We start from the raw sequence: 72,089 nt of genomic DNA on the forward strand, positions 1-72,089 counted from the left end.
TGATGAGATGATGATCCTGTTGGCTTTCTCTTGTCTACACTGTGAGAAACTGTACTGTTTTAGCACTTGTCACAATACATTGTGTTGTGTTTGCTCATACATGGTATGCACAAAGCTCTTCACTTGACTTCCATACCATGTTCACAAGTTTCCATTACTTACAATCTTCCTACACTTCTTCTTTAACCAGGTCCCTTCTTTACCACATTTAAAAATTTAAAAAAGATATCTCCTAAAATCTCCACTTACAATACAATATTGTTTTGCTTTTTGCAGAAATTAGCCAGCCCCTCCAGCCATTCTCTGGCTAGCAGGAGAGGAGGAGGAGAACTTTTCCAAAGGCTGTAGAGTGCAGGCAGGAGTTACTTTTTTCTTGTTTCTGTGCCAAATACTGACAGGTGCTATAGTGTATCCACAAGTATGTAATACATACAAGAATGTGCACCAATATCAATGCACACCTGTATCAAATATTGCAGCATACTATATTAGCATTAATCAGTAAGTAGATAGATAGAAACACAATTGTAAATACACACACACACAAAGACAGAAACAAAGCAACAGACTGGAGAACTGGAAACACAGCTCTCTCTCCTCTCTTATACATAAACAACATCATTAAAAATTATATCAGTACTAGAAGAATTCAGACTGATGTAAAAAAAAAAAACAAAAAAAAAAAAACACTGCTCAAAACCTGCTCCTAACTACACTAAAGTGCCAGCCACCCTAATTTAAGTCCCAATAATGAATGCTAGCCTGCTTTCTGTTATATATTCTGTATTGAGATAATTTTTGATTGAATATTTTCTTTTCAAATAATTTTTAAAACATTGCATATGACTTTTAAACACATTAACACTATTAAAAATCATGTGCCATGTCAACATGTGCTCTGTCACTAGGGCCAGGGCACAAGCAGGCCTGGGGTGGCACATGCTGGGGCACACATGCATTGCTGTGGCATGGCATTCCATTCATTTTTGGGCGAGGCAGTCCAGTGGTTTTGTTTTTTTTTTCCTTTTTGTCAAAGCAATAAAATAGCCCTGGCTGGCACTACAACTCAATGAACTACACTTAAATTACATTAAATTCCCTAAAAAACTGGAAATTTTCAAAATTCTAAAAATTTGAATAACTTTAATCAACTAAATAATAAAGCATAAAAACAAGAGAACAAGAGATAATAATCAAGTATCAGGTCTCTCTACCATCTACCATCCATCCCAGCTCCAGTTGAGTGTCCAAAGAGAGGTGCCAGGCCAATGAGGATTGAGCTCATACTCTCTCTCTCCACACATCTCTCTCTCCATCCATTCTTCAACATTCTGCTAGTCAGACCATTCTTACACATTCTGGCTTCATTTTCTTTATGGACTATTTTTTATTTATAACATTGTTTTAATTTATTGCTATTTATTTTATAATAGAGTATTATTTAATTGATTTCTCATTTTTTCTGAGCAAAGTTTTTTTTTATTAATTAGAAAGTTTTTCCCAATATCTCCCATTGTACTTATAAACTTAATAAAGTGTAATTTTACTTACTTATATTTAAAAATTTTTTAAGTTTATATTATATCAATGATAATCTCTTTTAGGTTTTAATATATTTATCACATTAGTGTCTGTTCTGAGTGCCTTCTATCTGACTCTTGCTTAATATTATTATAAAACCTTAATGACCTCTGTGAGTTTTGAGTTATCCACTGATTAATGATGCTGCATAGACAGGCTGAGTTTTGAATGACTCAACCACTTAGGTGTTTCTGAGCTCTAGACCAGACCATTTATTGCTCTCTGAATAGAATACACTGATACTCTGACTCCTCTGACTGAAAATGATAATTTTTTGAGATTTAAAAAGCCCAGCCTCACTCTAGGCTATATCATACAGCTTTCCTATTAATATGTTTAAGAAACCTTTTACATTTTAGGAACAGGTACTGTAGCTTAATTCTTACATACCTCCCATTCCATACAAAGCTAGCAAACAACTCCATGATTTGGAATGTTAAATGGTATCATAGCTAATATGTAGGTGACCAGTGGTACAAATGACATCTTAACTGATTCCCTTCTATTGCAAAGAGATGTGGGGAACTTTGTCAAAGGTTTTATTTTCATTTGAAGGAACATAAGCACCTCCACAAAGAGAAAAAAATGAATCTTTGCCAGTCTTTGTTTGCTGTCTGTCTTAAGAACCCCTAAATGCTGAGGAGAGTAAGAATCTTTACTGAGGCAGAGACTGGAGGTTTTCAGAATAAATTTGATAACAGAGTGCTCCGTGTTGCAAGTGATTCTCTGGACAAAGGCTGATATTTTTATCCCTGGAAAGAAGACATTATTGATAGATTTCAGCATATTTCTGCATCATTTAGTAGTGAAGCAATTTGCTTTAGGGTAGATGGTCCCAAACCTAACCCCCCTCATGCCAAATGCCCTTACTCTTTGGTAATGGTGTTCAGAGGGAACAGTGCCTACTGTCACCTGCTGTTCAGTGGTTTAGGCATCACAATGTTAGCTCAGCATGTACTTGCTAACTAAAGGGCATTTTGAAGTGTTTCTCAGGCTTCTACTGTCATTGTTCAATCAAGGCAATAACTCCTCCTCTAAAGCCTTTCTGCTGTTTATATTGGGATGTCTTCAACACAGTCCGCATTGCATGTGTAAGGAACAGCCAGTCTAGAACCCACATCTGCAGATCCCCCACGTGGTGACCACTGCCCCCTCAATTACCTAACAGCTCTGGAAGTGGACACACTGGGCAGGTCATGAGCCTCAGGGACCCTCACACACACCAGGACATGCCACCCACGAAGGCCCTGATTGGTAGGACTTTCCTGATTGGTCTGGACATACTATTTAAGCCTGGGGAGGATACAGGAACCCCAATTAGCTCCAGCTACAGACCCTGCTTCCTCATTCTGCTTCTGATTCTGGGTTCCTGATCTTGGCTTTTCCTCCTGGCTCTGAACCCTGGTGTCTGGCTTATCTTGTCTTCTGCCTCTGATTCCTGGTCCATGACCTTCGCTTTACCCTCCACCACCCCTGCTTTGGCCTCAGCTCCCGACTCTGACCCTGGATCAACCCAGGACTCTGATTCCTGATGGTTGATGCTGGCTCTAGCACTAGGCCATCTTCTCATAACCCAGCCCTGACAATGCTCCATTTGGAAGATGAATAGCTGTGAAGGAAGCATTAATGCATTGAACTGAATGATAAATTCACTTTAGTTAATCTTTTCTAAGTGGGGCAGTGTGTCACTTGTCCTATTGGAAGAACTACTACAATGGATGTTTTTATATGGCATTAGGAAGTGCACTGCCACTAGAGGTGTAATTTTTTGGATGCAATGTGAAACGGCAGCCGGTATCATTTTTAATTACTACAGATCTCAAGGAACTTTTCACAAGAGTAAGAATGGCAGCTGCAATGTCTTGACCAAATTTTGGCATGAGCAATTCTGCTTATCTAAAATTTGCTTCCATGGTTTCAAATGGAGGAGTTAGTCTCTGCTTACCCTATTAACAACTGTTGTAAAGTATCCCTCCAGCCCAGTGGAAGTTGAATTTAGTGGTTAGTGAGCAATCCATATACACCTCTGCCCCGATATAACGTGACCCGATATAACACGAATTTGGGTATAATGCAGTAAAGCAGCGTTCCGGGATGGGTGGGGCTGCGTGCTCCAATGGATCAAAGCAAGTTCGATATAACACGGTTTCATCTATAACATGGTAAGATTTTTTGGCTCCCGAGGACAGTATTATATCGGGGTAAAGGTGTATATAACATAAAAACATAAAAGATGTTAAGTTTGCAAAGTCAAGTACTCGGAAGTTAGGAAATGCCTGTGCAACCATGACCCTAGGTATTGCTCTTATATTTTAGTTCTCACTTTCAATGTCTTTTAGGGTCACATTGCACCAGTCCCCCTGTCATAAACAGATAGTTAAGGGTTAATGTCTCTTTTACCTGTAAAGGGTTAGGAAGCTCGGTAAACCTGGCTGACACCTGACCAGAGGACCAATAAGGGGACAAGTTACTTTCAAATCTTGGTGGAGGGAAGTCTTTTGTTTGTGCGCTTTGTTTGGGGGTTGTTCGGGCATTGTTCGCTCTTGGGACTTAATGGGACCAGACATCAATCCAGGCTCTCCAAATCTTTCTGAATCAGTCTCTCATGTTTCAAACTTGTAAGTAATAGCCAGGCAAGGCGTGTTAGTCTTATTTTTGTTTTCTCAACTTGTAAATGTTCCTTTTTGCTGAGAGGATTTTACCTCTGTTTGCTGTAACTTTGAACCTAAGGCTAGAGGGGGTTCCTCTGGGCTATATGAATCTGATTACCCTGTAAAGTATTTTCCATCCTGATTTTACAGAGATAATTTTAACCTTTCTTTCTTTAATTAAAAGCTTTCTTTTTAAGAACCTGATTGATTTTTTCCTTGTGTTAAGATCCAAGGGGACTGGATCTGGACTCACCAGGAATAGGTGGGGGAAGGGAGGGGGATGGTTAAATTCTCCTCGTGTTAAGATCCAAGGGGTTGGATCGGTGTTCACCAGGAACTTGGTGAAAAAGCCTCTCAAGGATGCCCAGGGAGGGGAAGGTTTTGGGGGGACAGGAAGTGATCCAGACACTGAAATTTCTGGATGGTGGCAGTGTTACCAGATCTAAGCTAGTAACTAAGCTTAGAAGTGTCCATGCAGGTCCCCACATCTGTACCCTAAAGTTCAGAGTGGGGGGGGGAACCTTGACACCCCCAGTACAAAGCTATCATAGATCCTGACCTCTGCAAAATATTCACTCTGCATAGAGGGCTCATCTGGTTAAATAGAACCACTGTAGTGGTTTCTATCACACCCAAACTTTCAGGTGTGACTAACCATTGTTGGGGAAAAGAAAGCAAGGGAAACCCCAGCTGCCAGAATGGCTCCTTGGGAGGGTTGATAGAGGAGATAATCACTCTAAACTATGAGGTTGTTTAAATCTAGCCAAAGGACTGAGCCAGCATAGAACCAGCCTCAACATTAAAATACTCAAATCACCACTGTCCCTCCCACCCAGTGTTCTGAGTGCAGTTTGGCTGGACTGGAGGATCCAGTGCTTGGTAGTCATTTATATCTGTACAACCGGGTCATACAAAGACAAAAAATGTTGATTTATGGCCCTAAGTCTCCTCTCACTTAAACTGGTTTCACACTTGTATAACTCCATTGACTTCCATGGAGCTACTCCAAAATTTATTTTTGTGTTGAAAATTCAAATACTGAAATATTTTGGGTTATGGGCATTCAGTTTTTCCACAAAATTGATGTTTTTCCTCAAAAAGCAGAACCCAATTTTCTGTTGATAAACAGTTTTGATAGAGAATTGCCAACAATCCCAACTGTAAAACTGGTCTGAGAGATGATCCAGGCTCTATATGTATACATACTCAGTGGACCAAATTCATTCTTTGGGTCCATACACTTACACCAGGGATAAATCTAACCCTGGAAATGTAATGTTAATTTTGTTGTTAGTGTCCTAAATTAGTCATACATCTACATCATACATCTATATTATCAATCAACATCTCAAGGTTCTTGGTAATAATACTCATGTTTGCACTTATATTCTGTAGATGGAGACTAGAGTTTGGGACTGCAGATTTAAAATTGTTTATTCATCCTTAGAATCATAAAATATCACAGTTGGAAGGGACCTCAGGAGGTCATCTAGTCCAACCCCCTGCTCAAAGCAGGACCAAACCCAACTAAATCATCCCAGCCAGGGCTTTGTCAAGCCTGACCTTAAAAACCTCTAAGGAGATTCCACCACCTCCCTCGGTAACCCATTCCAGTGCTGCACCAACCTCCTAGTGAAAAAGTTTTTCCTAATATCCAACCTAAACCTCCCCTACTGCAACTTGAGACCATTACTCCTTGTCTTTCATAGCAAATTTTCTGTTATTTTCCTGTATAATAACCCCAGCTGAAAGAGATACAATTACAGAGTTAAAAAAGAAGAAGCCAAGAAAAGAGATATTAATCACTATTCTATGTTCTGTCTGAAATCGTATGGGAATCTCCCGTACTGCTAAATTAAGATGTGCTTCCCTTCCTAAAGTATAGAGAAATGAACATGTGACTCTAAGAATGAAGAATTGAAACTAGAACTGGTCAAAAAAATTCCAGTGGAATTGTTTTCTGTTGGAAAATGTGGATTTGACAGAATGGAAACATACACAGGAACACAGTGCTGCCTTGTTTCCTCCTAAGGGCTGCAGAACTCCTTGAGCTCCCTGTCTCCTCAACCACTCCAGCAACCTATCAGAGAGCCAGCCTGGCTTCCTGGCAGGGCATTTTTTGAAAATGTCTATTCTGCATAAATTTGAACACACCTGACCTTTTATTTGGATTTGGAACTGAATTTTGGGGGAGAAATGTGAATTTTTATATGGGACAGAATTCCTGGTTCTCATACAGCTTTAATAAAAACAATAATGGGAAGGCCAGCACATTCCTCACCTCACAAACACTTTTTATCTGTCTCAAAATCCATGTAATTCTTCGCATTTGTGTAACGCTGATGCCCCATGGTAAGTCTTCAGTGGCAGGGATCTTGATTAAGACCGCTTGATCTTAATGCATGATTCCCTACTACCTGTTAGTCAAGGCTGCAGCAGGCTCATCAATCTCTACCTGTTTTAGCCACCACTAGAGCAGGACAGAGCACCACACTGAGCAGGCATGGCTTACATTTGTTTTACAAATAAAATCACAAATATTTTATTGGCGTTTTAGACAAGAAAATAAATCAGTCACAGCAGCCTCTATGCTAACCAGAAATCCTAAAATAAACTAGAACACACAGTCCCCATATGCACAAATGGCCCTTTTGGTAGGTGATCTACTGGTGATGGAAGATCTAATCTCCATGCTGATATTACTAGGCCTGTGAGCTGTCCAATGAAGACAGAAATTGAACACAACAGAGAATATGGCCCAGATATTTAATAGGAAGGCTAAACCTTGTGACAGGTTCTGTCACAGACACCTCTGGGGACTGTCACTTGATGTGCTGAGACTATCGCTGAGCCCATTTTCTCTGCTAGTTTGGGCCTCCAGAACCCTGCCAGACACACAAGCCTACTGCAACACAGACCCAGGGTTTGTACCGTGCCCCCAAAGCTACAGACTTAACTGAAAACAGCTTAAAAAGTGCTCCTATCTCCTGCACCCAGATACCCAGCTCCCAATGGGATTCAAACCCCAAATAAATCTGTTTTACTCTGTATAAAGCTTGTACAGAGTAAACTCATAAATTGTCCACCCTCTATAACACTGTTAGAGAGATGCACAGGTCTTTGCTCCCCCAGGCATTAATCACTTACTCTGGGTTCAATAATAAACAAAAGTGAGTTTATTAAGTATAAAAAGTAGGATTTAGTTGATTCCAAGTAATAACAGACAGTACAAAGTAAGTTACCAAGCAAAATAAAACAAAACACGCAACTCTAAGCCTAATACATTAAGAAACTGATTACAGGTAAAATCTCACCCTCAGAGATGTTTCAATAAGCTTCTTTCACAGACTAGACTCCTTCCTAGTCTGGGCCCAATCCTTTCCCCTGGTACAGACCCTGTCAGTTCCAGCAGACATCTTAGGTGAAAAGCAGGGGATTCCTCCTGACTGGGCCCCCTTTGTCCTGCTCTACCCCCTTTTATAGCTTTGGCACAAGGTGGGAATCCTTTGTCTTTCTGGGTCCCCACCCCTCCTTCTAGATGGAAAAGCACCAGGATTAGGATGGATTTGAGTATCATGTGAAATGGTCACATGTCACTGTAAGACCTCATTCTTCATTACCCACGTCAAGTACACAGGAAGACTTGCAGGTAAATAAACCCATTCACCAACACTTGTCCTAGTTAATGGGAGCCATCAAGCTCCTAAGCCACTATTAATGGCCCACATGTTGCATAATTACAATAGGACATCGGAGTAATACTTAATATTTCTAGTTTTAGATACACAAATGATACATTCATACAAATAGGATGAACACATTCAGTAGATTATAAGCTTTGTAATGATACCTTACAAGAGACCTTTTGCATAAAGCATATTCCACTTACATTATATTCACACTCATAAGCATATTTCCATAAACATATGGAGTGCAACATCACAAACCTAAAAAGCAGTAATGTTGAAATGTACTTCTTGTAGGAGGGAGTGGACAGTCAATTAGATATGAATTTGCCACATGATATGATAGCTAGGGTGACCAGATGTCCCAATTGTGTAGGGACAGGCTCAATATTTGGGACTTTTTCTTATATAGGCACCTATTTCCTCCCACCCCCTGTACTGATTTTTCATGTTTGCTATTTGATCACCCTAATGATACCCCAAAGGCCATTGTAGTTTAGGGCTTCATACTTTGAGGTGTCATGTCACAGACAGGGATGTGACAGTAATTTTCTATGTGGTTCAGGTGACACTGCACTTGGAACATTGCATTCAGACACCTCATTTTTAATGTATTTGTACCAGTAGAGCTTTGAGTACATAAATGGGTTTGAAATAAATTACATAAAACTTCCAAAGGACAATGTACATCCAAAAATCATACAAATGCCTCAAAAATCTCTCTTCTACTTCACCCAATTAACACATTCCCCCAGGATAAACCTAAGAACATAGAGATTCCTTGAAACAAATCCAGGGACTGTGTTGCAGAGGTAAGTTCCCCTCACTGAAAACGCCATCACAAGTAGACTTCCGTTTAAATCTGAGATCTGTTACTGTGGTATCTGGTATCAACTTTTACAGTATCACACGTGGATGTCATGAGGCGCCATTCATTCACATGTATAAAGTGCTTTGAGATCTTTTGATGAAAGGTGCCATAGAAGTACAAGGTATAATTTATTTGGAGTTATAAAAGACATCCGTCTAAAAATCAAGGTATGTGTGTATTACAAAGATACAGACAAACATTCAGCTGCCCCACCATCAGAAATTAATATTTTTCCTAACCCTCTACAGGATCACCCGACCTCCACATGCCCCTTCAGAAAAGGCTTCTCTTACTCAGGGGTAACATGCTCTATATTAGGAGCATTGTTAATTAAGAGGCCATGTGTTCTGTATCAGGGTTTTTTAGGTGTAATGCCAAGTCGAGCTCATAGCAGAAATCTAATGATTATCCTCATCTTCCCTGGCATAACTACAAAACTTATTCTGTACATAATAACCCACTCCTTTCAAAAATTTAACTGCAGTATTTGACTCTAATGTCTGTTGCCAGCGAGTGCCAGAGAGTTCCTAGGCACTGTATTAAAATGATATTACCTCAGTAAAGAGGTAATCATATGGAATTGGAATGTAGAGCACTTTTTACAGCCCCATGCTACACAAAATGATCAAGAGGCTGGAAGAACTGAACTATGAGGAAATGATGCAGAGCCAAGTAATGACTAAGAACCCAAAGGGCTACAATAATCTTGCACAAGTCTCTGAAGAGTAGAAGGTGGAAGATGAGTTGCTTTGGGTCACTGAAGAGTTATACAGTAACTAGGAGTAAGTGTGATGAAAATGAAGATGAAGTATCAGGAAATATTTAACACTGAGATCTATTAGAAGGTTGTATGTCCTCCCAAATGGAAGCAGTGATAGTCTCATCACTTGAATCATTTAAAATAGACCAGATAAAGCCTTGGAGAATATACTGTAGTGAACAGATATGTAGTGAGTTCCCAGGGATTGACAATAGGTGGTCACATAGGTCTTTTTCATGTCTAATTCCTGTAACCTTATTTTTTGTCTGAAGTTATTTGTTTCACTTCTGCAACAGTTACACATTTCAGAACTAGATTTACTGTGCATGAACCTTCTCTCTCGTGTGTGTCAGTAGCTGTTTGATACTGCTGGTACCTTATATCTGCCAGAGACTTCCTAGGCATGTTTCTGTTTCTTAATTTGCAAGTAAGCAAGCAAGGGTTCTGGTTTTGGCTCTATTTAAATATCACTGTGAACCGTCATTTTGTGAAAGCTGCAGAAGAAAATCAGAACTCATTGAAAAAAAAACAGGAGTCCTTGTGTGATGAGTTTTTTCATGAAGCTGATGGATTTCCACTTCATACGGCTAAATTCAGTGCCTTGCATGGTGACAGGTTTCAGTGGTAGCTGTGTTTTTTTGCATTTTGCTGATACAGACTAACACGACTACCACTGAAAGCAGAACTCATTGATGCTCTTCCAGTGTTTCTTCAGCTGATTGTCTCTTTAGGTCATCTGGACAGCTGCCTTCTCACAGATCCAGGGGTACTTTACATTACAGTTCTTACTGTTATAAACTTTCAAATGATGATAGTACAGATATGCACAGTTTTCACCATAGGACAAAACAATCCTAGAAAATAAAGCACCATTCTATTACATCCTGCCAATTCAAGTTCTGTAAATAATGCATAGTCACTGTCAACCCCATAATCACAAAAATTGATTGAGTCACTCTCAGTGAAATGTATCAGAGGGGTAGCCATGTTAGTCTGGATCTGTAAAAGCAACAAAGAGTCCTGTGGCACCTTATAGACTAAGAGACGTATTGGAGCATGAGCTTTCGTGGGTGAATACCCACTTCGTCGGATCACTTCGTCTGACGAAGTGGGTATTCATCCACGAAAGCTCATGCTCGAATATGTCTGTTAGTCTATAAGGTGCCACAGGACTCTTCGCTGCTTTCTCAATGAAATGTTTCTTCAAACTGTTGAAGAGTTTGGTGGTGCAAAGAACTGAACCTGAGGGCAATGGTCATGCTTCTTGAGTGCGCCTTCTGGCCCAGAAGTTGTGAGATAGTGTGTTCAGGAATGGGATTATAATCTAGGTCACCCTGAGGACAGTGCAGAGCACCAACTCTTAGATCATTGGGCCTATCATCCACAGTGCTTCAAGCCGCAGCCAGATCTGAGAACGGCTTGGATGTAGAAACTAAAATGCCATTGCCTAGTCAAACAGTACACAGGAGATTCTACACAACACTCCCAGCCCAGACACAGGAAGAATAAAGGAACTGAATTTATGTTTCCAGCATGGCAGTGCAGAGCTCTTATCTGCAGGGCACCAGACCTGCCTTCCACAACCATTGCAACCCCAAAGACAGTTCTCATATTAACTACCCACCTTTACTACCTTTGGAAGGAGTGGAATATGGATTCAGAATTTCCCCCAGCTAATAATTATGAGGGACAGATGATTAAGTTTGGGAGCCTGTCTGTGTCTGAGGGGAAGTGGGTGCAGGAGGGCTTGGTATCTGGGAGGAAGGCTGGAATGAGATTAGGGATGCTTTTCAAACTGGGTGGGTCTAACTGTGGCACTCAGTGATGTGTGGTACCAATTCATTACCTTTCTGCTCCCCTGATTGCCCGCTTTCCTTCTAGAATACTAAGCCCCTCCTTTCTCCTGCAGCACTTTTTTGGAGCCCAACCTTAAAGTGCATGTGAGGTACAGATGGCACTGGCACTGGATTCCAGCATGAAGCCTTCACACTGAAGTTTTGTGCAGATCAGTAAAACTGGAAATATAATCTCTCTCTGCTACTGAGACATAATATTATACATGCAAAGATGTAAACTACTGAAGATTAAGATGTGGAAACTTACCAGTCCCTTCTCTTTGTAGAAAGAGCTGTGTTATCTACCCAAAACCAGCCATCAGGTTTATATGATAACCCTATCCAGTAATATTGTTTTTTATCGATTTGAGGTACATACTCCTGTGAGGAAATAAGGAAATAATACTTTTTTACTTAATTTTGTAGGTTCAAAAAAAGCTAATGGAAATCAATTACTGTTAATATTATGGTAGTAAAAAAGAAGGAAAAGGGGCAACTTCAAAATTAGAATCTCCTAAAACCCATATCCAGTCATCATAATCTACACCTCCCATTAAGAACTATGTCTGCCCACCTGACTTGCAAGTGTGGACCGCTTATACTTGGTTCCTCCAATAGCCAGAAGTACAACAATTCTTGTTAGAGCACTGATCAACCACTTCTCCTTGCAGCAGGCAGAAGGTGGTCTCCAGAGCAGAAGATCCATGGATCATAACCATAGCGTGATTCAAGAAACTCATGCCTCCTATTTCCTTAATAGCATCCTGCATTATAATGTTCCTCATCAAAATGAATTTTCTGAATTTTGGAGACTTGAGAAAAGTTACATATAGATAAAAGATAAACACAGTAGGATAGGCCTATACCAGATTCTTCTTCTCTTTCAGCATGAAAAGGGTGGCATTCTGCGAGGAACAGAACTCCTGACTATGCTGCCAGGTCTCCTTCCGGTTTGAAATGTAGAAACAGATGTTGCCTCCTGCCCATTGCCAGTTTGTGGGGCAGAGTGTACATATTGGTCCTAGAACAGAAGGAAACCATCATTCTGTTTCATCCTGAACTCTTAAGTGAAGAACACAGACCCTACAGCCATTAACTTGAGAGAGCAAATTAATGGAGACCTGTAATGTATATGCCACTAATTATTCATGGGCCCAATCCTGAGGTCCTTACTCATATTTGAGTCACTCTTTATTCAGACAACCACTCATTAAGAGCAAAAGGAGTTTGATGGAGTAAAAGCTACATAAATTCTGGGTAAAGACTTCAGGATTTGGCCCCATTTGAGAATTTTCAGAATGAATCATATGTTATGTCACATTTTGACTGAGACCCCCCATGTGATACTCCTGTGTGGCATGTGTGATGTGGATTCCTTTGACTGGTGATTTATTAGACTATGAAATAGTTTCCCAAAGAAAGTGGTTGAATCCCCATTTCTTGATATATTTCTACCTTCTTTGGACCAACCCGTAGAGAATATACTGTAGTGAACAATCCTGAACTGGCTATGTGGAGAAAAGGGAGGAAAAGAACAAAATGTGGCCTGTGGTTTAAGGTCTTCCAATATTTCACTTTTATGATTCTACAGGTCATGAGGGAAAGTCAGAAACTGTTTAATTTAACACTTCACTGCACAACAGGTGAACGAGTCCAGCGAGTTTATTGCCCATCATTATCTGTTCCTGGTGCCCATGACTGAGGCCACCAGCTCTATCTAGGCAATAAAATCAATTTTTTGAGCATGGAGATAGATTACCTCACCTTCTCGGTTTCCTCTATATTACTGTAGATTACTTTTGCTTATTTTCCCCACTATTTTCCAATACATCTCACCCATCCCTCCCTCAAATCCTACACTGTAGTCACCATAGGTTCTCAACAGACATTAACCAGCATCACTATAGGGTTCAGTTACCATATGATGACAGTACCTTGGACTGAGTCTCAGTCCAGTTTCTACTGGTCAGTTGCAGACTTTGCATTCATCATAGTAACTGTCAATAGTTATCCTCATTGGTAGTTTCAACAGAGAGGAGAAAGAGTAAATGGTCCACATAGACTGAACTGCCCTCTCATCCCTAGAAGCATCCCCTTAAGGACACCCTTAAAGGAAGTGGTTTATTCAGCAATCTTGCACTGTTGCTGTTCATGATAATATCTGTTCTGGGGATTGAGGTCTTCACTCATGATGTGCAATTTAATTAATTAATTCATAAAGAAATAACTAATCCATTTCTGAAACCGTTTTTCTGTAAAATATGTGGCATTATAGAAGCATCAGTCACAACCCAAAGTTAAGGCTGAGTTGAGGTTTACTCGGAAATTTACATCATACATGATAGTTTTGTGCATTATACAAGTCTATATTTCTCACATGGTTTTGCAGTCATCCCAAATGCGTGGCAGTAAAACATTCTCTTTCTGATTATCTCTCTGTCTATTTATGGATCAACTGATTAAGAAGATCATTCTATCTAGAAAATATTTTATTACAAATGTATGTTCTAGCAACAACCCTCATTACCGTTCTCTTCTCCTTTCCGATAGAGGGTATACAGGCCATCAGCCCTGTGGATAAGAACCCCATTTACCATTATTCTTATTGTGCTCCTCCCCTTCCAAACACAAACGCTCTCGCATTTCTTGCATCCACCTTCCCTCCTTATAGGTCTTGGAAACATGGAAAACTGAAATGCACAAAAACATCATCCAGTGAGATATTTTACAAAGCAATTGTGAAGCTGCTGCACAGCATTTGCTTTTTCATATCATGTTGCAACACCAATGTTCTCTGATGCAACTCCATGAACATTAGATGCAATAGCATCACATATTGAAAGGATGCCAGGATGTAAAAACATCACAAATAAGTCACAGTAATAAGTAGTTTAATCAGAGAATGATCTTACAGGTGAATGAGCAACATGATGGTAGATACAAAGAAGTACATACTGGAGGGAGAATTTGGAACTATTCAGTCTTATTTTGGAACCCCTTAATATATAATATACACTACAAACTTTTGCCAGCATAATCATGTTGGTCAGGGAGTGATGGGATGTGATTTGTGACCGACAGAGCTTTGCTGATGAAAACCTCTAGTGTAGATGCATTTAGCTCAAAACACTTGAACAGAAAGAGAAGAGATTCAGAGAAAGGCGATGAGGATGATTAGAGGCACAGAAAAACTTCTGTATGAAAAGAAGTGGTAAAGATTGGGACTGTTTAACATGGAGAGGTGACAAATAAGAAAGGGTGTGATATAGGAGCACAGAATAATGAATGGTATAGAGAAAGTGGGTCAGGCATTTCTGTTAACTCTCTCTCAATATACAAGAACCAGGGCTCAGTCAATGAAATTGAAATGAAGCACATTTCAGATATATAGAAGGAATTACTTGTTTGCACGATGTACCATTAACCTGTGGAACTAATTATGATAAGATATCACAGAGGCCAGGAGCTTAGCAGAACTCAAGAAAAGGTTAACCATTGATATGAACAACTACAGTATCCATGATTACAATAACAAAGATTATGAAAACCAAAAAGTCTTGGAAGGGATTTAAACCTTCATGCTTCAGGGTGTAAATGAATCCCAGGTTAATGGGTGTTGGAAGAAACTTTCATTCTGGGGAGCGTTATCCTATCACTACCTGCTACAGAATTTCTTACACCTTTCTCTGAAGTATCTGTTCTTGAATGGCAATTCCTATGTTCTATGGTGGGTAATTAAGATGACAGCATGCATTGTCATAAAGCCCCAAATAAATCTGAGACTTTTCAGGGTAACAGAGTGAAACTGGACTAGATTGAAAAACAGGGAGCGCCCCAGGAATTTGAGTGATCCAGGCATAACTGGACACTGCAAGATGGAGGTTCCTAGGGTTGTGTCTGGGACCAAAGATATTGGCTAGTGTCATTTGGTTGCACAATCCAAGGAGCAGCTTACATGCCAGACGTTGTGCATGAACAGCCCAGGAGTGGGGGTTCTCACAGCAGAGCAGGGTAAGGCTGGCTCCCAGAGTCAAGGATTGGAGTGATCTAGCAGATCACCGGTCCAGATAACATCATTTATATTTATCACCTTCATTTCTAGGTCACTGATCTAGATTCAGCTCAAGTCGCTACCATATGAAAGTCACTATTATCAGTGGCATATGTGAAATGAATGGGTGTATTTTCATTGCAGATTTTTTAGTGATACTTGACAATCTTAATGGATATGCAGTGCCAGTGGTAGATGGGGAGACAGCAATTTCCATGGGCAGCAAGAGTTCAGATTGTCTTGTTGGATGGCTCCTGCCAAACAAGCACTTTTCACTAATGCTGGAATTCCCTAAGAATATTAAAATAAATAAATACTGTATCAATACTTACACGTGGCCATCAGTCCTATGACCAGCACCAGGCACAGTGTGAACAAAGTCAGGGCAACTGGACGCCATGTGAAGACAGGAGCAGAGAGCCCTGGGAGAAATCAACAATAGATTCAGTGCAGTAGAGAAGTGAACCCCTCTCCCTCAGTGCAGTGATGCTTCCCATCCCCTGTTAGTAGCCATCTGGTTTCACTACTAAATACCTTTTTAAAAACACTTTGCTTTTCTTCACTATCAAATATTTTCAGTGACTATTTGAGTGCCAGGTTCAACTCCAATGGAAGCTGAGAGGAAGAAAAGGGACCTTTACAGGGGGTTGTGCCTTCTCTTACATATTTGTTGTAGGTTATTGTTGGACATGAGATACTGAACTAAGTGGAGGATAAATCAGACAGGTTCAGGATTCCTATAATCTAAAAATGGTGAAACCTTGGTGTCACAGGTTAGACCCCCCCCTCTTCTGGGATGCCATCTGATGTATTGGGATTTCACTGAGCCTGCCTGCTCCACTAGCCTGGGCTCCCTCTCCCAGTTTTGCTGAATTAGGATCTCCAGCCTCTGGCAGCACACACACACACAGGTAGGGATGCAACAGCTATAGAATCACACAGAGTCTGTAAACAGCTCTCTATGAGAAGATTCAGCTAGGAAATCACCCAGCACTCAACTGCAGCTCCCCTCTGGAAAGTACACTCAAAAAAATATTGTCTTGTGCTGTAGAGAAATCTATTCAACATAAGCTCATAAATTCGTCCCCTCCTTCAATGTGGAGGCAGATATGCACAACTTCTTGCCAACCCCACCCACAGTTAGAAATTGCACAAACTGAGTTTAATAATAAACAAATACAAGTTTATTAACTATAAAAGCCAGATTTCAAGTGATTATAAGGGATAGCAAACAGAAGAAAAGATTACCAAGCAAATAAAACAAAACACTGTTACTAAGCTTAAGATCTTAAAGAGACCGGTTTCAAGAATTTCTCATCCTAAATGTTGTTTTTAGGCAAGTTGCAGAGTTTCTGTAGCTTAGAGTCCCAATTATTTCTCTTTACAGACTAGACTCCTCTGTCTCAGTTCCTTTGTCTCTTTAGGTACTTTTAGCAGCCTTTCTTCTTACGCAGGACGACAATGAAGGGAGAGTCCAGATTAACTTACTCCCCAGCATTAAATAAGATTTACATAAGGTAGGAATCTTTTGTTTCCGAGTCTTGACCTCCCCCTCCTTTTATTGGAAAATTATTAGAAGTCCAAGATGGTGTTTAGTAGCAGGTGACAGGACCCTCTGACCAAGGCTAGGTCTACACTGGGGGAGGGGTCGACCTAAGATACGCAACTTCAGCTACATGAACAGCATAACTGAAGTCGGTGTATCTTAGGTCAATTAACCTTGCCATGAGGACAGCGGCGAGTAGACCGCTGCTGCTCCCCCATCGACTCCGCTTTTGTCTCTCACCACGGTGGAGTTACAGAGTCAACGGCAGAGCGATCGGGGATCGATTTTATCACGTCTACACTAGATGCAATAAATCGATCCCCAATAGATGATTAGTGTCACAGCTACATCCCAGGACGCCTCTCAGGAAGGAGAGCAATTACTAGCTTCAGAGTCTTATTGTTTCTTCCTAATGGCCCTTCAAGTCTAATGGCCTGTTGTCTTTTGGGTGTCTCCCAAATACATACACAGTTGTAATTGTTACATAGTCAATATTCCTCACTTTAGATACAGAAATGATACATGCATTCACATTGGATAATCACATTCAGTAAATTATAACTTTTCCAATGATACCTTACAAGACCCATCTTGCATAAAATATATTTTAGTTATATTCATATTGTAAACATATTTCCATAAATAATATGGGATGTAATGTCACTCATGGAATGTTCTGGTAATTCTCTGAATTAGAAGGACAAAAATGACACATATCTCTTTTGTGGCAGCACCACATGTTTCTGCTATGTCACCATTAACAGAAAAGAGAAGTGTTTGACTAAAAACCTACAAATTGGATTTAATCCTTTCTGAAGAGGATGCAGAGAGTTCCCAGAATCTATGTAATCTACAGATTCAGGCACTAATTCAGCAAAGCACTTAACTTTAAGCAATCATATAAATCTGATTGAATTCAACAGGTCCTTGAAATTATACACCTTCAACTTACCATGAGTAGTGTGGATTCACACATGAATTACTTCAGGAAAGTCCTATGGCCTGTGTTATACAGGAGGTCAGATTTGATGATCACAGTGGTGCCTTTTGACCTTAAAATATATTAAAGTGGGACCCAAGAGAGCGGAGCTTGAGGTTTAAACATACTATTTTGCATTAAAATCATATTGTTCTGCCTCTGCCACAAATGCTCTGTGTGAAATTACAAGCAAGCCATACCAAAATAATGAAATCTAGATCAGGGCTGGCTCCTAACTGCCAGAGCTCAATTTGGAAATCCTATGTCATGTTAGAGACAAAAAATATCAGAACCTATAATGCCTCAGCAATTGTCATGAATAATGCCTTCCATACTATGCATATAGATAATGGCATAGAAAATACACTTTTAAAGTTTGCAGACGATACCAAGCTGGGAGGGGCTGCAAGTGCTTTGGAGGATAGAATTAATTTGGATAAACTGGAGAAATGGTTTGAAATAAATAGGATAAAATTCAGTAAGGACAAATGGAAAGTACTCCATTTAGGAAGGAATAATCAGTTTCACACATACAACATGAGAAACAACTGCCTAGGAAGGAGTACTGCAGAAAGGTATCTAGTGGTCACAGTGGACCACAAACTAAATATGAGTCAACAGTGTAACACTGTTCCAAAAAAACCCAAACATCATTCTGGTTGTACCAGCAGGAGTGTTGTAAACAAGACACAAGAAGTAATTCTTCCACTCTACTCCATGCTGATAAGGCCTCCACTGAATTATTGTGTCCAGTTCTGGGTGCCACATTTCAGGAAAGATGTGGGACAAACTGAAGAAAGTCCAGAGGAGAGCAACAAAAATGATTAAAGTCTAGAAAGCATGATCTATCAAGAAAGATTGGAAAAATGGGGTTTGTTTAGTCTAGATAAAAGACTGAGTGGGGACATGATAGCAGTTTTCAAGTATATAAAAGATTGTTACAATGAGGAAGGTGAACAATTGTTCTTCTTAACCTCTGAGGTTAGGACAAGAAGCAATGGTCTTCAACTGCAGCAAGGATAGTTTAGGTTGGACATTAGGAAAATCTTTCTGTCAGGGAGGCTAAGCACTGGAATATATTGCCTAGGGAGGTTGTGGAATCTCCATCACCGGAGGTTTTTAAGAACAGGTTAGACAAACACTTGTCAGGGATAGTCTAGTTATTATCTAGTCCTGCGTTGAGTGCAGGGGACTGGACTAGATGACCAATTGTTGTTCCTTCCAGTCCTACATTTCTATGATTCTATGTACACAGTCCTCATGCATTTTCACTGCAATTACTAAACTAATTTTATCAGAGGAAATACAATATAAGTATTGTATAGACATAGATACACATTCTGTAAAGACAACTATTGCTCATTTACTGAATTAGATAGGATAAATTGTATATAGAGTAATTACCTACTCTAACAATGAAAATGCAAAATATATGGAGCAATGATACCTTGGTTGTTGCATGGACGTATGTCAATGTTCATTGGATTTTGGTATGGATGGTTTAAAATGGTGTATCCGTCCTCTTCCTGCACATCTGTCATTCTATTGTTCTTTTCTGGTGTATTAAATAATCCCAGTAGGAGAGAGAAACTGAGAGTCTGACTGTCCTGCAGAGGACAAGCTGAAAAAGGAAGAATTACTCACTCACCAGTGTTACAACTGAACTCTTACAGGAAATACACACACAGCTAAACTGAGATTTGCTGCTTCTATGTTTAGAGGAAAATCCTGAACCCGCAGTGAGGCAGTTCTGCAGCACTAGGGTTTGGGGCTAGTGCTTGCTGCACATCAGCTCCCCTGCTGCCTGCCTCCCCAGACTCCCCAACTCTTTGGTAGCCCACCTGGTGGGCAGCATATTTCATTCTGGAAACACCAAAATGTTCCTGCAGACCATTCTCATTCTCATTCCAATTCAGAATGAACAAAATTTATTTCACAGAACTGAAATTCTGTTTCCTGGCCAGCTCTAGTGGGGCCTAACTATGTGACTACACAATACAGTTTTTCACCAACCCCAGCTTCATGTGTGCTCTGCATGATAGCATACAGGAGGCACCTATGTTGAGCTATTCTTGGGCCAGTGGAGAGACAGGGTGGCTCTAAATGTGTGGCTCGACCTCTCTTTTCCCACCACCATGCAGGGGGACAGTCCTCTGGTATTACTCTACCATTTCTGTTTTAGAGACAAGCCCACCTCTTGGTGTGAGATTTGAACCCAGAAATTTAGTCATACAGCTTCAGGGCAGAAGGAACCCCAGATCATCCAGTCTGATCTGTATAACACAGGGCACAAACACCTCCCAGCACCCCAGACACTAACCCCGACAACCAGAATTAGACCTCAGTATTACAGACTTTAGGAGATTAAACTCAATTTGTGGTCTAGTGTTGAGAATCTCATCATGGACTGAGCCTGGCATGCCCCTTGTGCTGTTCTTCATCTGATCTTTCAGCACCTTTAATGTCTGCTAAACATTTCAAATCCCAATAACAGAACAAGCACATCTCATTCATCTTAGAGCCAGATTAATTTTCGTTCTCTACCTCTTCTTTAGCCATTCAGAGCTACAGAGGTAGTGCTGAGAATGCCGGCTTTGGTATCTACCATCTTCAGATGAAAGACTGTAGATGAGAATGGCTGCTGAAACTATTTTATATCTTTGTGTGTTGGCTAGGTCTAATCTCATCTTTCCAGGTGCACCTTCTTATTGTTTAAAGACATATTTATATTTAATAGTGTACATATGGAAACGTAATTGGATTTAAATGAAGAAAATAAAAGATTACACTAACTCTTGATTGTAAGACAAAGATATATATTATTGCTGGTTGAATGTTTTGTTCAATTTTCTTTTCAGAAAAAAATGATCCTTTTTTTGAAAATGAATTTTTTGGTAAAAACATTGTGGATTTTCTCAATTGTTTTTGTTTTGCAAAAAAATTTCACCAGCAACTATGTTTTGGCTTGTCTTTATTGTTTTGGTTTGGTTTGGTAGATGTTTTTGGTTGTTTGTATTGCTAATTTTGATGATTCACTTTTGAGTTTTTCAAAAATTAAACAAAAATCAATTAAAGACTTTGAACATTGAGCTTTTGAAAATTATGATAAAAAATTGGGAGAAAAAAACCTCTGAGATCATTTAGACAACTCACACAATGAAACTGTCTATGACATTTTCACATATATTCTTTAATCAGCTATGGTAAAAATGAACCAATCCACACCGGGCCAGTCTCTGAGATGGCACCTTTGTGCCTCTCCACTTATGTGAAGTCACCATAAAAACTTCTTAAACTGAGCAGCTGAGGATTCCTCTGGCTTTAGGGAATCTCTGGTAGACACAGCTAATGCCACAGTCCAATGAGTCCACTGACCAATCACAGGGCTGTATGGAACCTGCACGGGCTGCACAGAACCTGAAGAGGTCATCTTGTCCATCCTTCCACACAGAAGCAGCATCAAGTAAATCTAGACCATCCCTGACAGTTTTTGTTTAATGTGCTCCTAAGAACCTCCAGGATAGGGGATTCCACAACCTCTGGGTGAATTGCACCCTCAGCAAGTTTGCAGATGACACTAAGCTGGGGGGAGAAGTAGATACAGTGGAGGGTAGGAATAGGGTCCAGAGTGACCTAGACAAATTGGAGGATTGGGCCAAAAGCAATCTGATGAGGTTCAACAAAGACAAGTGCAGAGTCCTGCACTTAGGATGGAGGAATCACATGCACCACTACAGGCTGGGGACCAACTGGATAAGCAGCAGTTCTGCAGAAAAGGACCTGGGGATTACAGTGGACGAGTAGATGGATATGAGTCAGTAGTGTGCCCTCGTTGCCAAGAATGGCATATTGGGCTGTATTAGTAGGAGCATTGCCAGCAGATTGAGGGAAGTGATTATTCCCCTCTATTCGGCACCGTGTCCAGTTTTAGTCCACCTGCTACAGAAGGGATATGGACAAATTGGAGAGAGTCCAGCAGAGGGCAACAAAAATGATTAGGGGGCTGGGACACATGACTTTTGAGTAGAGGCTGAGGGAACTGGGCTTATTTAGTCTGCAGAAGAGAAGAGTGAGGGGGGATTTGATAGCAGCCTTCAGCTATCTGTAGGGGGACTCTAAAGAGGATGGAGCTCGGCTCTTCTCAGTGGTGGCAGATGACAGAAAAAGAAGCAGTGGTCTCAAGTTGCAGTGGGGGGGGGGTCTAGGTGGGATATTAGGAAACTATTTCACTGAGAGGATGGTGAAGTACTGGAATGGGTTACCTAGGGAGGTGGTGGAATCTCCATCCTTAGAGGTTTTTAAGGCCCATCTTGACAAAGCCCTGGCTGGATGATTTAGTTGGGAATTGGTCCTACTTTGAGCAGGGGGTTGAACTAGATGACCTCCTGAGGTCTCTTCCAACCCTCTTATTCTATATTGTGCCCATTCTGGGATAGAGGATTTACAGCCTTATTTACCATTATTCTTATTCATCCTCATTCTTCTGAAACACAAACTCTAATTTTTTTCAAACTCTTTGAGCAATTGCTTTTAGTGGCTTACATATCTTTGTGGTCCAAGGTGGGACTTTCAGTTCCCTCCCCAAAGGCTCAGAAACCTGCAATGAACTAAAAACCTTCCAGAGCAAGATTATGGTTTTGATCTTTTAGCTATTGTTATGTTATTCATTCTCTTTTGTGTGCATCCAGGGTAGGTGTGTGACTACATGTGTGCATTTTGCATTGCAAAAAGTAAAGGCTAGGAGAAGATGAAGAAAAATACCAGTGTATGTGATTACCAAACTGGTGTTGCTATATTTTTGTATTTCACCTGTGGCATAAAAAAACAGTTGTCATGCATCTGCACATCATGATGTAACATAATTCTTTTGTTCAGTAACATACCACACTGAAGAAACCTTAAGTTGCAACAAGAAAAATTGAAGTCACAAATAAGAAGGAAATTCACACAAGGATAGGAAATTAATATCAGTGACATCAGACATTGCCATAATTCCCCAGATTAATAAAGGATTTCTAATCTTTGTACAGCACACACAAAACACAGTCTGGAAAATGAAAACTGGGATAGATTACAAATCAGAACTGCTTCATAAATATGTGTGATATGTGGTTTCCTATTTTAAGATAATTGTACTGAGGGAGGTCATGATATGAAAGGACATTTGTATTTACCACATGATCATTTTCTGACAAATGCCTCTGTAAAGATGGCATTGGAATTTTGTAAACGGAAGTTAGTAAACAATGCTGTTAGTAATGAATGAGCCAGAATAGAACCTAGCACCCTTTCCCAGAAGTGTCTGGACACTGCAGGGCAAAGAGGAGGAAAAAAATTACTTTACTAGTAAAGTAAGCAGATGTGACCCAGAATTCACACAAGGAGCAGGTGTATTGAGTAAGAAATGAGACCATTTGAATAGTTATTTTTCTGACCTTAACCACTCTCTGGGCTCACAACCGCAATACTTGATGGAAGTCTGGCCATCATCATTTTACAGCTTTATTCAGGATCAAGCATGATTGCAATATACTGACAAGTTCAACTTTAGTAGCGTGTTCCTGTGAAATAAGCAATTAAGACACACTTTTAAAGGGCTGGTTTTAACAGAATGTTACCATTATCAAATGCATGTATGTAAAGGGATCTTTCGTAACAGAACAATAAATGTGAGTGATATTTAAATGGGATACAGAGCTTTTAACTTCTAGGTCACTGATCTGGAGCCAGCTCAGGTCACTACTTACTGAAAGTAATTACCATCACGCTTTTTCATGGCCTGTTGGAAATAGGTTGGTGAGTTTTAAGTGCAGAATCTAGAGATCTTAAATGATCTGTGATGGGACACTTGGGGTTTTGAGGGTGGGGGTGTCTGCCTGTTGGAAGACTGAACTGTCCTTAGTGTATTGGTTCTGTGGATATTTAGAGGGTATCACTTTCCATGGGGCTACCAGACCAGCACATTTCGCCAGCATTTGAATTCCCTAAAAATCTAGAAGTAAATACAACAAGTGTCAGTACTTACACAGGACCAGCAAGGCTACCAGCTCTATGAACAGCACCGTGTGTGCACAGTGTGAGCAAACCAGACATCATATAGGCAGGGAGCCCTGGGATAAACCAAGAATGGATTTGGTGATAAAAAGAAGTGCACACGTATATCTCCATGCAGTGGCACCTCCTATCTGCTATTGGCAGCCTTTTGGTCACTTTTTAATTATTATTTAAACAATGTTTTGTTTTGTTTTTTCAATGACAAACATTTATAGTGACAAAATGTTTTGAGATTCTGGGTTAAAACACAAAGAGGGAAGAAAGACATCTTGAAAAGCAAAGGTAGATAAACATTAATCATTTTGTGAATAGCTCTCTATCTATGCATGTTTTTATACTGCACTCATCTTCATAGGCTCTGTAACTATAAATAAATACCACACTACCTGGGAATAATATTATCAAGACGTATAAGGATAACTTCTACAGTGGCATTAACTATGGCTGTGGATCCTCATGATTGTAAAGAGACTGCCATCTGCAGGACAGAAAAAAATCCCTCAGCAGAACTCCAGGATAGTGCATAATAAGATTAATGAAGCCAATGAAGGGATACAAAGAGAGGGACGATGTGGTCAGAGTAATGAATAAGAAAGATTATCCCAAGAGAAGCATAATGAATAGGCTTGAGCAGTCAATTCTTCCTGCATAGCATCTCTGAATATGGCCTTTCCTCTCCACCCAGACTGCTAGACTCCAGGCTGTTATCTTATGTCTCAACTACTAAGACATCTTCCTGTCTAGCCCTGACAAATGCAATCTTGCTCTGCTGCAGTGATCATTCTCCTAGCTCATCACTTTAACCATGTTACCCTTTTGTTTGTATCTTTTCACGGGGCTCCCTTTTTTCATCACTTCAAATAGCAATTACCTGTCTTCACTTTAAAGGCCCTTCCTGACCTATCCTCAGGTCACCTATCATCTCTCAAACTACTAAAATATATACATGCCTACAAAATCTTGACAAAATCTCAGCAGTGGATGTGCTGAAACCACTGCCTGTCATGCTGATAAATAGCATCCCATTGTTTCCCTGTGTTTCTCCATTTGTCTGTCTTCACCTGTTATCTCTTTGCTTATGCTTAGATTGTAAACCCTTTAGGGCAGGGACCATGTTTTTGCTATGTATTTGTAGGATGCCTACCATAATGAGCGGCTGGGTCCATGGTTGTGATTTTTAGGTGCTACCTCAATAAAAGCACATAATAAATAATTATTAAAACTAAAGCATACGTTTTTAACAGTGAGGGTGATTAAAAACTGGAACAAACTACCAAGGAAAGTGGTGGATTCTCAATCCCTTGATGTCTTCAATCAAGACTCAATACCTTTCTAGAAGATATGCTTTGGCCAAAACCGAGTTAATGGTCTCAGTACAGAGGTAATAGGGTGAAATTTTATGGCCTGAGATAGACAGAATGTCAGATTAGATGGCCTAATGGTCCCTGCTGGCCTTAAAATCTATGATTCGGTGAATGAATCTATGAAGTCTTTCCTGGTGCTAAGACTGGCAGTGGAAGGGATAGAGACTCCTTAATTCATCCGCAGCACTGAGAGACAAAATTAAATGTATTTTGGGTGGTAGTGAACATAGCTTATAAGGCGTATGCCATCTAATCAGGGAACAAAAAGAATACCATGTGAGTTATCCAGTCACCAACCAAACCAATCATATTGCACTAACAGCAAATACTTGAAAATTCACATCAAACACTTTGTGAGGAACCCATAGGCTTAAGTTTATTTGCACAAACAATTAATCTAACAGTTATGTGTAGCAGAGTCCTAAAAATCAAATAGAACTGTTCTGGGATAATTTGTGAAGAGATAAAGGGGCTAAATTCACCAAACAAAGGTGGGAGGTTTTATTGATCTCATGTCACCCCTGAAGACACACTGAAATGAGCAACGCAGCGGTGCTGTTCCCTGTGCAATAATTAAGAGTTCATAAGATCCCTATCAGATAAACATGCCCATAAGTTAGGCATGAAAAGTACTGATGCCCAGATCCTCCAAGACATTTAGGCTCCTAACTGCCACTGAAATTTACAACTTGGAAGATCTGAGCCTGACTGCCTCCTGAGTGCTGATGTACATCTTCAACTTCCATTTAACTTTCAGCAGATGCTCAACACATTTTGATAGCAAACTGCTCCAGACTTTGAGATCATTTCAACACAGACTGAAGATGCCACAGAAGTATTGTTTTTCATTTAGATTAATAAAAGGCACTTGTTCAGACATCAAGGCACCTATAGAATACAAAACAAACACATCTATTTACATGAAATACTACAAACCACCAGTGTACAAAATCTCTATACAGAAATTCTGTGGAACTAATGTGGTCTTTTTAGCTCATTACCAACCTCTTGAACTTCACCTGAAGATGTCACTGGATCACAAGCTGTGCTTTCAGACAATGTATGTATTAGGATATAGACATTCAGGCCTGTCTGCAAAGGCCTATACTTTAAGAATTTAGGTGTATTCTTATCACTTAGCTAGTTATAAAGGTATAAAAGAAAAATCAAGATCACTGTCTGTGTAATGGTCTTCTCTTACTGTGACAGGCTAAGGCCGTCAGCTAAGATGTAGTTAGGCAGCCATAAGCTGGGAAGTGTATGGTCACATCCTCACATTCCAAACTAGTCACATTGAAATAAGGTGCTATTGGGCTATTAGAAATGCAATCCTGTCCTGATATTCCTCTCACCTCCAGAGAAAGGGTAGAGCCTAGAAGATGTAAATGGAAACTTAGTTTAATAGCATCCTGTCTGGCAAGAACTCACTTATCAATAGACACAGCTAAAAAACCCTTATGTCTGTATAAATATAGTTGTAAAATCCTCACTTCTGTATTGTTTTGTATGTTTATTTGCATGGTCTCTGTCTGGTTCTGTAATTGTTTCTGTCTACTGTATAATTAATTTTGTTGGGTGTAAACCAATGAAGGTGGTGGGGTATAATTGGTTAAATAACCATGTTACAATATGTTAGGATTGTTTAGTTAAATTTCAGTAAAATAATTGGTTACGGTATAGCTAAACAAAATTCAAGTTTTACAATATAGTCTGCAGTCAATCAGGAAGGAGTGGGGGAGGAAATGGGAACAGGGACTGGGACTGGGAATGGGGGAATTAAAATCATGTCTTGCTAAAGGGGAAAATGGGAACAGGGGATGGGAACAGGAATAGGGACACAGGCAAGGCTCTGTGGTGTCAGAGCTGGGAAGGGGGACACTAAGGAAGGAAACTGGAATCATGCTTGCTGAAAGTTCACCCCAATAAACATCGAATTGTTTGTGCCTTTGGACTTCGGGTATTATTGCTCTCTGTTCATGCAAAAAGGACCAGGGAAGTGAGAGGGTGAAGAAATATGTATGTATAATAGGAGCAACACAATTAAGAAATTAGCCAGCTGTATTTTGCACTATCTTATGTTCCTGGTGGCTTTCAACTTAGTTCCTGGTGGCTTTAGTCTCATATAGCGCACATTGCAGAAAATCCATTTATTATCCTTATCTTCACGTATATAGCTACAAAAGGTGATTATAACCATAGAATAATCCAGCCTATTTGAAAATCCAGCCACATAATTTGACTCTGACTCCCGGCAGCAGTCACTTCAAACAGTTTTCTCTACCCTATATAAAGAATTTGCGTTTGTTTCTACAGACTTACTGAACATATTATAAAGAGCTAGTCATCTGGACCTGAAGTCTAGAATTCTTTTCATATCCCCATACCACACAAAGTGGTTAAGCAGATGGAGGGACTGATTTATGAGGAAAGAGTTAAACGTGTCTAACTTGGAGTGAGGATCACAGGCATTATGTAGTACGCTTGCACCAGATAAATAAAATCAACAAGCAGAATGAAGGATTTGTTCATGGCTGTCTCAGGAGTATAATTGAAGTGTGATGAAATTGAAAAAAAAATTTAAGGTTGGCAGTGAGCAACTTGTTTTTCCCCCTGCAAAAGTAAGATCTATGTGATCCTTCACAGACATGGTTAAAGTCTCATCTCTTGAGTTACAATTTTTAAAACTGAACTAGAGACTCTACTATTTAGAAGAATCATATCCTGGAATTCTGGTCACCCAATATGACCGAACAGGTCTTTTAATTTATATAGTTCTGTGATATTCCTGAAGCTTCCAGTTTCACTTGGTCATCTGTTACACATTTCACTATTGGATTGATGGAGCTAATGAGTTCTTCCTGGTGTATGTCAGTAGTACTTTGATGTTGTCACTAACTTATTTTTGCATGTTACTTCCTGAGACTCTTTCCAGTTATTGCAGCAAAGAATCTTGTGGCACCTTATAGACTAACAGACGTTTTAGAGCATGAGCTTTCGTGGGTGAATACATGCATGCATCCGACATGTATTCACCCACGAAAGCTCATGCTCTAAAACGTCTGTTAGTCTATAAGGTGCCACAGGATTCTTTGCTGCTTTTACAAATCCAGACTAACACGGCTACCCCTCTGATACTTTCCAGTTATTGTGTGTTCATTTTCCTAATGGAACCCTAAACAAAAGCAAAACAAAAAAAAGTAAACAAAATACACTGAGCCTATGTTATCTCATACTGACAGAAATAATGTTCATTCTGGTGATGTCCCTTCATTTTAGCCAGACAACCACTTTCTTGTGGATCCAGAATTTTTCCCATGAACAGGCTTAATGAGTATAAATTTTCAATCCATACAGGATGCACAGTTGTCATAGTTTTCATAAAACTCAACCCTAGAAAATAAAGCATCATTTCATTATGTCTTGACATTTGTGTTCCATAGGTGTATTCAGGGCCCATTCACCAGCTTCCCTGGGGAAAGTAATCTGTATCTTCCCTACAACTGGTTCAGATTACTTTCACCTCCATACCAGTTCAGCTGTGACAACCAGGGCATTGTGGGACCAGGTCCAATCCTCTACCTCTGCTTGCCCACTCCCTCCCTGTCCTGGGTATGATGGGGATCAGCAACCCCACAAAGGTTACTACTGCCCCTGTGCTTCTATTTACAACACAGGCAGCCAGTGCAAAAGAATAAGGGAGTGACATAGGATTCTGCCCTACAGGGGCCCTCAGGATGGGTCATAATCTGTTCCCAAATTATCAAAATTTACCAGTCCACTCCCTGTGTTAAGGAGAGCTGAGCCATCCTCCCAATACCAGTCAACCCTCTCAGATTGATATGATAATCAAGTCCAGTAATATTGTATATTGTCTCTTGGTATATGTTTCTATGAGGGAATAATTATTTAATAATTAAAACAACCTCAAGTTCTTATTTTATCTTTCACAGATGTGTGGTTTAAAAAAAAATCCCTAATGGAACTCAATGACCAGAGACAATCCACAGGAAATGGCTTTGCATTCGCAGGATGAATTTAAGAGTGACTGCTGTAGGACTAAGAGATTTTGCCCATCTAGAAATATAAGAATATTTCACCTAAATACAAGGATGGAAATTCCTATTAACTCAAGTCTTAATCCTTTAGAAATATGAGAGATTCTGATATATCTGACATCAAATATAATTCCGTTTAATTGGGAAAATTGACAAGAAATACTAATTAATATATTGATGGCTTATTTTTACTGTAATAAAACCATTGAAATTAGAGCTGGAAAAGCTCCTGCATATGCTCAGAGTCTAACCAACTGCCACATATGAGTTCAGGAAGGAATTTTTCCCCAGGTGAGATTGGCAGTGACCTTGGGGATTTTTCACCTTCCTCTGCAGTGTGGGGTGCTGGTCCCTCGGCAGGATCTATTCCCTGCCATTTCAAGGGCCTCAGGCACTGCTGCACCTCATTCCCTCGTATTCTCTGTCTGAGGCACATAGTAGGCTAGTCTCTCAAGGGCTGTAATACTTTGGTCTAATTTCAGTTGTTGGGTTAATGTGTGGGTGCTGGGTAGTATTGCTGGCCTGAAATATGCAGGAGGATGGTGTAGATGGTCTGGTGGTCCATTCTTGCCTTAAACTCTATGAGTCTAAAAAGCCAAAGCATGACAGATTTATTTATTGTGTAATTTAGAAGTACTCTCCAGACAAAGTCTCCAAATGCATGTGCTCCAGTTAATAGAAGCTATGCCTTTTAAGCAAAAGGAAAAATATATAAATTACACTTCAAACTACTGAATTCCCTTTTGAGCAGCAGCCTGAAGAAAGAGATGGGCCCAGCCCTATAAACTAAATATCAAGAAATTCTGGTTTTGTTGAACCAGCATGAGAAGTGAATTAGAGAGTCCAGGAACTTCCACTAGGAACATCCTGCCTCCATCCAGACATTTTAACCTCTAGCTACTCAACTGGCCTCAACTGCTTGTGATGGTCCATAGCAGACGAAGGTGGCTATAAAGAGCTAGGAACATCCCCACTTCATTTTTGCTCTCTCTTTTCGACCTGCTTTTCCAGAATGGTAATAGAGCCAGTGCAGAGCAGAACTGGCTAAAAAATTACTGGCTGAGAAGGGTGAGATGAGGAACTGTTTGTGTTTGTTTTACCTGTCTTTGAACAATAAGCCTACTTAAAGGAAACTGGAGGGGGGCAGTGTATACTTGGAAACTGGGGAGAATCCCTCCCTTGTGACATAGGGTGTAGAATGTGGGCACTTTGATTGTGCCCTGATATAAGAGAAGCGTGAGGTGGATCTTTGGTGCCCACTGAAGAGAGGGAATGGTGAGCCGGCAGGATCCCACGGTCTATCCTTCTGTGCAAGAGGGAACCTGCAGATGTGGGATCCAGTGAAGAGAAAGATGAACCTCATAATATTGACTGACCCTACCTTGTTTGATGGAGAGGATAAGGAAAATGGAGGTGGTGGTGCACGTGTTAGTAACGGGAGCAACAGCAGATGGCCATGATACAGCAGCAAGAAGAACAACAACAGCAGACTCAGGTTCTGCTCATGCAATTGATGGAGAATCAGCAGAAGTCACAATTTGCCACATGACAGAGTTGGTTAGAAATCCACTTTCAATAACAAGAGATGTTGCAGAAATGACTGGGCCAAAGGATGCCAGACAACATAGTCAGTGATAGAATCATGGGCTAGTTGGACCTGAGCCTAGTAAAACTGTGATGGAAAGATGACCCAGAGGCCTTTCTCCTAACATATGAGAGAGTGGTGAGGGCACTGAGCTGGGAGGAGTCAACATGGATGGCCCACCCAGGGGCAGCTCCAGGCACCAGCACGCCAAGCACGTGCCTGGGGTAGCAAGCCACGGGGGGCACTCTGCCGGTCACCGCGAGGGACGGCAGGCAGGTTGCCTTCGGAGGCATGCCTGTGGAGGGTCCGCTGGTCCCGCGATTTTGGCAGACCTCCCGCAGGCACGCCGCCGAATCCATGGGACTGGGGACCTCCCACAGGCAAGCCACCAAAGGCAGCCTGCCTGCTGGGCTTGGGGTGGCAAAATACCTAGAGCCGCCCCTGGGCCCGCCTAGCACAGATACTGACAGGCCAGGCAAAGGTAGTTTACTGAACAGTAAGTGATGAACAGGCAAGTCCCTATTTGGCAGTGACAGCAGTCATTCTGGACCAACTAGGGTTGACTCCAGAGGCATTCAGACACCAATTTTGAGTGGGGCACAACCAAGGGTAGTGTCTCAGAAATTATGGGACTTTGTGGTTCAGTCCAAAGACCATCTCAATAGAGAGAATCGTGAGACAAATTGTCTTGGAGTTCTTAAAACTTCTACCCCTGGGAGCCCAGAGCCTGGTAAGGCGCTTTCAGCCACCCTCAGTGGAGGAAGCTTTTGAATGAGCAGAGACCTTCTTTGAGGCCAAAAAGAGGTAGATGAACAGCTGGGGCAGTATGGCAAAGTGAAGGGATCCCACCAGAGGGTGACCCAGGGAAGTTCCCACAGGGAAAAGACCTCATGTGGCCAAAACTTGGGGGATACACAAGAGTTACAGGGGGCCCAGGTAATCCCACATCTTACTGGAAACACTTGTGGGGATGGTGAGGGGGCCACGTGGTGTGTTTTAATTGTGGCCAGCCTGGGCACATTAGATGAGAATGTCCAGTCATGAAGTGTGTTCTCTTAAACTGTTACCTGAGCAGGACCAGGAGCCAGGGTCTACTTAGAAAGTTATGGCAGGGCTCAGTTCTACATGGTACCAATTATGTTGGGAGAAGCAGTGGTCATGGGACTTGCAGACTTGGGTTATTGGTGTACTCCTGTCTGAGAAGGTGAGGCAAGGGTAAACAAGCTAGCCCAACATCTTCTGGTACATGTCTCATGTATCCATGGTCAGTCTCATGTCTACCCCACAGCAGAAATTGACCTGGAGGTGCACTGACGGAGAGCTTGGTTGTGTGTTGGGGTGGTCAAGGATCTACCCAGGCCTATAATTCTGGGGACAGATGGGGTGGGTTTCTGGGCCCTCATGTAGTGGGAATTAGAATGGCAGGACAGGGCAGGTCTGGGATCAACTGAAAAAGGAAGGTGGCTGGAAGCTCAAGTAAGGACAGCAAAGGGAGTCTGAGGGGGATGATTGTGATCTCCCAAGGCTGGTGGGAGCAACTTAAAAATATGTCTAAAAGGTTGAGGGAGTTAAGCACCTCATTGGAAAAGATTATTAGTCAGTTAATAGGTTTAGAACAAGAATTAGACTGGGAGGAGACTTAGAAAGAGCAACACCGATGCTTAATCCTGAAGCAAGAATTGGCTTGGCTTCAGAAAGAGAGAAGAACCAGGGAATGGTGGCTTGTGGAAACCAAAGTCTCAATCCTAACAGGGTACCACAGAGCCCCAGACTGGCTTCCAATTAAGCAAGGTAGTGTGGGTACCCAGACAGCGCCACACCAACAAGAAGAGGCCCAGATAAGGGGCCATGGGTGGAAGCAGGGCTTCAGAGCGGGTAGGGATTCAGGGAATACCTGTTTTATGGGTCTGTCCTGGGCACCGGGGAGCTTGCAGAATGATTACAAGTGGTGGTGTGATAAATAAAGTGTGGGGACGGGGGAGGGGAGCTTCCTTTTTTGTACACCCAGCCAGCCAGTTAGCTATAAAGTCCCTCTTGGTGGCTGCTTGCTTTACCTGTAAAGGGTTAAAAGGCTCCAGGTAAAGAAAAGGGAGTGGGCACCTGACAAAAAGAACCAATGGGAAGACTAGAACTTTTTAAAATGGGGAAAAAGCATTCCCTTTGTCTCTCTGTTGTTCTCTCTGGGCTGGAGGGAGAGAGCAGCAATCCTGTAAGCAGCTTTAAGCCAGGTATGATCATAAATCATCAGATCATACCTAGAACTACTTATCTGAAATGCCAACTGTGTAAGATCAGAATGTTTAGCTAGACACGATTAGGTTTATTTCTGTTTATTTTTTAAGGCTTGTGGATCTCCTCTGTGCTAACCACAGAGGCTTTTGTTTGCTTGTAACCTTTAAGCTGAACCCCCAAGAAAGCAATTCTAAAAATTAAGCACTCAAAATAGCTCTTTTAAAATCTAGCAAAAGCCTAAGTTCCAGATGTATTTTCTTCCTTTTTGTTTTAATAAAATTTAACTTTTTTTAAGAACAGGACTGGATTTTTGGTGTTCTATGAGGTTTGTGCATATGCTGTTTGATTAGCTGGTGGCAACAGCTAATTTCCTTTGTTTTCTTTCTCAGCTCTTACTCATGGTGGTAATGGTGGAAAGGGCTTGAGGGTACCCCACAGGGATGAATTCCCAAGTGCTCCTTCCTGGGTCCAAGGGTGGTGTTTTTTGTTTGTTTGTTTTGTTTTTTGCATTTGGGTGGTGGCAGTGTTTACTAATCCAAGATCAGAGAGAAGCTGTATCCTTGGAAGTTTAATATAAGCCTGGAGTGGCCAGTATTAATTATTAGAATCCTTGCAGGTCCCCACCTTCTGCACTCAGAGTGCCTCAAACATGAGAAAGGGCAACCGGTGATATCTTTGCCTCACTCAGGAGGAAAGAGGTCCTCCAGGTCCAGGTGGAGAAAATGAGACTATTTATTGACTGTGCCCGGTGAGGCTAACTGTGTGACCCTGACCTCATTGAACAGGGTTCAGAAGGACAAGGATTAGAGGTTTGTTCTGTGTATTTGTGTCTATGGCACTTCAGAAACCCTCTGTGATATGTCTGAGTTTGTGTGTAATGTTCAATGTTTTATGGAATGCTTGTGTTATGTTAAATGAGTGCCGGGAATGTTTTGATTGATTTGGGATCCACTTTGGATGGAAGGCCCTGGAGTATTATTAGGAATGTTTTCTGAAATTTGTCTGTGATAACTGTATTTTGCCTTGGGAGGGGGTTGTAGGCCTCGCTGGAGCCCTAGGCATAACTAAGAGTGTGAACCACAGGGTGTGAACCAGAGTAGGCCTGGTCTTGGCAAAACACCACCACCACACTAGGTATTGGCTAACCAAATAAGCACATTCCTGATCAGAAAGGATGACATAAGAACACCCAGAGTTCTCAAGTTCTTAAGAGATGGTACAGGAACACGCTGACCCCTCGTAAGAAAGGGAGGAGATGACAGGATAATGGATAAGGATGTTTTGTTTGAACTAGCAGGTACAAGGAGAAGGGTGGTAACTAGCAATGTCTGGAGTGTAATATAGAACTTGTTTGTATCAGTGTATAAAAAGGAGAAGACATAGGTGGGACACCTATTTCCAGCGTAGGGGGCAGTGTACTGGTGCACTGACTGAGCTGGTACCATTCTCACGGGCACACGTGTTAGGGTACCTGTAGCTCCTATGGGGTGCTAGTACCATGCTTTGTCGACAATAAACCTGGCAAGCACTTTCACCACCAAACAAAGCCTGTGGTCTTGCTTATGAATAATATCAAGGTCTGCTGAATCAACACACTCCACTCTCTGCTAGAGCAGCTGACATTGGAGCTCCAAAAACAGCAACACAGGCAGCAGTAACATCATCCCACACCACTAGCAACAACAGGGCTCAGAACGGCCCCAGGAGGCATTTCACAGCTCAAAAGAGGAAAAAAGTCAAGGTTATTTCCTAAAGAGGGGAGAGGTGTTCCTAAAGGATCCCCCCCTCAGCCTAAGGGGAGGATCTACAGGACCTCAAAACCCAACTGAGTTTGGGGGACAACTAATAAAAGAACAGGGACAGGAGTGCGGTCAGAGGGTCAAAAGAAGGGAGCCTGACGGGGACACCGAGCAGAGAACCCCGGACAGCGTCTACTGCTCCTTGAAGGCATCAAGGGAGCTGGTGGACACCGCCCGGAGGAACTCTACCCGGATACGTGAACGGACAGAGAATCGGAAACAAGCCCCACAGTCACAGGAGTCTCCATTGGCCAACCTCCTCTCTCTGGTTTTGTAGATGGCAGTTTTAGCCAGGACTAGGAGGAGGTTGACCAGGGGGTCCTGTGACTTTGTGGGGCCATGGATAGGTGTTAAAAGGTAAGTAGACCAGACTCAGCTCGCTGTGTCAGAGCAGGTAGGCCCAAGTGAGCCAATTAAAGGGGGCAGGGCTGCATTTAAGGCTATAAAAACCTGCCAGAGGGCAGGGAGAGGAGATGGGTGTGGAAAGGGGAAGCCTGTGGTGCTTTAAATTCTCAATTGACAAAACTGAGGACTGAAATTTCCTTTAGTTTTGTCAATGGAGATTTTTTTTTAAAAAGATTGTAAATATGGACAGAAAATAAGTACAATTAAAAGCTTCAAAATTTTAGGTGTGATACTTGATAGCAAGCTCACTTGGAAGGACCAAATTCAGAATATTAGAGATAAGTGTAAAGCACAAACCACTTAAAAGTATTTCTGGAACTTCCTAATGTCCAGATAAGAAAGCAGTGGTAATGCCATTCAAAACACTAATAAGACCAATGATTGAATATAGGGCCCAGGCTTTCAGTTTGGCTTAAAAAATGAATTTAAGAAAGCTTGACTCACTCCAAACTCAGGTGTTGAGAAATGCATGTGGTGCCTTCACCACAATGCCACTGTGTGTACTGAAGATGGCTGCAGGTAAAATGCTCATTGTTTTAAGAATGAAGCTTTTATAGACAAGCTTTTGGGCTAAAGTCATTGGAAACAGTGAAGATGGAAACAATAAGCTAATGTATCATGAGTGCTGGGAATTAAGTGGTCAGTGTACAGGTCAAAACCTCAAAATACCTTGTATAAGTAGAGTTAAACTATGGACAAAGGATCTCAGTGAAAAGAAAAACCTGCAAGAGGTTAAAAATATATAGCAGGGGTCGGCCTTTCAGAAGTGCTGTGCTGAGTCTTCATTTATTCATTCTAATTTAAGGTTTCATGTGCCAGTAATACATTTTAATGTTTTTACAAGGTCTCTTTCTATAAGTCTATAATATATAACTAAACTACTGTTGTATGTAAAGTAAATAAGATTTTTAAAACATTTAAGAAGCTTCATTTAAAATTAAATTAAAATGCAGAGCCCCCCCGGACTGGTTGCCAGGACCCAGGCAGTGTGAGTGCCACTGAAAATCGGCTCACGTGCTGCCTTCAGCTCATGTGCCACCTTCGGCACATGTGCCATAGGTTACCTACCCCTGAGATATAGCTTTGGGAAAATGCATCATATTTGGAAAAGTATACCTCCTGAGATAGAAATAGAATCGCATAATGAAATTAAAAAGAGGTAAGGGAGTGTTAAATGTACAAGATATAGCAAATCAACATGCTTGTGATAAGTAGGGATGCTACTGCCAAATGTATACCAATAGTTCCAAAAATGTAAGAACAGGAAGAGTGGAAACAGCATTCTGCATTCCTTCGCTTGGGATCAAGACAACTGTAAGGCTATCAAATTTTGTACATATTTTGTTAGCTGAATGAGCAGGGATAATACTGGCATTGAACTGGGGCATAGATGTGCGCCCAGCTTATCTGATTGCTTATCAGGATTACTGGCAGTCAAAAATGGCACTTCAGATAGCAAAAATAAAATACGTAATGAAATGTGACTGTTAACAACAGAACTGATGCAGGTGGGTGTAATCATAGTAATAGCAAGGGTCCCAGCACATGTAGGGATAGTGGGCAATGAGCTGGCAGACAAAGTAGCAAAAACTGCTGTCAAGTAGAAGGCAACTGATTTAGAGATTTCTTTAACTAAACTGGAATTCAAAAAATCTCAAATAGAGAGGAATGGCAAGAAGTAAGAACAAAAAAAACAAAGTGGAAAATACTGATATATTCCAAGACACTGAGACAAAAAGTGAAGGGAGGCTACTTAGAACTTAAGTGACTATTTAAGCTACAATGGCCAGTTAGTTTCTAAAAAAACCATAAAGATGGATTATGTGGGAGGTGCAAGGTCCCGGAAACAGTTGATTATCTTCTTTGGGAGTTCAAAGAGTGTACCATTGAAAAGGGGTATTTATATGAAAAATATAGAGACCTTAAAATACCTAAATTTTCACTGCAACACCCAGTAAGAGCATCAGAAAAAGGGGCCCTATAAAAAAGCAATATTGCAATTCCTTAAGAATACTGGGGACGGTGAGAAACTTATTGAATTATTTGTGGTGTCCAGTGCCTGGAGGTTATAGACTCTGCTTCACAATAAAATACAAGAAGAAGAAGAGGAAGAGGAGGAGAAATGATTGGGGCAGGCTAAATCTGAGGAGAGGAATCACAGAGGAGTGGAGCTAACTCCTATAGTGGGCCTCTGGAGCAAGGGGTCAGTGCCCAGGAAGGTTGCCCTGAACCTGCTGTTCAGGAAGGGTAACAGAGCCAGAGAGAACAGAGCTGGCTGAATAAGGACTAGCTGAGAAGGGTGAGCTGGGGACCTGTTTGTTTTGTGTATGTCTGAACAATAAACCTATTTAAAGGAGCCTGGGCAGGACAGTGTATGCTTGGAAGCTGTGGAAAAGCCCTGCCCTGTGACAGTCATCTGAGAATATCTCACCAAATCAATGTCATGCCATTGCAGGGGCCTTGGTGCACTTCGGTCCCACCTATTTTCTCCCCATGGCACACAATAGTCCAGTCTTCTGTGGTCTGTAATACCATGGTCTAATTTCGGTTGCTGGGTTTAGTGTTTGGGTGCTGGTTACCCGTAATAAGCAGGTGGTCAGATTAGAAAAATCTTATGATCTCTTATGATCCCTTCAGTAGATGTGATTATTAGACTCAGGTTTTGATATTTTTTACACTTGACCTTTGGCATAAATTGATAGTTGTAATTAGGACTGGCACTGTTGAAAATTTTCCATCAAGACTGTTTGACAGAATATTTTGTTTTCTACTAAACATAATTTTTCATGAAAGCATCTGCTTTCTTCTGAAAATTTCAATTTATTTTGTTGATAAACTGAACTCCCAAAAAGCTAAAGTCTTCTGGTTTTGGCTGAACCCCCCCCCCCCCCCCCCGACCCACATATTTTGATATGGATATGCTGCCACATTGCCTCAGGAGAATTATAGGTTATCTTATCTGATGCATCACCTCTCTTCCCCAAGACAGAAAACCCTGGCGTGTAACAGTAGATGTAGTCTGAACAGACAGCACATAAAGGAGAATGGGAACATGATGCACCCAAACTGCAACTCCCATGAGAGACAGTGTGGCATTTCCAAATACAAATATTTTTGTTTTCAGTCTGTAGCTAACAATTTGGTCCATGAAGGGAAAAAAAATCTAACCAGTTGTAGTTGTAATGCTTCTAACTATAATTCTGCAACATTATGTTCTGATGCAGTGATATGCCTGTTTGAATAAACGTTAAAATGCAGGAAAACATGATCCTGAAGGGCAGGTTTTAACAGACAAATGTACAATTATCAAAGTCAGAGAGTGGTAGTATTAGCACAACAACATAGTTAATGGGATTTTTTTTAAGTATATCTAACTATAAATATGAAGGAGATGAGAAATGGGACACAGAGCCTTTCACCTCTAAGTCACCAGTCTGAATACAGCAGAGGTTGCTAATAATTGAAGAAATGTTACCATTGATGGCTACTGTGGAATGGGCTGGTGGGTTTTAAGTAGAGATGTTAGTGATCCTATATGATCTCTGCTGAAGCACCTTGGTGGGGAGCAATACTTATTGTATTGTTTCTGTTGGTATACAGAGGGCATCAGTCTCCAGGGCCTGCCAAACTAGCATCTTTCACCAGTGCTGGAATGCACTAACAAAACTAATACAGTTAGGCCTGGTCTATACTACGTGTTTATACCAATGGGTGGGGTTGTTGCAGGGACACCCTCTAGAATGGCATGCAGCTCACCATTTCTGAAGGATGTCTGGGGCTCTGTCCTGGAGCGGCTGTCCTCTCTGGTTCTTTAGTAGGCTTGCCCCATATTCTAGGCAGGACTGATTCTACTTTTAGACAAAACGTAAAGAAGGGAATGACCTGGGGAGTTATTCCCATTTTTGTCCATGCGCCCCCGGCCGATCTCAGTGAGGCCAGCCAGGAGCACCCATGACAGCAGCAGACAGTACAATAGGACTGGTAACCATCATCACCAATTTCCAAAGCAGCAGACGGTGCAATAGGGCTGGTAACTGTCATCGCCAATTTCCAAAGCAGAGGATGGTGCAATAGGGCTGGTAACCATCTCTGCTACCTTGCAAAGGTGAATGAATGCTGCTGTGTAGCACTGCAGTACCGCATCTGTCAGCAGCATCCAGTACACATACAGTGACAGTGACAAAAGGCTAAACAGGCTCCATGGTTGCCATGCTATGGCGTCTGCCAGGGCAATCTAGGGGAAAAGGGCGCGAAATGATTGTCTGCCTTTGCTTTCACGGAGGAAGGATTGAGTGACGACATTTACCCAGAATCACCCGTGACACTGTTTTTGCCCCATCATGCATTGTGATCTCAACCCAGAATTCCAATGGGTGGGGGAGACTGCGGGAACTATGGGATAGCTATAGGATAGCTACCCACAGTGCAACACTCCAGAAATCAACGCTAGCCTTGGTACATGGATGCACACCGCCGAATTAATGTGCTTAGTGTGGCCGCGTGCACTCGACTTTATATAATCTGTTTCCAAATACCGGTTTCTGTAAAATCGGAATAATCCCGTAGTGTAGTCATACCCTAAGCCTCAGTACTTACACAAGACCACCGGGGCTACCAGCCCCATGCGTAATACCAGGCACAGTGTGGGCAAAATCAGGACTAATGGATAACACGTGAAGCTGGAGCAGGGAGTCCTGGGGGAAACTAGTGGATCCAGTATTGAAGAGAAGTGCACCCCACTTCTCTCCTAGTGCAGAGGGCTCTACCCTCTCTCACTTGCAGTCATAAATTCATCTTTAAGCTGCTTTTTCCTTTACTGACTAGAGTTTTTAATGACTAAATATTTTGAGCATTTGAGCTATTTGGGAGAAATTTCTCCACTTAGGTTTTTATACTTCACCCATCACTATAGTATCTGGGAATAATATTAATAGATATTATCAATATTTACAATAAAAGCATCTGCAATGACACGAGCTACAATACAAATTTATAAGGCTTTAGGTCCTCATGTTCCAGGTTTTAAGCAGATTGGGTGAGGACAAAATCAGTCTCCATACTTCCAAGATAGAATTATTGCATAATCAGGTCCATTATCTATGCAACCATCTACAGTGAACCAATTATTGTGGTGCACAGAGGACTTTATAGTGGGTTATACCTTATTCTAACAAATACTCTCTGACAGAATACAGTAACTCCCCACTTAACATCCTCTCACTTAACATTGTTTCGATCTTATGTCCCTGCTCAATTACAGAACATGCTCCATTTAAAGTTGTGCAACGCTTCGCTATAATGTCATTTGGCTGCCTGCTTTGTCCACAGCTGGCAGGCCCCCCATCAGCTCCCCTAAACCCCGCCCCAGAGTGCCTCCCGCCCACTGGCAGACCCTGCAGATAAGAGCCTTGCCCTTCCTCCCCCGACCTCCTGCCCGCGGCAATCAGCTGGCTTGCAGCATTCAGGAGGGAGGGGGGAGGAGCGAGGACTCGGCACACAGGCTCCCTCTCCCTCCCTGCCTCCCAAACTCTGCAAACCAACTGATTGCCATGGGCAGGAAGCAGGGGAGGGAGGGGGGAACCTGCATGCCAAGTCCTCGCTCCTCCCCCCTCCCTCCTGCCCCTTGAACATCACAAGCCAGCTGATTGCCACGGGAAGGAAGGAGGAGGGAGGAGCGAGGATGTGGTGCACCTCCCCCCTCCCTTCTCTGCCTCCTGTCTGTGGCAATCAGCTGGCGTGCGGTGTTCAGGAGGCAGGGGAGGGACGAGGAGCCTGTGCGCCGTGTCCTCGCTCCTCCTCCCTCCCTCATGAATGCTGCAAGCCAGCTGATTGCCATAGGCAGGAGGCAGGGGAGGGAGGGGAAGGAGCGAGGATGCGGCGTGAAGAGTAAAGACGTCGGGGGAGAAGGGGCAGGTTAAGGGTGGGGGCTTGGGGTAAGGGGTGGTATGGGCAGGCTAAGGGTAGATCCCCCTGCCCCTGGTGCTTGCAGAGTAGGGGAAGCTGCCGCTGCTGATGCGCAACATGCTTCTCCTAGCCTACACCACCTTCAGCCTCCTTGCCTGCCTCATTGTCTTCAGTGCCTGTGGCTGTGCCTGTGTGGCGTAAGGCGGGGGCACCTCGCAACAATAGTACTGTACTGTATGGCAAAAAAAAATTTCCCTGGAATCTAAACTCCCCCCACATTTACATTCATTCTTATGGGGAAATTCGATTTGCTTAACATCGTTTTGCTTAAAGTCGCATTTTTCAGAAACATAACTACAATGTTAAGTGAGGAGTTACTGTATCAGATTTGATGGAACACTGGCCCATTTTAGTTTGGCAATCCAATAATCCTGGAGATAAAATCTGGTAAGAGAAGAGAGAGAACCATCCACCCCTCATTTGCCTGTACTACGTGTTTTGTAAAGGAACCACTGATTACACAAGAACCACTTTACTTACAATACCATAGTCTGGGAACATGGTGCTTTATTCACTTACAGAACAGTGAGACAGGGATACACATTAACTAAACAGAAAATAAGGGAGAGGTGGAATATGGCTCCAATCTTTAATACTGAGTAACCTAGTTAAGCCCTTGATGATCACTTTACTTTAAGAACAAGGAATAGAAACACTAGAAGTCCATGGCCCATAAGCAAGAAAGCTTTTTATTCACTATGGGTAAGTGAGTAAATGCATTTTTCAAGACCAGCATTATTAAATTGTTTTATCCTTCCTTTTCTCACGTGATCTTAAGAAACAAAGTTGACCAAAATAATAAAATCCTGATGAGGGCTGGCTTCTACTTTCCAGATTTGGGAACCCCACATGTCGTGTTAAATGGAAACAAGTCAGAATTAGGCTAAATATTGCATCAAAGACCCAAAAATGATCATAAAATCAATAGCAAAAGGTTCTATAGCCATATAAACAAGAAGAAAACAAAGAAAGAAGAAGTGGGACCGCTAAACACTGAGGATGGAGTAGAGGTTAAGGATAATCTAGGCATGGCCCAATATCTAAACAAATACTTTGCTTCAGTCTTTAATAAGGCTAATGAGGAGCTTAGGGATAATGGAAGGATGACAAATGGGAATGAGGATATGAAGGTAGACATTACCACATCCGAAGTAGAAGCCAAACTCGAACAGCTTAATGGGACAAAATCGGAGGTCCCAGATAATCTTTATCCAAGAATATTAAAGGAACTGGCTCATGAAATTGCAAGCCCATTAGCAAGAATTTTTAATGAATCAGTAAACGCAGGGGTTGTACCGTACGACTGGAGAATTGCTAATGTAGTTTCTATTTTTAAGAAAGGGAAAAAAGTGATCCAAGTAACTATAGGCCTGTTAGTTTGACATCTGTAGTATGTAAGGTCTTGGAAAAAAATTTGAATTAGAAAGTTATTAAGGACATTGAGGTCAATGGTAATTGGGACAAAATATAACATGGTTTTAAAAAGGAAGATCATGCCAAACCAACCTGATCTCCTTCTTTGAGAAGGTAACAGATTTTTTAGACAAAGGAAACGCAGCGGATCTAATTTACCTCAATTTCAGTAAGGCATTTGATACGGTTCCACATGGGGAATTATTAGTTAAATTGGAAAATATGGGGATCAATATGAAAATTGAAAGGTGGATAAGGAACTGGTTAAAGGGGAGACTACAATGAAGGGTGAACTGACAGGCTGGAAGGAGGTTACTAGTGGAGTTCTTCAGGGATCGGTTTTGGGACCAATCTTATTTAATCTTTTTATTACTGATCTTGGCACAAAAAGTGGGAATGTGCTAATAAAGTTTGCGGATGACACAAAGTTGGGAGGTATTGCTAAAACAGAGAAGGACTGGGATATCATACGGGAAGATCTAGATGACCTCGTAAACTGGAGTAATTGTAATAGGATGAAATTTAATAGCAAAAAGTGCAAGTTCATGCATTTATGGATTAATAACAAGAATTTTGGTTATAAATTGGGAGCACATCAGTTGGAAGTAATAGAGGAGGAGAAGGACCTTGGAGTATTGGTCGATCACAGGATGACTATGAACCGCCAATGTGATATGGCTGTTAAAAAAGCTAATATGGTTTTAGAATGCATCAGGCAAGGTATTTCCAGTAAAGATAAGGAGGTGTTAGTACCGTTATACAAGGCACTGGTGAGACCTCATCTGGAATACTGTGTGCAGTTCTGGTCTCTTATGTTTAAGGATGAATTCAAACTGGAACAGGTTCAGAGACGGTCTACTAGGATGATCTGAGGAATGGAAAACCTGTCTTATGAAAGTATCAGAGGGGTAGCTATGTTAGTCTGGATCTGTAAAAGCAGCAAAGATTCCTGTGGCACCTTATAGACTAACAGACGTATTGGAGCATGAGCTTTCGTGGGTGAATACCCACTTTGTCGTATGCATAAGAACATAAGAACGGCCGTACCAGGTCAGACCAAAGGTCCATGTAGCCCAGTATCTGTCTACCAACAGTGGCCAATGCCAGGTGCCCAAGAGGGAGTGAACCTAACAGGCAATGATCAAGTGATCTCTCTCCTGCCATCCATCTCCATCTTCTGACGAACAGAGGCTAGGGACACCATTCTTACCCATCCTAGCTAATAGCCATTTATGGACTTAACCACCATTAATTTATCCAGTCCCCTTTTAAACATTGTTATAGTCCTAGCCTTCACAACTTCCTCAGGTAAGGAGTTCCACAAGTTGACTGTGCGCTGCATGAAGAAGAACTTCCTTTTATTTGTTTTAAACCTGCTGCCTATTAATTTCATTTGGTGACCCCTAGTTCTTGTATTATGGAAATAAGTAAATAACTTTTCCTTATCCACTTTCTCAACATCACTCATGATTTTATATACCTCTATCATATCCCCCCTTAGTCTTCTCTTTTCCAAGCTGAAGAGTCCTAGCCTCTTTAATCTTTCCTCATATGGGACCCTCTCCAAACCCCTAATCATTTAGTTGTCCTTTTCTGAACCTTTTCTAGTGCTAGAAATCTTTTTTGGGGTGAGGAGACCACATCTGTACACAGTATTCGAGATGTGGGCATACCATGGATTTATATAAGGGCAATAATATATTCTCAGTCTTATTCTCTATCCCCTTTTTAATGATTCCTAACATCCTGTTTGCTTTTTTGACCGCCTCTGCACACTGCGTGGACATCTTCAGAGAACTATCCGCGATGACTCCAAGATCTTTTTCCTGACTCATTGTAGCTAAATTAGCCCCCATCATGTTGTATGTATAGTTGGGGTTATTTTTTCCAATGTGCATTACTTTACATTTATCCACATTAAATTTCATTTGCCATTTTGTTGCCCAATCACTTAGTTTTGTGAGATCTTTTTGAAGTTCTTCACAATCTGCTTTGGTCTTAACTATCTTGAGTAGTTTAGTATCATCTGCAAACTTTGCCACCTCAATGTTTACCCCTTTCTCCAGATCATTTATGAATAAATTGAATAGGATTGATCCTAGGACTGACCCTTGGGGAACACCACTAGTTACCCCTCACCATTCTGAGAATTTACCATTAATTCCTACCCTTTGTTCCCTGTCCTTTAACCAGTTCTCAATCCATGAAAGGACCTTCCCTTTTATCCCATGACAGCTTTTATCCCATGACAACTTAATTTACGTAAGAGCCTTTGGTGAGGGACCTTGTCAAAGGCTTTCTGGAAATCTAAATCCCCCTTGTCCACATGTTTGTTTACCCCTTCAAAGAACTCTAATAGATTAGTAAGACATGATTTCCCTTTACAGAAAACATGTTGACTATTGCTCAACAGTTTGTGTTTTTCTATGTGTGTGACAATTTTATTCTTAACTATTGTTTAGACTAATTTGCCCGGTACCGACGTTAGACTTACTGGTCTGTAATTGCCGTGATCACCCCTAGAGCCCTTTTTAAATATTGGCGTTACATTAGCTAACTTCCAGTCATTGGGTACAGAAGCCGATTTAAAGGACAGGTTACAAACCTTAGTTAATAGTTCCGCAACTTCACATTTGAGTTCTTTCAGAACTCTTGGGTGAATGCCATCTGGTCCCGGTGACTTGTTAATGTTGAGTTTATCAATTAATTCCAAAAGCTCCTCTAGTGACACTTCAATCTGTGACAGTGCCTCAGATTTGTCACCTACAAAAGCCAGCTCAGGTTTGGGAATCTCCCTAACATCCTCAGCCGTGAAGACTGAAGCAAAGAATCTATTTAGTTTCTCCGCAATTACTTTATCGTCTTTAAGCGCTCCTTTTGTATTTTGATCGCCAAGGGGCCCCACTGGTTGTTTAGCAGGCTTCCTGCTTCTGATGTACTTAAAAAACATTTTGTTATTACCTTTGGAGTTTTTGGCTAGCCGTTCTTCCAACTCCTCTTTGGCTTTTCTTATTACACTCTTGCTCTTAAGTTGGCAGTGTTTGTGCTCCTTTCTATTTGCCTCACTAGGATTTGACTTCCACTTTTTAAAGGAAGTCTTTTTATCTCTCACTGCTTCTTTTACATGGTTGTTAAGCCACGGTGGCTCTTTTTTAGTTCTTTTACTATTTTTACATCTGACAGAGTATTCACCCACGAAAGCTCATGCTCCAATATGTCTGTTAGTCTATAAGGTGCCACAGGACTCTTTGCTGTCTTATGAAAGGAGAGTGAAAGGCCTTGGCTTGTTTAGCTTTACCAAAAGAAGGCTGAGGGGAGATATGATGGCTCTCTATAAATATATCAGAGGGATAAATACCAGGGAAGGAGAGGAATTATTTAAGCTTAGTACCAATGTGGACACAAGAACAAATGGATATAAACTGGACACTAGGGAGATTAGATTTGAAATTAGACAAAGGTTTCTAACCATTAGAGGAGTGAAGTTCTGGAACAGCTTTCCAAGGGGAGTAGTGGGGGCAAAAGACATATCTGGCTTCAAGATGAAGCTTGATAAGTTTATGGAGGGGATGGTATGATGGGATAGCCTAATTTTGGCAATCAATTGATCTTTGATTATCTGCAGGTAAATATGCCCAATGGTCTGTGATGGGATGCTAGATGGGATGGGATCTGAGTTACTATAGAGAATTCTTTCCTGGGTGCTGGCTGGTGAGTCTTGCCCACATGCTCAGGGTTTAGCTGATCGCCATATTTGGGGTCAGGAAGGAATTTTCCTCCAGGGCAGATTGGCAGAGGCCTTGGAGGTTTTTTTCCTTCCTCTGCAGCATGGGGCACGGGTCACTTGCTGGAGGATTCCCTGCACCTTGAGGTCTTTAAACCACGATTTGAGGACTTCAATAACTCAGACATAGGTTAGGGGTTTGTTACAGGAGTGGGTGGGTGAGATTCTGTGGCCTGTGTTGTGAAGGAGGTCAGACTAGATGATCATAATGGTCCCTTCTGACCTTAAGTCTATGAATCTATAATCAACATTGTAAAATTTAATAAGCAGCTGTGGAAACAGAGAAATTACAGAGGTTAGCAATATACGTATACATGGTAGTATGCAAATATTACTCATTTCCTTTGTTGCCTGAAGTCCATGAGCTGAGACTAGATATCGGGACTGCAAATTTAAAATTATATATCCTTCCTCATCTTCCATATCCAACACTTGGCTGTTCCTTCCTGGGATATTCATCTCCAGAGGCAGGGACACCCTGACTGTCCTGTAAGGCTCATGCAGAGAATTGAAGCATTGTTCATTGGAGCATTTCCACAAAACCCACACAGGAAATTGGCACTGTGCCAGTCTGAGTACTCACAAAAAAGGGACTTGCAGCTTGAAGAATTAAAGTGACAACGTCTAGGCTAGAGCCTTCTTTCCTTCTTCCTGTATTTTAAGTCAATATTATTTGAAAGGTGCAATTATGTGTCTGTATAAAGTTACGCAAACATTACATTATATGTCACCTTTTATCTAGGTATCTCAGAGCTCTTAACAAAGGTAGGTCTCATAAGCCACGTTTCACAGGTGGGAAAGTTGAGGCACACAGAGCTGAAGAGACTTAGTCAGAGTCTCACCGTGAGTCAGTGGCAAAGCCAGGAACACAGTCCCAGCCTTCACATCAGTATTCATCGACACTGTCCAGCCAACCACAAAGGCTCCTTGTTTATATCTATTTTAGATCTTAACAAAATACAAGGAGGGTGTGATGGTGCCTTTCTTTAAAGTTACTCCATCTTTTATGCTCACACTATAATTGCCATCCCCTATGTGGTTCTGTAACATGCCCAGGCCACATCCCAGTTTCCCTTTGTTGTTATAACTCAATCCTGAGTGAAACTTTTACTTTTAAGAGCCCCTCCAGAGGCTTTTATTCATTAATAACAGAAACTAATACAAAGAAACAGTTTCAGCCTCCAGTCCATCTCATCGGACTGGTTCATCTCTTGCTAGAAACTGTTCTCATTCCCTTGTTTTCTGAGCATCAGCTGCTTAACCCCAGCATGGACAGGGAGATCAGTCTCTTGTTCGTCTGCTCTCCCAGAAGCTAGGCCTTTTATTACATGTGCCCTCACCAGAGACCCACTCCTACCCAGAGGATTTCAGATTTTTCTGCTTCCTCCTCAGGAGCCAGCTTCAAACTGCAGGTCTCTTCAAAGGCACCTACCAACTCTCTTCCCAGACCTAACAACCAGATGCCCCCTCCTATCTCCGTTTCCAAAGGCTCTGATAATCATCCCTTCAGGGCTCTCTCTCACCTCTAAGCCCTAACTCAGGGCTCCTCCCCAACAGCAGCCTGCTCTGCTTTTTGTGGGTTTCCCCTCTAGCCTGTAGTCCCAGGCCTTCCCCACAGCAAGAACTCTCCTCCTTTTTTTCTCCTCCTGATCTGCATAGGTTCTTTTATATATTGAGCTCAGCTGCTCCCTTGCAAATTGGCTAATGAGCCACCACCAGGAGCACCTACCTGCTTCCAGGTATAGTTATGTAAGCTGGGAATGGTCCTGCTATTGTGGGGAACTTTCCTGGCTTATACACTACCCCAGTGAAATGGGCTAGCAAAAGGATTTGAGTCCTCGCTCCTACTTCATTTACCCAGAGCCTGACCTCAAGGGCTCCCCTTCCACTCTCAAGTCTGGGCCCAGGATCCCTGGGGGGGGCTCGACCCCCAATCTGGTTGTGGTCACTTAGGACAGGGGTTAGGGTGTCCCCACTCCAGGGTGCTCTCCTTACACTGGATGCTTCCCTGACCCACTGATCATTTCATACAGTTCAAAACAAATGCAATTTATTAAACAGCAATCAATTTTAAAAAAATAAGGAAAAAGTGGGAAAGGTTAAAGGAAAACAGATCACCCTGCTCTGTGACATGGGGACATCACAACCAGAATCTCTGGACTGTAAGGGAAGTTCAAAGTCTGTTCCTCACATGTCCCAGGCCACCTTCTCAGGCCCTGGCTGTGCTGCAGAGATGCTGCGGGAAGGACACTTGCTCTGGTGGTGGCCACACGCTCTCAGGTTCTAGGTGGCAGGACCCTTCTTCCCAGCATTGCCCTGTCCCTTTGGGGTTACGATCCCCCTCCAAGTCTGGCCTGCAGGGCCTCTTGGCAAGGTGTGTCTCCCTGCACTGGGCCCACTGCCCAGGGTCCCCCTCGCTCTCCCCAGCTGTTCACCGCACCCAGCTCTGAAATGCTCCAGCCCCAGCTCCAGCACCACCACTCTGCCTCAGCTCCAGCTCCACTCTGCCTCAGCACGGCTGCTGCTGGTGCTCTGCCTCCAGCTCCCTGGGCTGCTTCTCTGGCTCCTCTGGCTCTGGTTGCTACAGCTCTGCTCCCAGCACAGGTCTGCTCTGTGGGCTGCTTCTGTGACTCTGCTCCCAGCACTGACCTGTTTCCTGGGCTGCTTTTCTGGCCCCTCTGGATCTGACACAGCTCTGCTCCCCAGCTCAGCTTGGGAGCCTGCTTTCTCCTTAGCTTGGCCCCACTCTGTCTAACCCAGGCAATTCCAGTTCACATGGACCCCGCTGGCCTCCTGACTCCCTGATTAGCCTGCCCGCCCTGTCAATCAGGCTGACCTGGACCATTGGCCTCTTCCCATTTTTCCTGGGGACTGTCAGTCTCAGAGTCCTGATTTCCCATCGACCCTTTCCCTTTCTTTTTGTACTGGGAGCTAGCCAACCAAAACACCGCACTGAGTTTTAGTAAGGGGACAATAGTCCCCTTACAGTTACATGGTTGTCATGGGCCAGTTGAGCCCTAATTCTCTCTGAAGAGCCACTGGCCCCATGATAGCCATCTTCAGAGAGCTGAGAACTCTACCTTTCTTAGCTCTTGACTCACATTTACACACCACTCACATCAATATTTCTTCTTTCCAGTAAGAAGAGAGTTGACAGTCTCTGTGAAAGCATCTGACAGTAATTTTCTCCTTGAGAATCTCACTCCAGCCGGCATTATGGTTTCCCTAAAGAAGTGAGGCTTAAAATATCCAGCAAATTACAGATGAGACAATACAGATTAAGAGATATTATTCAGGACACTATCCCAGTTCTTATACCTCACTTATCCCTGTGGTATCTGAGCACCTAACAAAATAGCTTCAGTGAGGAGTTGCATTATCACCAAAATGTCAGTTTGGAGAATAAAAAGTAAACTATGCATAGGAGAAGAAGTTAGTTCCCTCTTTAGCAGTTACCTCTTCTTCTTGTAGCACAAGCATCTTTGCTTCTTTATGTTCCTATTAGCCACATGGCTAGTGACAGCCACTTGGGAAGAAAGAGTCTGCCTTGAGAGACCTTTCAGAGATGTAGGCCAATTCTCTTTCTGAGCACAGGTGATGCACATAACAGAGTGGGACCAACACTGGGAGTTATCAGTATACCACCAACATAAAGTAGTAAGTGGGGTTTGTTTGTTTTGTTTGTTTTTTTTCTTTTCTGAAGATCACACAATAGCTTTACTGACAGTCACTGGAAAAGTGAAATGATGAAGTTATTTATATCCGAACAGCTATTAAGATGAGGAAGTTGTGGGTAAATGATACTTTAAAGTGCATGTCTGCTCTGAACAATTCTGTTCATGCACACAAAGGAATAAAATCCAGGTCACTTTCCCGTAGATGGTCTGTTTCTGAAGTTTGAACAGGACTGAAAAACAACAACTTATATCTGTTCCTTAAGCCAGTGGACATGGCTCTAAATATCCACAGGAAGCAGGTGCACTGAGTAAAAAGTTGTCGTCTTATACTTAACTTTCAAAGTAAAACTGCACTTTTAGAAAATTAGTCCTGTGTAGCAAAGATAATATAATGGTCTTGCTGATTACATCTTAACCTATATCTCTGTCAGTACAGAAAAATAACACCTGAGATTTTCACACTGATCTAGGAGGATTTAGATACACATCTTCCATTCAAATTTGTGTCTTTAAATTCCCTAAACTGCTTTGAAAATCTCAAAATGTTTTTTTCCAGTAGAATCTTATTGTTCAGAATGACGAGAGAGAAATGAGTAATTTAGACATATTAAAGGCATTAAAATATAACCACAATCTAGACAGAGTAATCTGAAAATACATGGAAAATCAGAACTGAATAAATGGAAATAGACGTTATGGAGTCAAAACCCACATGCATACAGTATGCCTTCTGGCTAGACAGTGAATAGTGGACATACAAAGGGCAGTTCATAACTCAATTGATTCAGTGCAGTTTTCTTGGGGAGGAGGGATAGCTCAGTGGTTTGAGCATTGGCCTGTTAAACCCAAGGTTGTGAGCTCAATCCTTGAGGGGGCCACTTAAGGATCTGGGGCAAAAATTGGCCCTGCTAGTGAAGGCAGGGGGCTGGACTTGATGACCTTTTAAGGTCCCTTCCAGTTCTAGGAGATTGGTATATCTCCAATTATTACCTCACTTGTCAAACCATCAGAATTTGAATAAGTGGATTTCTTCATTCCCCTTCACTTTAAGCCAAAAAAAGACAAGGGTGAAAGATCAGAGACCAGAGTCTAAAAATGGCCCCTTTTAAGAGTCTGCTATTTTGTTACAGAAAAGACACACTAGGCATTGGTATTCATTGTTGTTCTCTACAATCCCCTCCTTGCTAGAAAATATTCACTTGTACCAATGCAGCTATCAGAAGATTCCCTGTACACTCATTTTGAATACATAGTTTCTGCTGCCTAGTGTCACCAGGAGGATGTGTGAATAAAATGGAGTACATCTCATGTGATGTAATGTAACAAGAGGCATGGATTTGACATGACTCACAGCCATCATGTATGCTCAGCCACCATAATTTGGAAACAAAAACCATAGAGTAAGAAAATTCGGCCTTGGCCTAGACAGAATAAAATACCAGCTGCATCTGCAGTGTTAGTAACAGGGATAGATACAGTAAAATCACACATTCATGGGAATGGAAGGGAGTATGGACAAGCTAACCTTGAGTTTCTGCAGGTTTCTTATTGGGCACCTGTGTGAGTTTTGTTAAAAGTAGCTTTTGCTGATAAGTAGATATTGTAAGGTTTTGCTGTTGCCAGAGAAATTGTTTTAGCCTATTAGGGGTTATGATTGGTTAAAATAATATTGTAAGTAAAATACTTGGGTAGGGCAGAGAGAAGAGGAATGCTCATTTTAATTATATAATGAGGGACAAAAGATAGTCTCGTTGGAACTTAACTCTGGGATACAGCTCAAGACCAACGCTACTAGGACTTTTTAACCCCTGTACAACCAGATTGTGCAGAAGCTGGAGCCTCAGATGATACAACCCTGACTCACCATTGGGAGAAGTCCATCCGTTTTACTGGGAATGGTGAGCACTAGACTATTGGCATGTGTATTCTATTGATTAATGGTTGATTGTTAATAAATACATGTACATATTTAAGAATATTCATTGTGTAATAAAGGCTCTTTCACTGGAAACAGGTCCCATTAACCGTAGAGACCAATTACACCCAGAGAGGAAGGAGAGAGCCGTACATTGTTTGAGTAACAGTGACATATTTTCCTGTTGTTTATTTGAGGAAGATGCATACTGTAGTTCAGGCATGTCAAGCACCTGGCCTGTGGATTGGAACTGGCCCAGTGGCACTGGATGCATTTTTGTGATCCTTGTGGTATATTCAGATTCTGCAGAGTCTAAACTTTTTTTATTTTTAAAATTAGGTTTCCAGTCCCAAGTTTTGCAAGGAAACACTTGAAAATCTGAACCACCAAGTATCAATTGAAGCAGTGTTTTACAGAGTTTGCAGAGAGCCTAAAGTGGTCACTGTGAGTTTTCAATTCCATCACATCCCCATTAGTCTTATTAAGGACAATAACCATGAGCCTATTGATGACATTCTAAATATGAGAATTAATATTTTCCTTTTAGATGGAATGAGACAGTAGATAAGAATGAAGCCCACACGAGTGAAAATTGAGAGTTGTTCAAGGTAGGGAAATACATAAGATAGGAGGAGACAGAAAAGAAAGAGAGAGAACAGAGTAAGGAGGATGGAAAAGGGAGAGAAGTGATAGGCAGAAATTGCCATGGTCTTAAAGGGGAGTATAATTTACTACTAAGTGATTCTGAATGTGACAATTAGGCATTGAGAAAATGAAAGAATAGTAATAGTAATAATAATAATTAATAATATGCTTAGTTAATTTGTAGAGGCCAAATTCTATCCTTGATCTTTGTGTAAAACTCCAAATGGCACCAGTGGGCATTCCATTTTGGACTGACAGGGGTTTTGAGTACTACATTTAAACACTGATCTATGGACCACAGTGTGTGTGTGTGTGTGTGTGTGTGTGAGAGAGAGAGAGAGAGAGAGAGAGAGAGAGAGAGAGAGAGAGAGAGTTCTCAGGGTACCCAGGACAGAGAGCCATCTTGTTAGCTCCAGCGAATGGTAGCCTGGCCCAAGTTGCCTGTGATGGCTGGGTGTTAGCTCCTGACACCACCAGCCTTTCAGCCACCCAAGCACTCTTCACTGGGCAATGCCAGCCCTGACTTTGCTTGTCAGGTTAACAATAGGTGCACCCCATTCCCCGAGTCCCTTTGAATTCTTCTCCAGCCCCTGACACTGGCTACTCAGAAATCCCAGATCCTCTATCCCCAAAGGAGCATTGTACCCCAATTTACCAGTTTTACTTAAACCACCTCTCCTGTAAACTACATTTATAATAAAACAAAAGAAGGTTTATTTAAGAAAGCAGAGACATTCAACTACACACAAAAGAGAGTGATGGAAACAAATGGTTACAATAAAAAACAAAATCATACAATGCGAACTAGGGCATGTGCTTATTATAATAAGTTAACTTTCCTATCTAATAAAGTAGGTTTCTCTCACAAAGTTCAGCCTGCTTCAGAGCTGGCTGGCTTCAGTGGAACCAGAATCCAAACTTTTATGAAAAACACCCCAGTGCCATAAGATGTTTCCTCAGTGAATGGATCCAAAGTGCCCCTCCTCACTCTGTGTTATACTGAAAGACTCAGACAGATCTGGGCAACCCCATGAACTTCACAATAGTAACTTACTGGAACTCAGCACTTCTACTGATGATGCACATAGGGGATAGCTCCTTCTTTCTGCAGGGCAAACAGCTGTAAAAATTCATATAAACTTATTTTTGTCCCTCAGATGAGCAGTTCTGATGCTCAATATGCACAAGTAGTGGGGCTTGTCAAAGCAGACTCTCCCTAAGGGAACTAACCATGTGTTACAAAGCCAATATAGTACCATTACTGATTCAGTATAAACATATAATTTGTTTCTTTCTGGTGACAGAAGGGAACAATAACATTTTTCTCCAGTAGAATCACATTGTTCAGAATGAAATAGAAAAAAAGAGGAACTAAGATAGGTGGACGGAATCAACATCTCAGCAGACATAACAGCCCAGACATAACTGTCACCAGCAGGCTGAAAATATCTGTATTTATTGAACAGAAACTGGCTTTATGTGGTCAGACCACATAAGTAAGTTATGTCTTTTGATTGGAAACAGATGTTGGATATACGAAGTGTACTTCTCATCTGATTGCTGCAAGCCTGTTTTCCTGGTAGGATCACAGGAAAAGAGATGTCACACCACCATCATACAGAATTTTATACAAGACAAAATGGGAGGGACCTTCTTTGTTTTGCTTCACCTATAGTCAAAGATCATTTTAATGGAGACCTGAGAGACCTGACTCAGTGAGGGCCTCTGAAGATTCTGTTATGTTGCAATATCAGTACATCAACTGGGGATGTTTGCCTTTATCATTCTCACCCTTTTTCAAGATGTACTTGTACCCTCTTGTACCTTGAATCACAGTGGGAATTTGAAACCTAGGGCTCTCATATACCAGCTGAGTATCAGCAACCTCTGGGCTGTTGGCTAGCCTCAGGGATCAAGCTTCCCAGACTTCCTACCCCATGGTTTTGACCAGAAATTCCATCCTAGACCCGAGATCCCTTCCAATGAAAGATTTGTCAAAATCGGATTATTTTTTTCTTGCAAAAAGTTTCAGTATTGACATTTGCTGACAAAAAAAGTTTAATCAAAAAATTCTTGCCCAGCTCTACAGCTTTACAGATGACATCAGTGGGAGCTCCCCTATGGATTGAGGGGTGTTTGAAGTCCTAAATGTATACACTGATTCATGGACCACAATTAAAAATGGAATTCAGCCCTCTCCACAGAATAGGTGTAATGCGTATGCCCTAATCCTTTTGTGTGCCCTAATCCTAGTTCTGTTGCCCCATCTCAAAAAAGGATATAGTGGAAATGATTTAGAGAAGGGTAACAAAGATAATCAAGGGTACAGAATGGCTTTCATATGAGGAGAGACTAAAAAGTTTAAGGCTGTTCAGCTTAGTAAAAGAGATGACTATGAGGGGATATGATGGAGGTCTACAAAATCATTAATGGTGTAGGAAAAGTGAATGGTGAAATGCTTATCCCTTCACACAATTCAAAAAACCAGGGGTCACCCGATGACATTAATAGGCAGCAGATTTAATACAAACAAGAGGAAGTCCTTTTTCACACAACCCACAATTAAACTGTTTTTGCCAGGGGATGTTGTGATGGCCAAAAGTATAGCTGCATTAAAAAAATAACTAGATAATTTCATGGTGGATAGGCCATTAATGGCTATTAGCTAAGATGGCCAGGGATGCAACCCCATGCTTGGGGTGACCCTAAGCCTCTGATTTCCAGAAACTGGGAGGGGAAGTTGGGGTGGATCACTCCAATTTGTTTGGTTCACGCCCTCTGATGCTCTGCTATGGGCCACTGTCAGAGACAGGATCCTGGGGTAGATGGACCATTGATCTGACCCAATATGGCTGTTCTCCTCTTATGTCTTTAAAATGAGAGGAGGAGGACCTCCCTAATGACTTTTAGCCCACTGATTATAGGGTTGCCAACCCTCCAGGATTAGCTGGAGTCTCCAGGATTATGGAGACTTCCAAGGAGATAGTTGAAATTAGAGAGGATGCCAATGGAAAGGGCAGATCCTGGTTGGTTCATGAAGAATGTTCCAGGGAGATCATTAGATCTGCAGGGGGATGGAGGGAGGGGGTCTCACAGGGGGGAGAGATCCCGGTTGGTCCTGTTTATGTCATGTTATGAAACCGCCAGGAATTTTCCAACCAGAATTGGCAACTCTAACAGGTTAGGATACTCATCCTGGGTATAAAAGACTCCTGTTTGTCCTCCACCTGAATGTCCCACATCCTAGGTGAGTGCACTAACCACCAGACTAGAGCCATTCTCATGGTTGTGCATGCTCTCTGGTGCAAATGACTCTTTGAGAGAGAGGGCATTGACCCAGGATATGGGAGACCCAGGATACAGTTCCCCTGCTCCAATGACTCATTATTTATCCACAGTGGGACAGCGTCAACAGGAGAGAATGAGGGAGCCCCATATCAGAATATCCCATAGACTAGTAAATAGGGCATTCACCTGAGAGATGGCAGACCCCTTTTAATACCCCATCTCCCGCTTAGATGGAGGGGGGACTTGAATTGGGCTCTCCCTCATCCCAAATGAGTAACTAACCACTGGGCTAAAAGTTACAAGAGAATTCAACCATTCCCTGCACTTCTTGCAAAAACAGCATAAGTGCCTAACCCTAAAGAGAGTTTCCAGATGAGAATAGGTAGCAGGGCTAGGCACCTCCCTGCAGCCTGGATTTAGGTGCCTATCTCTGTGAGAAGGGCAGGACTTGCATATACCTCTATTCAGCATCTCCCTTTGGCTAGCTTAGATGGCTCCCTGCCTATCATGCTGCCTTTTGTGAGTGTATATTAGCCTAGGTGTCTATCTCAGACTTTGTGAATCTCAGGCCTTGTCTACACTACAAGACTATTTCGAATCTACTTAAGTTGAATTTGTGTATTCGACCTTATGAAGTCGAATTTGTGTATCCACAGTAAAGACACTAATTTGAATTTCTGAGTCTACATTAACAGGGCCGGCATCGACTTTCGAAGCGGTGCACTGTGGGAAGCTATCCCACAGTTCCCGCAGTCCCCGCTGCCCATTGGAATGCTGGGTAGAGCCCCCAATGCCTGCTGGGGGAAAAAATGTGTCGAGGGTGGTTTTGGGTAACTGTCGTCATCGAACCATCAATCACGCCCTCCCTCCCTGAAAGCGCCGGCGGGAAATCTGTTCGCGCACTTTTCTGGTCGGTTACAGCACGGACGCCACAGCATTGCGAGCATGGAGCCCGCTGCGATCATCGCTGCACTTATGGCCGTTGTCAACTCCTCGCACCTTATCGTCCACCTCTTCCATGGTCAGCTGCTGAGAAATCGGGCGAGGAGGCTCCGGCAGCGAGGTGAGGAGAGTGGCGCAGACCTCTCAGAAAGCAGGGTACGCCGCGCAGTGGAGATCATGGTGGCAATGGGTCAAGTTCATGGTGTGGAACGGCGATTCTGGGCCCGGGAAACAAGCACGGACTGGTGGGACCGCATAGTGCTGCAGGTCTGGGATGAAACAGAGTGGCTGTGAAACTTCAGGATGCGTAAGGGCACTTTCCTTGAACTCTGTGACTTGCTGGCCCCTGCCCTGAAGCGCCAGGACACACGGATGCGAGCAGCCCTGAGTGTGCAGAAGCGAGTGGGCATAGCCCTCTGGAAACTTGCCACACCAGACAGCTACTGGTCAGTAGCAAACCACTTTGGCGTGGGCAAATCTACCGTGGGGGTTGCTGTGATTCAAGTAGCCCATGCAATCATTGAGCAACTGCTCTCAAAGGTAGTGACTCTCGGAAACGTCCAGGTCATCATAGATGGCTTCGCCGCGATGGGATTCCCAAACTGCGGTGGGGCTATAGATGGGACTCACATCCCTATCCTGGCACCAACCCACCAGGCCAGCCAGTATATTAACCGAAAGGGCTACTTTTCAATGGTGCTGCAAGCACTGGTGGACCATAGGGGACGTTTTACCAACATCTTCGTCGGGTGGGCGGGCAAGGTTCATGACGCGCGTGTGTTCAGGAACTCTGGTCTGTTTAGACGCCTCCAGGCAGGAACTTTCTTCCCGGACCACAAAATAATGGTTGGGGATGTGCAGATGCCTACAGTGATCCTCGGGGACCCAGCCTACCCGCTAATGCCCTGGCTCATGAAGCCCTATACAGGCGCCTTGGACAGTGAGAAGGAACTCTTCAACTACCGGCTGAGCAAGTGCAGAATGGTGGTGGAGTGTGCTTTTGGAGGTCTCAAGGGGAGGTGGCGGAGCTTACTGACTCGCTCGGACATCAGCGAAAAGAATATCCCCGTAGTTATTGCTGCTTGCTGTGTGCTCCACAATGTCTGTGAGAGCAAGGGCGAGACCTTTTTGGCCGGATGGGAGGTTGAGGCAAATCGCCTGGCTGCTGTTTACGCTCAGCCAGACACCCGTGCCGAAAGAATATCCCAGCGGGAAGCGCTGTGCATCCGGGAGGCTTTGAAAGCAAGTTTCCTCGGAGAGCAGGGTAACCTATGACTCTCCACTTGATTTTAAGAGAAGCTGATCCTGGGCCTGTGTCTCTATGTGTTGAGTGAGATCTGCGGTTACATACCCCGTTCTCCAAGTTTCCCCCACTTCCCAAACATGTTTTAAAACAAATTAAACGGAACAGTTATTGTTAATAAATCTTTCTTTTACTTTGCATTTCTGATCAGGGTTTGAAACATGGACGCATACTGTGCTGGGTACGGTGTGCACTGATGTACAGACCGCTTGTACAATACAGGACGGACAGCCTCCTGATCCTACATAGGTCTCTGGGGTGGGGGACGGTTGCAAGTGGTTGTGCATGTAGGGGTGGGTTTTCTGGAAGGGGCGAGTGGTGCCGTCTTTGGATAGGGATTTGGATGCAGGCTCTGGGCTGTGGGTTTGGGTGTAGGAAGGGGTGATGGGTGTGGGGGAAGGGTGAGTATCTGTCCGTGGATGAGGGCTCTTGTTGGGGCTCAGGGCAGCAGAGAGGATCGCGCCTACGGTGGAAGTGCATGGTAAGGGCAGCATGCCTTAACATTAGGGGGTGGCAGGCGCTAGGACCGTGGACAAGCGTACATGTCACAGAATGACCCGGGGCAGCATACACCACACAGAGTGACCCTGGTGACTACTGACTGCAGTCTGTGTGTGCCCTGCAGTTGATCCTGCCCCCGATAGTCTGTACCCTGATAATGTAGGCTATCCCGTGCAATTATAAATCCCCTGCCCCCCCGCCCCGCCACATACACACAGTCTTCTGACACGAAAGACGTGACGGAAAGAGTGAACAACAGCAAACAGCTTTTATTAATCTACTACATAGTGGGGTGATGAAAGTTGGATTTGGGACTGGGTGATCCTGTAAGGGAAGCGCTTCTACACAGTTATAGCGTCAGAGGTGTGTGGTACATTAGCGCTCAGCTGTGGTGCAGTGACAGTTCTCACGGCCCCTACCGCCCCTCCGTCTTGTAATTTTCAGTGAGGGGGGACAGGACTTCTTGGCGTTGGAGGGTGGTTGCAGATACAGTGCAGGGGGGCTCTCTCCTCCTGCCTGCGGTCCTGCAGAACATCAACAAGGCGCCGGAGCGTGTCTGTTTGCTCCCTCATTAGCCCAAGCAGCGTTTGAGTCGCTTGCTGGTCTTCCTGCCACCACCTGTCCTCCCGTTTGCTGTGTGAGCGCTGCTGCTGAGAGAGGGTCTCCCTCCAGTGGCTCTGCTGGGCCGCCTCGGCTCTGGAGCAGGCCATCAGTTCCGCGAACATCTCGTCCCTAGTCTTTTTCTTTCGGCGTCTAATCTGAGCCAGCCTCTGCGAGGGGGATGCCGGGGCAGTCTGGGAAAGAGCAGAAGCTGTGTGATGGGAAACAGTAAGTGATTTCCTTGAACAGATACATGTTTGCGAACAGTGAACACAGTGTAGTCAGTTTCTCTGAACAAGACCATACAGGGCACCAAGTTCCACGAGATCTCAGGACAAGTTTGAGATTTCGGAATACGCTCTCATTGGCGGCGCCATTGCACAGGAGAGCGGAGAAGCGGGGAGAGACAGCTGAATCCGTCTTGCAGACAGTCCTGGTAAGCCTTAAAGTAGATAATGCTTATCAGTTAGTGGATAGCTGTGCTCTCCTGCTAAAGGCAATCTGGAAAGCAGAAAGGCTGAGCCTTTTCCAGCCCCTCCCGCCAGTGCACGGGAAAGATCAATGTATGCTTGTTCTCTGTGGCCTCCAGCACTTGGCTGTTAAGCGAGGGTCGTTGTTATGCAACCTAATTTAAAACCATTAACAGTAGTAACAATACACTAATTGCCCTACTTAGATGCAGCCTGTCCAGAACGACATCACCCTGAGGCGGGTCACTCGGAGTCAGAGAGAGCGGATGCTAAGGGAAGCCCTGCACAGACCAGGACCATATGCAGCAATGCTGGTGGAGGCGATGATTCCTCTGTACATTAGGATGTCCTGGCGCGGAAGAGTGTGCTTCCACGGAGCACCCAACAAGGCACCTCTCCCCAGGAACCTCCTGCGGAGGCTTTTCGAGCAGCTCTCTGAGAGCTTTGTTGAACTGTCCCAAGAGGATTATTGCTCTATCCCTATATGTGTGGACCTACTTTTTATATAGTTTGAGATTTAAAATTTTTTATATAGTATTTCTATTTTTTCTATACCTGTTTTTTAAAAAATAAATGTTTCCCTGTTTGTAGCACTTACCGCCTGATCCTTCCCCTGATTCTGAGTCTGGGTTAAAGGCCGGGGAGGGTTGGTAGGGGATCTCTGTAAGGGTGATGAAGAGATCCTGGCTGTCAGGGCAAGCGGTATTGTGTTCGCTGTCGCCTGCGCCGTCCTCCACAAACCCTTCCTCATCTTCCCCATCGGCGAACATCGCCGAGGAACTGTCCAGGTACACTATGCGATCCTCAGAGTCCACGGTCACTGGTGGGGCAGTGGTGGCAGACCCACCGAGAATGGCATGCAGTGCCTCGTAGAAGCAGCATGTCTGCGGCTGTGCTCCGGAGCGTCCGTTTGCCGCTCTGACTTTTTGGTAACCTTGTCTCAGGTCCTTGACTTTCACGCGGCACTGCATCGCATCCCGGCTGTATCCTTTGTCTATCATGGCTTTGGAGACCTTCTCGAAGGTCTTTGCATTCCGCTTGTTGGAGCGCAGCTCAAAGAGCACAGACTCCTCGCCCCACACAGCGATCAGATCCATGACTTCCCGGTCAGTCCATGCTGGGGACCTCTTTCTATTCTTGGATTGCCCGGACTCCTCTGCTGGAGAGCTCTGCATCGTTGCAGGTGCTGCAGAGCTCGCCCCGATGTCCAACCAGGACGTCAGATTCAAAGTGCCCAGACAGGAAAAGGAATTCAAATTTTCCCGGGTCGTTTCCTGTGTGGCTGGTCAGAGCATCGAAGCTCGGACTGCTGTCCAGAGCGTCAACAGAGTGGTGCAGTGTGGGATAGCTCCCGGAGCTACTAAGTTTGATTAGCATCCACACCTAGCCTAATTCGAGCTAGCCATGTCGAATTTAGTGCTACTCCACCTGTCGGGGTGGAGTACCAAATTCGAACTAAAGAGCCCTCTAGTTCGAATTAAATGGCTTCCTGGTGTGGACGGTTGACCGGTTAGTTCGAATTAACGCTGCTAAATTCGACTTAAAGTCCTAGTGTAGACCAGGCCTCAGTGATTTTTCTACGCACTTAAAAGTTAGACAGTGTGACACTTAGCATTGCCATGCCAAACACCTGTTTTACATCCAGGCCCTAGAGAATGTACAGCAGCATTATGACCTGGGCTTCTGGTCACAAAATGTGTCCTAACAGGTCTTTTTATCTCTTTTTATTTCTTTGGTTCTATGATACAGCTGAAGCTCCAAGTTTCAATTTGACATCTGTTACACACTTCAGAATTGGACTGATAAATTTTGTGTGTTATGTGTTATGTCTAGTGCATGGCAGTAGAACTTTAACTTGATGCTCACAGTAGCTTATATTTCCAAGGTACGTTCTAAGATTCTTTCCAGTTAGTGTTTCTTTTTCCCAGGTTTCAGTTGTGAAAATCAAGACACAGTAAGTTCTGGCTTAGTGTCTAATGGAATGCCAGTTTGAACCCCTACTTTGAGAAGTCTGAAACCCCCCCAAACAAAATACTGAGTGTATGTAATTTCATACTGAAAGCACTAATGTGCCTTTTGGTGATGTTGCTGTACCTTAGCTCAACAGCTGCTTTCTCACAGATCGAGAAGTGCTTCTCCGTGCAGTAGTTATTAATAGGGATGTCAAGCGATTAAAACAATAATTGTGCTTAAATGTGAGATTAAAAAAATTAATTGCAATTAAACACGCTGTTAAAATATAACAGAATACCATTTATTTAAATATTTTGGATATTTTCCACATTTTCAAATATATTCATTTTAATTACAATACAGAATGCGAAGTGTAGAGTGCTCACTTTATATTTATTTTTATTATAAATATTTGCACTGTAAAATAAAAAAATAGTATTTTTCAATTTACTTAATACAAGTATATAAATGCTATCTGTTTATCATGAAAGTTGAACTTACAAATGTAGAATTATGCACAAAAAAATAACTGCTTTCAAAAATAAAACTACATCAAACTCTAGAGTCTACAAGTCCACTCAGTTCTACTTCTTGTTCAGCCAATTGCTCAGATGAACAAGTTTTTTTAACATGTGCAGGAGACAATGCTGCCCGCTTCTTGTTCACAATGTCACTTGAAAGTGAAAATAGGTATTCTCATCGCATTGTTGTAGCCGGTGTTTCAAGATATTTACATGCCAGATGTGCTAAAGATTCATATGTCCCTTCATGCTTCAACCACCATTCCAGAGGGCATGTGTCCATGCTGCTGATGGGTTCTGATCGATAACACACAAAGCAATGCGGACCGACACATGTTCATTTTCATCATCTGAGTCAGATGCCACCAGGATAAGGTGAAGCATCAGCATCCAATGAAGTGGGCTGTAGCCTACGAAAGCGTATGCTCAAATAAATTTGTTAGTCTCTAAGGTGCCACAAGTACTCCTGTTCTCTTTATGGATACAGACTAACACGGCTGCTACTCTGAAACCAGCAGATTTTCTTTTTTGGTGGTTGATTTTCTTTTTTGGTGGTTCAGGTTCTGTAGCTTCCGCATTCAAGTCCTTTAAATCGGCTTCGGTACCCAATGACTGGAAGTTAGCTAATGTAACACCAATATTTAAAAAGGGCTCTAGGGGTGATCCCGGCAATTACAGACCGGTAAGTCTAACGTCGGTACCGGGCAAATTAGTTGAAACAATAGTAAAGAATAAAATTGTCAGACACATAGAAAAACATAAACTCTTGAGCAATAGTCAACATGTTTTCTGTAAAGGGAAATCATGTCTTACTAATATATTAGAGTTCTTTGAAGGGGTCAACAAACATGTGGACAAGGGGGATCCGGTGGACATAGTGTACTTAGATTTCCAGAAAGCCTTTGACAAGGTCCCTCACCAAAGGCTCTTATGTAAATTAAGCTGTCATGGGATAAAAGGAAAGGTCCTTTCATGGATTGAGAACTGGTTAAAGGACAGGGAACAAAGGGTAGGAATTAATGGTAAATTCTCAGAATGGAGAGGGGTAACTAGTGGTGTTCCCCAAGGGTCAGTCCTGGGACCAATCCTATTCAATTTATTCATAAATGATCTGGAGAAAGGGGTAAACAGTGAGGTGGCAAAGTTTGCAGATGATACTAAACTACTCTAGATAGTTAAGACCAAAGCAGATTGTGAAGAACTTCAAAAAGATCTCACAAAACTAAGTGATTGGGCAACAAAATGGCAAATGAAATTTAATGTGGATAAATGTAAAGTAATGCACATTGGAAAAAATAACCCCAACTATACATACAACATGATGGGGGCTAATTTAGCTACAACGAGTCAGGAAAAAGATCTTGGAGTTATCGTGGATAGTTCTCTAAAGATGTCCACGCAGTGTGCAGAGGCGGTCAAAAAAGCAAACAGGATGTTAGGAATCATTAAAAAGGGGATAGAGAATAAGACTGCGAATATATTATTGCCCTTATATAAATCCATGGTACGCCCACATCTCGAATACTGTGTACAGATGTGGTCTCCTCACCTCAAAAAAGATATTCTAGCACTAGAAAAGGTTCAGAAAAGAGCAACTAAAATGATTAGGGGTTTAGAGAGGGTCCCATATGAGGAAAGATTAAAGAGGCTAGGACTCTTCAGTTTGGAAAAGAGAAGACTAAGGGGGGACATGATAGAGGTATATAAAATCATGAGTGATGTTGAGAAAGTGGATAAGGAAAAGTTATTTACTTATTCCCATAATACAAGAACTAGGGGTCACCAAATGAAATTAATAGGCAGCAGGTTTAAAACAAATAAAAGGAAGTTCTTCTTCACACAGCGCACAGTCAACTTGTGGAACTTCTTACCTGAGGAGGTTGTGAAGGCTAGGACTATAACAATGTTTAAAAGGGGACTGGATAAATTCATGGTGGCTAAGTCCATAAATGGCTATTAGCCAGGATGGGTAAGAATGGTGTCCCTAGCCTCTGTTCGTCAGAGGATGGAGATGGATGGCAGGAGAGAGATCACTTGATCATTGCCTGTTAGGTTCACTCCCTCAGGGGCACCTGGCATTGGCCACTGTCGGTAGACAGATACTGGGCTAGATGGACCTTTGGTCTGACCCGGTACGGCCTTTCTTATGTTCTTATGTTATGTTCTTAAGTGTTGCTCTTTTAAGACTTCTGAAAACATGCTCCACACGTCATCCCTCTCAGATTTTAGAAGGCACTTCAGATTCTTAAACCTTGAGTTGAGTGCTGTAGCCATCTTTAGAAATCTTACATTAGTACCTTCTTTGAATTTTGTCAAATCTGCAGTGAAAGTGTTAAAAAAACCCAACATGCTGGGTCAACATCTGAGACTGCTATAACATGAAATATATGGCAGAATGTGGGTAAAACACAGAGCAGGAGCCATAGAATCGAGGGATGAGGGATAGCTCAGTGGTTTGAGCGTTGGCTTGCTAAACCCAGGGGTAGAAGTTCAATGCTAGAGGGGGCCACTTAGGGATCTGGGACAAAAATCAATCCTTGGCCCTGCCTAGTGAAGGCAGAGGCCTGGACTCAATGACCTTTCAGGGTCCCTTCCAGCTCTATGAGATAGCATGTTCTCTCTCTATCTATATATATGTATAATTCTCTCCCAAGGAGTTCAGTCACAAATTTAATTAACCCATTGTTTTTTTTAATGAGCATCATCAGCATGGAAGCATGTCCTCTAGAATGCTGGCCAAAGAATGAAGGGGCATAGGAATGTTTAGGCTATCTGGCACGTAAATACCTTGCAATGCCGACTACAAAAGTGCCATGTAAACACCTGTTCTAACTTTCAGGTGGCATTATAATTAAGAAGTGGACATCATTATCTCACATAAATGTAAACAAGTGTCTTTGTCTTAGGGATTGGGGCGGAACAAGAAGTAGGACTGAATGGACTTGTAGACTCTAAAGTTTTATATTGTTTTGTTTTTGAGTGCAGTTATGTAACAAAAAAAATCAACATTTGTAAGTTGCGCTTTCACAATAAAGAGATTGCACTACAGTACTTGTGTGAGGTGAATTGAAAAATACTATTTCTTTTGTTTATCATTTTACAGTGCAAATATTTGTAATAAAAATAATATAAAATGAGCACTGTACACTTTGTATTTTGTGTTGTAAATTGAAATCAATCTATTTGAAAATGTAGAAAAGCATCTAAAATATTTAATAGATTTAAATTGGTATTATACTGTTTAACAGTGTGATTAAAATGTGATTAATTTTTTTAATCACGATTAATTTTTGAGATAATCACATGAGTTAACTGTGTTATTAATAATAATTTTAATTCCACGTAAGTAGCCATAGTTATATGATGCATACAAGTCAATCCTAGAAAATAAAGCATTTCATTATGTCCTGGCGTTGGCACTCTGCATGTATTTGGGGCACTGTATATTTACCAGTTTCCCCGGGGTTAGTAATCTGCACCTACGCTACAACTGGTTCAGATTACTTTTCCCTGCATACCAGCTCAGCTGTGCCAGCCAGTGCTCTGCAGGGCCAGGGCCAATGCTAATGCTCCCCTACTGCTTGTACACTCCCTCCTGATCCACACAGGATGGTCCCTGTGCTTGTAGTCACAATGCAGACAACACTGGAGAGTAAGTGGGTATCATATGCTTCTCCTTTGTGCAAGCACACAGGGCAGACCACTATTGGTAAGTTTTGAATACAGTATTTAGGACCAGGACTGGCTCTAAGGTTTTTGACACCCCATGTGGCAGGGGAAAAAAAAAAGCCACGATCAGCGGCAGCTCCACCACGCCGCTTTCTTCTTCGGCAGCAATTTGGCGGCAGGTGCTTCCCTCCGAGAGGGACTGAGGGACCCGCTGTCGAATTGCCACTGAAGAGTCAGATGTGCTGCCCCTTCCCCTTGGCCGCCCCTAGCACCTGCTTGCTGGGCTGGTGCCTGGAGCCAGCCCTGCTTAGGACCCAACCTGCTCTCTGTGTCAAAAGAGCTGAGCCATCCTCCCTTTCAGATGTACACAAACCAATCCAGTAATCACAACATTATTTCCAAAAACAAACCAAGTTCTTATCTTTCATAATTTGTATAAGCTAAAAAAACAAAAACTAATGTAAATCAGTGACAGGAGAGCTTCCAGACAATGACATCCACCCATTCCAGCCAATGACAACCTGATTTTGATGAAATAGCCCTGACTTGTATGACAGGACTGTTCAAGTGTCTCAGATTATTGCTATGTTGCAGGACAGATTTAAGAGTCACTGTTCTAGCACTAGGGGACAGATTTTCAAATATATTTAGGAACCTAAAAGTTGCAGATAGACAGTGGGATTTAAATAATGCTTAGACACCTATCTGCCATTGATTTTAGTGGGAGCTAGGCACTTTTAAAATCATACTGGCTGCTTATCTGCATCTGTAGGCATTTAAACAAGTGAAAGGTGACAGGTAGAGCTCTTTGAATCCACGGATTTACCATCCCTTACGGTTGGAATGCATTTTTCAGCATTTTTCAGCAACCCATGACAAATGTCTGGGGGCAGGCCCACCGACAGTGGGGGCAAAGGGGGCAATTGCCCATGGGCCCGAGAGATTGCTGCATGCTGTTTGTGACCACCTCTGTTCTAGTTATATATAGTGTAAACAAACCAATTGCACTAAAGACTCCTTGTTACTGATTTCTCATCCAATGGAAAACTGACCTACCAGGCCCTGAAATCTGCTACCACTCAGCAACAATATAGTTTAGTGAACAATCCTGCACTGGCCACAGGATGAAGATGGACAAGATATGAACTACCAGGAACAAGTCATTTTCTATCTTAATAGACAAAATTACTATTGGTCCAAGTGTCCTTTATGTAAGGCCCCTTTATACCACTGTGGAAGTGTAATTGGGCCTTAAATAGTGTACAGTCATTTACAAAGGAGAACCAGGCCCTATGCTATCCACTAAGAATGCTCTATACATAAGATGCCTAAAAAGAAACCACAAAAGCAAGGAAATGAAAAGTCAAGAAATCTAGCAGTGCATACATATCTTCTACTCTTCAACCGAGTGGATGCACCTTACCACTAGAAATACCACCATACAACACAGACCATACACTAGTCTTCCTCTGCCCTGGGAGGAACACCAGCTTTCCGAACTCTTCCCAAACTCTCCATCCCCACAAACAGACCTGACATCCCCCAAGTACCCTCCCAACTATTCCTGCTGCACAGTTCTAGAAAACCACACTCACCCCTGTTTCATGAAGAGGCAGTTTCACAGAGATCCTTCTCTTCATGAAAGTAACCTGTATTTTGTCAAAGATCTTCCTCCCACAAATAATGCTGGACTACAAAATCCCCATTCTTGCCCACAGTATTAGGGTCTGGGTTCAGAGAGAGGACACAGTACTGGGGTCTTGTAAACATGGGCACTATTGTAGTTGTGGAAGTAAAAAAAGAACTGACAGGGATTTGTAGGGGATCTTAATGTATGACAGTCTCTGTTAGCAAGAGTCAGGCTAGCTGTAATCCTAATAACGTGAAATTTGTAGAAGCAGGGATGGTGTAAGGCAAGTAGGAAAGAACTGTGTAAAAACTTGTTGCAACCTTGTGTCAATAATAAAGAATGTAGACTGGCATCTAAATAAAAGTAAAAAAAATAAAATATCAGGATGGCCTATGTATAAACAAAATGCAGCTGTTGGTTATTATTGTATGTAACAAAAAGTATAAATGCTTGCTGTAATTGTTTACCTATTAAAAGACCTGCCTGAGACTGGGGCAACCCTGTGTCCTAGGGCACTCCCTCCCTATATGCAATTGCTTAAAAATAAATAAAGTATTTGATTTTGTTGCACCCAAACAAAAAGTGAGAACTGAGTTTTTCTCAGACATAGTGTTCTCCTAACGTGATCTAAAATATAGCTGATAAAAGCATAACTGCATGGTCCATTTCAAAAGCAAAACTTTTTCATGTTCTCCATCAGTGAGCCATTGTGCTTAAGGATCTATTTATAACATTATTTCAATCTTTTTTTCTGTTTTTCAGATTACCGGCATCCTTTGGGCAACAGAGCCAGTGTCTGAAGTTCAGAAATAAATCACTTTCCCCATCTTCCTAGGGTTCTGAGTATCACAATCAAACCCTGATGATCTTTCCACCCCTGCTTATTATTCTAGTATTTTGCAAACCAACTATCCCACCGCACCCTAGAGGTTCCAGAGTGAATTCAGTGGGTAGGAGCCTTTAATTGGCAGTACTGAGCAGAACTACAAAAATTGTGGGGGGTTTTGGTTTAGTGATGAAACAAAAAATGTGGGGGGAAAAAAAGGTGGGTTTGGAGTTTTTTTTTTTTTTTGCTTTTTCATAACAAAAGGAAAAATGAAATTACCTTTGGGTTGACCGAAACAACCATTAAAAAGAAAACAGTTCCTTTAGAAAATTTTGTATAAACCAAGTTGACCTTTTCCACATTTGTTTTCCTCATTGTATATTCAGCTGAATCCATTCACCAAACTAGATCTGAATTGGCAAATACCTTTAGTTGCTCCAAAATTACATTTTTCAGAGAACTTACTGTTTGTTAAAACAATGGTCCCTCCGTATACAGAATACAGCCTGTTTTAAGCATTCCAACCCATGACTCGTATCTAGCCTGCAAAGAATAATATGTGAGAGGATACTGAAAACCTGATTCATCATATCTTATGTTTACCAGTCCCAAAGGACCAGACACTGATCCTGAGGTCAAGATGAATTTCAGATCTTACCCAATAAGCACACAGATGCCAAGCCTTTAGTAACTTTTTCACTCAGAGAGTGGTGAAACACTTTAGTAAAGGGTTAATAATAAAAAAGGAAAAAGAAAAAAAGAGAGTTGCTATGGCTAAAAGATCAATACACATACAGATATACATAAAGTCCTTAGGTCAGTTTCATAGAAGAAATGGTGAGGCTGCTGATTTGTAAAAGTCTTTCTGGAATAAATTAAAAATGTTATAGTCCAATAGGCAGTTCAGGTGTAGAGTTTGTTCAAGTTCTTCCATGAGAATTCCAGGGAAATCCAGAGTAAATCTGGAGACCACAGTCTTGTGTCTTAGATCTTCCTGTCAAAGTTTAAGCAGAGCTGATATGAAAAGAATCAGGCCCCAGGCTTCCATTACAGTTGAAGCAAGCTGGGTGCTCACAGGTAACTCCACTACATGGCCTTGTCAGGGTTCCTTCCCCACTCTGAGGGTACACATGTGGGGACCTGCATGAAAGACCCCCCCCAAGCTTATTTTTGCCAACTTAGGGTAAAAACTTTCCCAAGGCACAAATTCCACCTTGCCTTGAACAGTATGCTGCCACCACCAAGTGATTTAGACAAAGAATCAGGGAAAGAACCACTTGGAGTCCTATTCCACACAAAATATTCCCCCAAGCCCTACACCCCCTTTCCTGGGGAAGGCTTGAGAATATCCTCACCAATTGCTACAGGTGAACACAGACCCAAACCTTGGATCTTAAGAACAATTAAAAAATCAATCGGGTTCTTAAAAGATAGACAATTTAATGCATTTCTTTGCTATTACTATTTTTGCAAGCCCATAATACTAAGTTCAGATATGGCTTAGGGAGATGTATTTTCCCTACCCTGTTTCCCTGTTGACTCCAGGAGACACAGACAAAAACCTTCCCCCACAGATTTGAAAGTATCTTCTCCCTTTATTGGTCCTTTTGGTCAGGAGCCACCCAGGTTATCTGAGCTTCTTAACCCTTTACAGATAAAGAGGGAGTAACCCTTTACAGAGTAAAGAGGAATTTTATGCTACCCTTAGCTGTATGTTTATAGAATCATAGAATCATAGAATATCAGGGTTGGAAGGGACCTCAGGAGGTCATCTTGTCCAACCCCCTGCTCAAAGCAGGACCAATTCACAACTAAATCATCGCAGCCAGGGCTTTGTCAAGCCTGACCTTAAAAACCTCTAAGGAAGGAGATTCCACCACCTCCCTAGGAAACCCATTCTAGTGCTTCACCACTCTCTGAGTGAAAAAGTTCTTCCTAATATCCAACCTAAACCTTCCCCACTGCAACTTGAGACCATTATTCCTTGTTCTGTCATCTGCCACCACTGAGAACAGTCTAGATCCATCCTCTTTCAGGTAGTTGAAAACAGCTATCAAATCCCCCCTCATTCTTCTCCTCTGCAGACTAAACAATCCCAGTTCCCTCAGCCTCTCCTCATAAGTCATGTGCTCCAGCCCCTTAATCATTTTTTTGCCCTCCGCTGGAATCTTTCCAATTTTTCCACATCCTTCTTGTAGTGTGGGGCCCAAAACTAGACACAGTATTCCAGATGAGGCCTCACCAATGTTGAATTGAGGGGAATGATCACATCCCTTGATCTGCTGGCAATGCCCCTACTTATACAGCCCAAAATGCCATAACCTTCTCGGCAAGAAGGGCACACTGTTGACTCATATCCAGCTTGTCATCCACTGTAACCCCTGGGTCCTTTTCTGCAGAACTGCTGCCTAGCCAGTCGGTCCCTAGTCTGCAGCAGTGCATGGGATTCTTCCATCCCAAGTGCAGGAATCTGCACTTGTCCTTGTTGAAGCTCATCAGATTTCTTTTGGCCCAGTCCTCTAATTTGTCTAGGTCCCTCTGTATCTTATCCCTACCTTCCAGCATATCTACCACTCCTCCAAGTTTAGTGTCATCTCAAACTTGCTGAGAGTGCAGTCCATGCCATCCTCCAGATCATTAATGAAGATATTGAACAAAACTGGCCCCAGGACCGACCCTTGGGGCACTCCACTTGAAACCGGCTGCCAACTAGACATGGAACCATTGATCACTACCCATTGAGCCCAACAATCTAGGCAGCTTTCTATCCACCTTATAGTCCATTCATCCAGCCCATACGTCTTTAACTTGCTGGCAAGAATACTGTGGGAGACTGTATCAAAAGCTTTGCTGAAATCAAGGAATAACACATCCACTGCTTTCCCCTCATCCACAGAGCCAGTTATCTCCTCATAGAAGGCAATTAGGTTAGTCAGGCATGACTTGCCCTTGGTGAATCCATGCTGACTGTTCCTGATCACTTTCCTCTCCTCTAAGTGCTTCAGAATTGATTCCTTGAGGACCTGCTCCCTGATTTTTCCAGGGACTGAGGTGAGGCTGACTGGCCTGTAGTTCGCTGGGTCCTCCTTCTTCCCTTTTTTAAAGATGGGTACTACATTAGCCTTTTTCCAGTCATCCGGGACCTCCCCTGATTGCCGTGAGTTTTCAAAGATAATGGCCAATGGCTCTGCAATCACATCCGCCAACTCCTTTAGCACCCTCGGATGCAGCTCATCCAGCCCCATGAACTTGTGCTTATCCAGTTTTTCTAAATAGTCCCGAACCACTTATTTCTCCACAGAGGGCTGGTCACCTTCTCCCCATACTGTGCTGCCCAGTGCAGCAGTCTGGGAGCTGACCTTGTCTGTGAAGACAGAGGCAAAAAAATCATTGAGTACATTATCATTTTCCACATCCTCTGTCACTAGGTTGCCTCCCTCATTCAGTAAGGGGCTCACACTTTCCTTGACTTTCTTCTTGTTGCTAACATACCTGAAGAAACCCTTCTTGTTCTTGTTAACATCTCTTGCTTGC

General features: G+C 42.4%; 1 protein-coding gene across 1 annotated transcript; it reads right to left on the reverse strand.

The window, feature by feature from the left end:
• Positions 1-8,224: 8,224 nt before the first annotated feature.
• On the reverse strand, positions 8,225-21,390 carry LOC120371104 (C-type lectin domain family 12 member A-like). The gene is made up of 7 exons (XM_039486666.1): positions 21,336-21,390; positions 19,408-19,581; positions 15,768-15,857; positions 13,979-14,074; positions 12,251-12,405; positions 11,653-11,765; positions 8,225-10,403 (listed from the first exon to the last, which is right to left on the reverse strand). The coding sequence occupies exons 1-7, from the start codon at positions 21,388-21,390 to the stop codon at positions 10,277-10,279; spliced, it is 810 nt and encodes a 269-aa protein (XP_039342600.1). The 3' UTR covers positions 8,225-10,276.
• Positions 21,391-72,089: the final 50,699 nt, after the last annotated feature.

Source organism: Mauremys reevesii, linkage group 1, assembly GCF_016161935.1.
Source record: "Mauremys reevesii isolate NIE-2019 linkage group 1, ASM1616193v1, whole genome shotgun sequence".
In the NCBI taxonomy this organism is placed as follows: domain Eukaryota; kingdom Metazoa; phylum Chordata; order Testudines; family Geoemydidae; genus Mauremys; species Mauremys reevesii.

What these genes read in the sequence shown, in the direction of transcription:
- LOC120371104 (XM_039486666.1), bottom strand. Translation starts at nt 21,390, where the DNA reads ATGACCTCTTCAGGTTCTGTGCAGCCCGTGCAGGTTCCATACAGCCCT. An exon ending in TCCATACAGCCCTGTGATTG is followed by an intron (nt 19,582 to 21,335) that starts GTCAGTGGACTC and finishes TTCCTTTTTCAG; the next exon opens with CTTGTCCTCTGCAGGACAGT. An exon ending in GGAGCACAATAAGAATAATG is followed by an intron (nt 12,406 to 13,978) that starts GTAAATGGGGTT and finishes CTTCTGTTCTAG; the next exon opens with GACCAATATGTACACTCTGC.